Source organism: Takifugu rubripes, chromosome 7 (genome assembly GCF_901000725.2).
Source record: "Takifugu rubripes chromosome 7, fTakRub1.2, whole genome shotgun sequence".
NCBI lineage: Eukaryota > Metazoa > Chordata > Actinopteri > Tetraodontiformes > Tetraodontidae > Takifugu > Takifugu rubripes.
Genome location: NC_042291.1, coordinates 7,584,307 through 7,652,096, shown reverse-complemented (window position 1 = coordinate 7,652,096; position 67,790 = coordinate 7,584,307). Strand labels below are relative to the sequence as shown.

At 45.1% G+C, this 67,790-nt stretch overlaps 7 protein-coding genes across 15 annotated transcripts in view; 5 read left to right on the top strand and 2 right to left on the bottom strand.

Annotated features, from left to right (window-relative positions):
* prdm13 (PR domain containing 13) overlaps window positions 1-1,173 on the bottom strand; it is a 5,115-nt gene extending 3,942 nt beyond the window's left edge. The window contains exon 1 of the mRNA XM_003965905.2: window positions 911-1,173. Coding sequence (XP_003965954.1) covers window positions 911-1,078 — 168 coding nt within the window. The 5' untranslated portion in view covers window positions 1,079-1,173. The remainder of the gene's footprint in view (window positions 1-910) is intronic.
* A 7,635-nt stretch (window positions 1,174-8,808) lies between these two features.
* Window positions 8,809-10,508, bottom strand: tstd3 (thiosulfate sulfurtransferase like domain containing 3). Its single transcript, XM_003965904.3, has 4 exons — window positions 10,231-10,508; window positions 9,946-10,113; window positions 9,434-9,593; window positions 8,809-9,247 (listed from the first exon to the last, which is right to left on the bottom strand). The coding sequence occupies exons 1-4, from the start codon at window positions 10,373-10,375 to the stop codon at window positions 9,190-9,192; spliced, it is 531 nt and encodes a 176-aa protein (XP_003965953.1). The 5' UTR covers window positions 10,376-10,508; the 3' UTR covers window positions 8,809-9,189.
* A 349-nt stretch (window positions 10,509-10,857) lies between these two features.
* Window positions 10,858-31,964, top strand: usp45 (ubiquitin specific peptidase 45). Of its 2 annotated transcripts, XM_029839360.1 has the most exons (19): window positions 10,858-11,161; window positions 11,660-11,759; window positions 11,844-11,954; window positions 12,161-12,330; window positions 12,506-12,606; window positions 12,875-12,975; window positions 19,137-19,288; window positions 20,203-20,298; window positions 20,393-20,523; window positions 24,040-24,127; window positions 26,014-26,095; window positions 26,337-26,428; window positions 26,801-26,857; window positions 26,976-27,104; window positions 27,212-27,848; window positions 27,964-28,061; window positions 28,164-28,250; window positions 28,341-28,485; window positions 28,860-31,964. In XM_029839360.1, the coding sequence occupies exons 2-19, from the start codon at window positions 11,717-11,719 to the stop codon at window positions 28,988-28,990; spliced, it is 2,451 nt and encodes an 816-aa protein (XP_029695220.1). In that variant the 5' UTR covers window positions 10,858-11,161; window positions 11,660-11,716; the 3' UTR covers window positions 28,991-31,964. The 2 variants fall into 2 exon arrangements, with proteins under 2 accessions (XP_029695220.1, XP_029695221.1); XM_029839361.1 differs by lacking the exon at window positions 11,660-11,759.
* Window positions 31,965-32,427: 463 nt separating this feature from the next.
* On the top strand, window positions 32,428-38,428 carry pnisr (PNN-interacting serine/arginine-rich protein). Of its 2 annotated transcripts, none has more exons than XM_029839359.1 (12): window positions 32,428-32,560; window positions 33,063-33,172; window positions 33,262-33,468; window positions 33,639-33,874; window positions 34,237-34,399; window positions 34,518-34,708; window positions 34,841-34,981; window positions 35,075-35,174; window positions 35,746-35,799; window positions 36,160-36,354; window positions 36,688-37,735; window positions 38,086-38,428. In XM_029839359.1, exons 2-12 carry the CDS (start codon window positions 33,085-33,087, stop codon window positions 38,117-38,119), a joined length of 2,457 nt encoding a protein of 818 aa, XP_029695219.1. In that variant the 5' UTR covers window positions 32,428-32,560; window positions 33,063-33,084; the 3' UTR covers window positions 38,120-38,428. The 2 variants fall into 2 exon arrangements, with proteins under 2 accessions (XP_029695219.1, XP_029695217.1); XM_029839357.1 differs by having other exon boundaries at window positions 33,262-33,501.
* Window positions 38,429-38,801: 373 nt separating this feature from the next.
* coq3 (coenzyme Q3 methyltransferase) lies at window positions 38,802-42,697 on the top strand. Its single transcript, XM_003965891.3, has 6 exons — window positions 38,802-39,069; window positions 39,550-39,687; window positions 40,553-40,652; window positions 41,370-41,618; window positions 42,116-42,275; window positions 42,412-42,697. Exons 1-6 carry the CDS (start codon window positions 38,906-38,908, stop codon window positions 42,594-42,596), a joined length of 996 nt encoding a protein of 331 aa, XP_003965940.1. The 5' UTR covers window positions 38,802-38,905; the 3' UTR covers window positions 42,597-42,697.
* A 639-nt stretch (window positions 42,698-43,336) lies between these two features.
* faxcb (failed axon connections homolog, metaxin like GST domain containing b) lies at window positions 43,337-55,895 on the top strand. 3 transcript variants are annotated; one of them, XM_011605329.2, is made up of 7 exons: window positions 43,337-43,612; window positions 44,641-44,762; window positions 45,915-46,050; window positions 46,135-46,331; window positions 51,414-51,631; window positions 52,837-52,953; window positions 53,349-55,895. In XM_011605329.2, exons 1-7 carry the CDS (start codon window positions 43,583-43,585, stop codon window positions 53,666-53,668), a joined length of 1,140 nt encoding a protein of 379 aa, XP_011603631.1. In that variant the 5' UTR covers window positions 43,337-43,582; the 3' UTR covers window positions 53,669-55,895. The 3 variants fall into 3 exon arrangements, 2 of the variants coding, with proteins under 2 accessions (XP_011603631.1, XP_003965951.1); XR_964659.2 differs by lacking the exon at window positions 43,337-43,612 and having other exon boundaries at window positions 44,285-44,762; window positions 53,349-53,984; window positions 54,065-55,895; XM_003965902.3 differs by lacking the exon at window positions 43,337-43,612 and having other exon boundaries at window positions 44,285-44,762.
* An 11,329-nt stretch (window positions 55,896-67,224) lies between these two features.
* The window catches only part of fbxl4 (F-box and leucine-rich repeat protein 4), an 8,527-nt gene continuing 7,961 nt past the window's right edge, over window positions 67,225-67,790 (top strand). For 2 of the 5 annotated variants that reach the window (XM_029838368.1, XM_003965890.3), the window contains exon 1: window positions 67,225-67,574. In XM_029838368.1, the coding sequence (XP_029694228.1) occupies window positions 67,546-67,574 (29 nt within the window). In that variant the 5' untranslated portion in view covers window positions 67,225-67,545. Of the gene's footprint in view, window positions 67,575-67,617 lie in introns of those variants that run through there. The other 3 variants (XM_029838366.1, XM_029838364.1, XM_029838365.1) reach the window with 2 other exon arrangements.

Here is a 67,790-nt window from a genome sequence, read left to right as displayed (position 1 = left end):
AGATCGAAGCGCGACATTTGACACAGAGATTGCACCTGATGATCGCCGGCAGCCCCGGGGCCACGCATTTAGACGCATCAATCACGGCGGCTGACAGCTTCAACAATAACAGGGTGCAGTTATAGATGCGTTCAGGGCCGCAGATAGTCGATTCATGTCCGTGTAAATGCAGAGCGCTTTAGCTTTTTTATTCGCCGCTAATGTTTATTAATTATGAATAAATTAAGTTTGAAATTTTTGTCTTATGATGTTTGAGAGGGTAAGAGCAGTGGAGAATTCTTCATAACATTGCGTATCGTAAAATGAGCAACATTTCTTTGATTTTAATTCATATTTACTATTAAACTGTACATCATTTTTCCTATAGCCCCAAGGCTGGAGGCCCCATCTTCACTGGCAGCTTTCTGTGGCCGGATTAGATTAAAATTAAACGACTCATCGGAGTAACAGGCCCTGCAGGCTGTGAAATGTGAGGCGGCTGAGGGCATGAAGTCCCACACAGCGGCCCCGGCTGCCCATTAGGCCGGTTAAGTAGAAGCACAGACTGACAAGTCGGCCACTAATGGAGCTCAATTATTTCAGAGTTGACAGGCCAAACCAATTAATAACTAAAGGTTCCGATATAGTTTGACAGTGCAGATTAAATCCATTCCTTTTGCTGTATTATATTTACTCAGCTATTGTTTTTAAATATAATAACAGGACTGTAAGGCATTTTATCCAATAAAGATGACAGCAAAATGTTCAAAATAAAGGGTAGAATAGTTTTCAAAAAGTCACTCGCCGTTTGTTTTTTTTTAATTTATCAGGCCGAATTATCTTTAACTTGTGACAGCCATGCGCATTTAATTTGTCCATAAAGTCAAATCATTTCCTTGAATAAAATGAGTGAAAACTGTTGCAGTCCTACCTTTTTCTTGGGTCCAGCCTCCTTTCGATCCGACAAGTACTTCCCGAGTTTGAAGATCCCCGGTACGGGTCCTATCCGGAGTCCGGCCGGGATGCTGCAGTCCGTGTACACGCTGATCGTGGTGGACGCCCGGGTGGCTTGCATGGCGTGGGGTGAGATCAGAACCATGAAGGCTGATGAGGATCGAGTGGGAGTGTGCGGGGAGGAGGAAGAGGAGAAGGAGGAAGAAGAGAGCCAGAGGACCGGCCAATACACGCCCTCAAACTGACGCTGTGGCGTTTTGCTCTCCGGCTTATCTAGTGATGCTGCGAGCAAGGTAGCCCCCCTCTACTCCCCCCACACCCCACCCTCTCTCTGCAGATTAGGGTGCCAGTGTGTGTTGGAAGGGAGGGGGGGGGGGGCGCAGAGGTGATGCTGTGCTGTAAGGTGGCTCAGGGGTAGAAGGGGAGGGGAGCGGTCCTGAGTTCGCAGCGAACAGTGTGACTGTGAGAGAGTTGGTCTCTCTCAGCAGCTGTGCGGAGAGGGGAAACGGGCCGGTCTGGTCACATGGAGACTTTCCCTCACCCTGCCGCATAATGAATCGCTCCAAAACGGCCAAGAGACACAAAGGGCCGGGCGACCTTCCCATCCCCAAAATCCAATTTGTCAAGGGCAGAGAAAAGAGGGTGCGGAATCAAAGGTCCGGAGCAACCATTAATCCTCAGCATGTGGCTTTGTCCTCCAGACAGTTCCGATATTTTAACTGACAAATCCACTGTATAATTTATCCATAAATCCTCGCCCTCTCCAAGTCCTCCCTTTCAAGCAAGGTTTTGGAAATCGGTGGCTACTTTAAATCTACTTGGCCAGCATTCTTTGGCTTTAATGCACTTCAAAGCTTTTTATTTTCCCTCCTCCTTTTGTGTCCTTAGTGCAACAAAGGAGGCAGGAAAGTTTAGAGGACTTGTTAACTTCTATTGACTCTCGGCGTGTGCCGGATTGGGATCAGGCAGGTACTGAAAGGGCAAAACCACCAGCAGGAGAAGAAAGTGGGGGTAAATAAATAAATAAATAAAATTAGATAACTATCATAATAGCCATTATTGTCAAAACACGAACAGTGGTATTTTACATGTTTTGTTTTATTCAAATTATAATAAAGGTCAAGAAAAGGGGAAGAAAATTAGATATTACAATATTTGATATATTTTATTAAAACAACCACCCAAGCCATTGTGCAAATATGACAGCAGATTTCAGTTTTGAAATGAAAGAAAGTGAAGTCATGCATAATAAACTCAAGGCATTTTATTTTTAAAGGAAAACCTCTTAGATGAATGTTTCAACTTTTCTTGGAACATATTTATTTTGATCCAATATTTTTTGCTAAATCTAAAGAGGTAAAACTACTTTGTAGAGACAATTTTAAATAGTGAAACTAATTAAAATGTACATTTAATCATTGAATGTGTTAAAATAATTTGGGGTGTTGAGCTTCTCACATGCGGCAGCTGCTTTGACCTTTGGATGCGATGGTGTGGCATGAACACCGAAGAACCTGCAGGGGAACCACTCAGACCATGAACATGTTGACCTCTGACCTGTCCGCGGAGGCTCCCCTGATCTCTGAGTCTGAATCTCAACAAGTAGCCCAAATTTAATGACAAAAATATCAGGAAGCACAAAATAATTTCTGCATGCAAATGCAAAAACATTGCAATTCTGCCGAAACTGATAGATTTGTAGTTTGTTTTTAAAAACTAAAAAGAAATAACTTTTCTCAATTCAAGCCAAAGCGATAAAATAAAGCATTGTGTTTATTGTTGGGGTTTTTTTGCAATGCAAGGAATAATTCTTAAAGTAGCTTTAATTTTTAAAAAGGCAAAGATTTTCATTTAACATCCCCTCTCTCCCTGCCTCTCTCGCCCTCTATTTTGCCTCCCTGCACTCTTCCAGTCAAAGAGCTGAAACGACACGCGAACAATCTCGTCAATGGTGCGCAATCTTTGCGCCAAGCTGTGCGCAGAGGTTATTTATTAACGCCTCGCCATTTGCTGCTGGTTCCCATCCTCCCCTGCGCTGCTTTAAAAAGCTCCGCCACTTTTCCACGGTGACGTTAATTATGTTCCTTGGACTGGAGATGGAGTGTCCGTGTGTGCGCGCGTGTGCGTGCGTGCGTGTGTCTGTTCTTTCAGTGTCACAGTTGTGAAATCCTCGCTTTATTTACGCTGTGAAGTCCAGAAGAGCATTCAAAAGAATCCTGGCAGCCCCTTGGGACGTAAAATTAAACGGGATTAAATGACTTCATCGGGGCGTTATTTATTTTTCTTTTAGAAAATAATGATAAAACAGATAAAAGTCGAATAATTGCTCAGCTGAATCTTGACTCCTCGGTTGCGCTTCTCTTCGTTCGTCTTTCACAAACTTAAATAACGTTTTTGTGCGGTCGTTTTTATAGGCAGCTTTGCGTGCGCGCGTGTGTGTGTGTGTGTGTGTGTGTGTGTGGCGGGGGAGAGGGGGTGTTGCTTTTTAAGGTTTTAACTGCCTAAACGACGGGGCTCCGATTGAACTGGTTGGGCCATTAATGAGCCATGAATATAGTGGAACAACCTGCCTGCAAAGCAACGCGGCGAATCCGGAGAGCAATACCCCACCAGGGATCTCCATTCATGCTCCCTGACTATACTTCAGGGGTGCCAAAGGTTCACCACCACCTCTTCTGGACTGGTTTCAATGGCCTACCGTTTGGGACCCCTCCGAGCTCAGAAGAAAACACATTTTTTATGTCGACCCATAAACCTTACTTGTGTCTATTCACAAAAACCAAATCATTGTCCCACTTAGCGATGTGGCCCGTCTCTCCCAGATTCCCACGTCTTAGAACTGACTTAGTGTTTGTCTAAATTCATTTATTTCTACGCGTGTAAGGCAGCGCCTTTGGGCACTTCTCATATTTATTTGGTCACGCGGATTTTAATCCAGAAAAAGCGGTAAAGGACAAAAATGTTAAATCCTGGTGCTTTTGCTCTGCCAGACAACCGACTTTTATTGCTTTCAACAAGAGGGGCTTTGGACAGGCCTGTTTGTCTTGTTCCTCGCCTTTCTTTATTTGAAATGCAATAAGGTGTTTTACTTCGGTGAGAAACCTGCGTAAGGATGCAAGCTGCGTGCATCGAGGCCGGACCAGCTGCCTTTATGCGGGTGGGATATTAGCGACGCGTTTGAATAGTAATTATGCTTGTATGGGACTCCCACCAGATGACATGATTGGGTTTTAACCCAGACTAATATTCAAGATCGCATTAGAGAGAAGGCCACCTGATTCAACGTTGTTCATGCGTGATTTCATTCAAAACGCATTCCGCCTTTTTTACGCTCAAAAGTGGGCTGCACCGTTTCGGTATTCAGCGTCTCTACAAAGTTTTCGCCGCATTTCCCTGACTTAAACTCACTTTGTCTCGCATGAGGGGACCCGGATAAAAGCGTGCGAAGTTGCGAGAATTGATATGTTTCGGTGTACCTTATAAATTCATACCTTTTCTCACTCGACCGCTTCAGAAAGAGCGTGTCAGTCAGGCCGATTCTCTCTGCTGTCCAACGCATTTAGCAGGAGATCTATTTGAGAGGTTCATTCCTAGGCAAATGTATGCAGACCGGGCCCTGCATGAATGGAGCAGCGTGTCAACCGACCCTAATTGGGATTTAGCCAGCCAAAGCATATGCAAAAAGTGATAGAAAATAGCAGGTTTCAAAGGAAGTCACAACTTTTGCCCTCCTCGGCTGAATATTTCGGTTCCCCTCAGCGACGAGGGAGAGCGCGTTTTGCTTAGATCTTGAAGGGTAGCGACCCGATTGGCTCTGCAGCTTCCAGGGACCAAAAGTCTGGGCTAAAATGGCAGAGTGCAGGTTCACAAACATGTAACCTTGTCGGCCTTAACCATAAAAACGCGACCAGGCAAATTAGTTAAATTCACGGTCATTATTTTCTATTATTATTAGGTAGTTTTTGTCACGGCAAGTGTGGATCAACAGTTTATAATGATTAAAGTCATAGGTATTTTCATAAAAATGTTTAGTTTTTCATTATTGTGCCAACTTGTCGGTTAAGGATGTAGCACCATGGAGAGCGCCCCAATATGTAATCATATAATGTCATAATCATACTGGTTGGCTAATCAGAGCCATCCTATCATATTGATGAGACGAGCATTTATTTCCATACTTATGCCCGAATATGGGCGGCAGTTTAAAGCTATAGGCTACATGTTTTGGGTCGAATGCGCGTTTATAATTGTGGCAAAATCTGTAATCTAATGATCTCTCTCGTCTCGCGGCTGCTCATTATATCCCGGATTGACAGTTTGAAGTTCAAACTAATTGTCTCCTACGTCTTTGGGTGAGATGAAGACGTGGAGATGATGATAATTTGTACTATTACCATCCAGTCTGAGGTTAATCCTTGCAAAGCAGTCAATTGACACTGAGGTGATTTTTTTTTTCTTTTGGAGTTTTTTAAATTACAGTGGCAGGAATTTCAGTAGGGCTTCATTTTAAATACACCATTGTTTGCATTTCCCGATGTTTAGAAATGGGTGATCCTTTCCTGTGAGTCCCTTTATGGTGATAATATAGTAATATTCCACACTGCTGAGTGTATCTTTTGTCGCAGTGCATGTTTGTGTCTTGCATGCCTCTGCCATCGGGCCCCGAGCTGGACGCTGAGCATGTTTGGCATCTGATGGCCAGATCCAATCGCTCCCGATCAACGGCAGGAGTAAAAGGTGTGGATGTGGATGGAATGAGGACAGAAAACGGCTGTGTGCCTTCACTCCGCTTCATGACTGAGTATGACTGATGGCCGCCTTGGCCCCCAGAATGTGTCAGGGTGATCATCGTGACCCTCAGGTGACTGTGTTTCACTCCTCTTGGATTTTTTCTCACCGATTCATCTTATTCCCCCATCTAAAGCTGCAGCATGAAACAGCAAGGCTTGAACTTGCATCAGTCTTAGTTGAGCTCAAAGGTAACAGGAAATTAAGGTAAAAAGCACCCCATGCCCTCGCATGGATCTTCTAAAAAAGATGTCAAATAAAAGAGACAAGGTAAGTGAATGCTGATAGCTTTATTTGCAGCTTTGTAGATACAAAATGGAGGAGGGATGTGAGGTAAATGTGCATTTGAAGCATTGGAAGTGAAGGTTCCACTCTGTAGTAAGGGTCAGTCATGGTCTTCTTGTCTCAGGGCAAAGAGCAAAGGTCACCACCCAGACATGGGTTTTGGTCAGAGTGAAGCTTGGAAAGGCATGACGTTTTAAGGGCAAGGTGGGGTCATGGGGGAGGCGGCGGGGGCAGTTGTTGGACAGTAATTGTCACTGGCTGCCTCAGCGATGGTGAAACCTTACAGGGACCATCTAAAGTGATTCAAGAGATCCTGGTACTCATACTGGTGCAGCACAGTTTTCTCCTCAGTGGATCCATTTAAACCAAAGGGCTTCACGCGTAGCCCGTTAACCATACCATAATAAATTAATTGTTTTGCTCTGTGCATTATAATGTGTGTGTGCATGAAAATAAATGTGCACCTTCCCAGTTGATTCTGGTGTGTGCTGCCGCTCTTAACTTTTCCTCTCCTGGGTCTCCTGGATCAGGACTTCAGCAGTTTCATTTCTGGTTCTGACAAAATTGACGTCACAAAATTGCTTCCTTATTTTCAGGTAATAACTCCAACTCCTAAAACTGAGTTGAACAAATTGCTTAACTGGAGAGCTGATGTGATGGAGTGGCAGGAATTTAATTTAAAATTCCAGCTGCTCCAGCTTTCCCCTCTAAGATAACCTACGAGGAGGATGTTTTGTTAACGGCCTGAGCAATACACTCTTTCATTATTGTGTGATTAAGATGGTGTATTGATTTGATGACGAGGCACACACTTTAAACAAGACCTAAAGGGTGGGATGCTTCAATGTCAAATACAGCTTTCTTTTTAGCTTCGCTGCCTGCTCATATTTCAGTACGATCACCTCTAGTTGAGCAGCTGTGGACTCCTTTACTGCCAGAGAGATGTCCTGAAAACCAAAAAGCCAGAGGTGATGTTGGCTCTGTGTGTGTGTGTGTGTGTGTGTGTGTGTGTGTGTGTGTGTGTGTGTGTGTGTTTAAGAAAGAGAGAGAGAGAAAGAGATAGATCAAGATCAAGGCATCTCATCTGTGCATAAATCATAGACCAAGACAGCTGTACTCCATGACACTTAAACACGCTCAGGCACCTCTCCATTTGCCTGCCAGAAATAAGCCTGTTACCAGGTAAGGAACCTTGAAAACACCAAGTTGACGTCTTGTATCGCTGCTTGGATGGCTTCTATTTAGTTCAGTGAGGTGTAAACCTTGCCTGAAACAAATAATTCAGTCTTCATGTTCTGCTGGGTGTCTGAAATATAGAAAAATATGAAGAAGAAACGGGCAATATGTGGTTTGAGAAGGTTGTATCTCATTTCCAGTACTCTCTCGATTCCTTAAATGAGAGCAGTGGGCTTTTGAAAGTTGATGCTTTCAATTGCTGTGCCATGTTTTTGTGAAATACATTTTTGTCAGTCTGCAGAAGCAGCCAGGAAAAGCACAGGAAACATTACCCAAGCGAGAGATGGACTGGACACACCAACCTGGTAGGAAAATCCACTACTCTCCTTAAAGCGAAAGCAGAGAAAGACATCTTCCCCGAGCTGCAGCTCACTGTGGCGACAGCGTTTTCTCTGGGTCACCAAAAGGTGAAAAAAAATCACACTTCAGCAGGGTTTGTCTATGGCCGCACTTCACGGACGATCAAGTCCCCGATTGTCAGCGCAATCTGGGGTTTAATACTTCTCATCTGCAGCCCTGTTGAACATAGCACACAGGGCAGCACCTCTGGAATCTTTATCCTGTGTTGTAACTGAAGGCTGACCTGCAGCTCAGACCTCTGTCAGCAGCTGGTCAAGTGCAGAGTTGTGCAGAGATTGAGGTTGATGGGTTCACCAACAGGGATGGAATGTGGCTGCAAACATTAATTCACCATTTGACTAAGGGCAGAACCTTGCATTAAAACTAATGTAAGTTTGGAATTATATCAGCTTTTATCAAGAGTGTACATCACATATCAGTTTTTTTCTTTTATCCTTCAAAATGGGATGTTTTATCATAAAGTATTGCCTAAAAATGGAAAATATGTAATCATTTACACACACTCTTGTGGATTTATTTTTTATGGCTTCCCAACATAATGGTGTATAAGATACTCCAAAATATACTATTGAAATTATGAGAATTCCAAGTTACTGCCAGAACATGACTGGTTTTGTATTTTAACAGGAGAACATTTCATATGATACGTTTAATCAGATGCTTGATGGCGACTCTCTTTTAAAGGATTTTATAACGGCATATCCACCACCTTATTGCTGGGCAGCAGGCAGAAAAACAGTCACTCCAATCAGTGAGAAAAGCCGGTAGGTTCAGCACTGATGTGATCTGCTCTGATGGGATGAGGGACATTAATTGAATGCCATAGCTGAAGCTGGAGGCTGAGCTGATGAGGCCAGAGTTGATGTAAATTTGTACTTATTAGTCTGAATATTAGAACCGGGCAGTAAAAATAAATAAAATGGAAATGAAAGTATCGGCTTCTGGGGGAAAATCAAGTGGCAGAAGGAGTGGGGGTGCCACAGAGACATTAGATGTGAAAACGGAAGTCAGGTATTTTCAGAGCGGTTGTGCATTAGCACCCACCAGGCTGCTTGGTCAAGGGTCAGAAAACATAATTATACTCAGGGATGATGAATAACTTCATCCTGATGCTTTGAGGGTGAATTAAAATGAAGACATTGATTTTGGTAAATGTCTTCAACCACAAAAGTTCAATAAGAATCAATAAAAGTACAAATCCACTAGTACTGATTAAAATATATTTTTTTATTAAATAATTGGTGTTGGCAACAGGTATTCTGAAGATTTTTAAGATTATTTTAAATTATTACAAATATTAATTAAATACACTTAAATACACTGTGCTCACACAGTGGAGTAGATGATTGCATACATTCTGAAAAGAAAAATCTAACCCTTTTTGGGCCGTTTATATAATCAGATGCACATAATAGCTTTAAATTGAATGTTTTAAAATCATTCTGAAATAAATTTACAGGTATTTTAACATAATATCTTAGTCATTTTTACATTTGCTGAGCTCTCTGGTGTCACATTTGGGGAATGAAAGCAGATTAAAACATCAGTTATCAGGTTTGTGGGTATTTTTCTTCCTGATTCTCCGGATCATTTAAGTTGTTCATTTTTCATCCACTCTTGCCATCCACCTGGATAATGCTGAACACTGGAAATAAATAAAGGAATAATGAAGAAAACTTTGAAAATGCCTTTGCCTACTGACATTAGAAATAATAACACAACTATGATGAATCACTTAATAATAAACCATTAGCCTCTTAGAGTAAGTGCTCTTTTCCAAGACAGAATGCATTACATGATTATGGCTGATATAGAAAAGAATATATCTCACTTCTTATATCCCAATGATGTGGCTTGGTCCAATGCTTTCTTGCTGCGGATCCCTGCCAGACATGAGAACACAATCTTATCAGCCTGCTGGGGCATTTCGCCACCATACTTTTCTCTGAAGTCTTCTGGGCCTAGCTGGAGGGCTGTGTTCACCTGTCCCACTGTAAAGCAGAGAACACAAAGGACAGAAATTACCAGTTGTTAAAATATGATAAGTGTTATAGAGAAAAAACATTTGATGAACATTGTGAGAACTGCTGGAAGTGGTGGTGTCAAGGCACTCTAAAGTAAATAGAAGGTTAGTGGGTAATCTTTAAGGATCTTTAAAGATCATTGCAATTATACCTGACATATGTTTGCAGCAGCCCAGCTAAACAACAAGTAAACATTAACTGACCCATTAATATTTTTACTTTACACACTGCTAATGTTTTCCTGCTACGTTATGTAACCAAAAACTACACTCTGCCAAAGGCAAATAAGAGTTTTAAAACAAAAACAAATAACACTCACAAGGAACATTAATTGACCCAGGGATGATGCCGTACTCCCTGAGCTCCCATGGCTCTCTGACATCGATAACTGTGGATTTCTGGCCGGCCAGAAGAACTTTCAGCTGCTCATATGTCACGTCTGTACTCGGTGGACTTGAACCGAACCTGCGAAGCAGCAACGCCGTAGCTAAAAGCAAAACAAACAACGAATGATACACCTACGTCATTAAAAGTCATTAAACCACGAAAAACACAATAACGGGCTAAACCGTTTTCAAAAGTACTTTGAAAGGTTAAATCTTACGTTTCCAACCACAGTTAGGGCTGATAACGCTGCACGCAGGGTTTGATCCTACGGGGTTAGACGTCCTAGTCGGCACGGTAAACTTACTGACCCATAACAACCGCGGAACAGCACCTGCAAGTCTCCAACAGCTTCTGAAACTCATTTGTGAATAGACAAATCTAAATGGCCTCGATGTCGAATTAACCCTGCAACCACTCACTAGTCATGTAGCACAATTACAAGATCAGACGGACATTATCGGACACAACTTCCGGTCACCTGCCAGGGCTAGCGAGAAAGTACGGAAAGTCACAAGGACAAAATTACTGCATACTTTATTACTTCATTTTAATCTTTGACACTCATTAGATCATTAAACTTTAGAGTACCGCTATATGCAAGAATTTGATGGAAAAGTTGTTTTCTAAATACAAATATAAATCATTTTTATAAATCATTTTAAGGCCCCTTGGTTTACATTTCATGATCAAAACATTTGTCTTGTCATGTTCATATAAACTAAAGTTTGAACCTGTCACTGCTGACGAAATGCTGACGAAGCTCTTGGCGCTTCCGAACATTTAAAGCCCAAAATGTGGGAGAACGTAGAATGTAAGTGAATGTACGTGAATGCAGCATTAGTCCATCCTGAGCTGCCGTAGTGCGTCACATGTTTAGTTGCTCTGCTATCAGAGAGTAGCTAAGCTTCCTAAAATGTCTTTTGTACAAGGCAAAGCCAAAACGAATGTGTAAGGGATCGTTGTGTTTCTGTCCGGATTCGAATTCGTTTCAGAATGCCGTAACATCTCCAGACGCTGTTGCGTGAAACACAATTGTAAATTCACAATTTGGTCTTACAAGCTAATGTAGCTAGCCTGTTTAAGAGTGCAATTTCACCTTTGGCTTCAGTGTGAGCAACATTGTTTAGTATTGGAGCTAATCTAAAGGGGTGAGTTTATTCTCTTTTTTACCGAATCATTACACGAAGAACTTACGTAAAATTACCTAACTGTCATTAATTGACAACTGTAGGAAAACCCTACGGGTTGAGTTTCAACGATACTGCTTGAACATTTCGGGGTATACTGTACATTATAATAGCGGTATGACGATAACAGCGGTAAGACGATAAAGGGATGTGTGAGACTTTGACCCTTGACCTTGCAAGTATCAAGGCCAGGGGGCAGTTGACCCTTTGAAAATCCCATTATACTATATTCCTACCTGTATTCTACTGTATCAACTAAGCTCAACCTTGAGACTACTACTCTGTACCGATTTCACTTAACCTCAAGCTCACTATCCTTTAAGCTTCCTGCTCAACTGACTTACTAGTTGTGAATAAAACATAAAAAAAACCTTTAGGTTGTTAATGCATTCTGTCTGAAAGCCCATCTTGGATCCTGATAGACGAGCTTCTCTCTCCAACACGTCAATTCTCATATAGTTCACAGTCTGCCATCTGAATCTGTTGAAACTCACCCTTGAGCAATACAGGCCTTTAATGCTTGGCTCTGACGGAGCCCACAGAGGGATAGTAATACTAGGTAACAAGTAATTAAAACAGTTAATACAGTGACCTTGTACTGTATGTTATTACATGTAGTTTGATTGGATTGTATTTCAACCAGAGCTCCAGATGCGTCTAAAGGATCCCTTCTCTTTAAAAGTCGCCGAAATGACTAAGCGGACTAACAAACCCAGGAAACCTCGAGATGAGGAGTCATCGGATGAAGTCGGTGGTAAGTTGAATTTGGCTCCAAGCAGAGGAGTTAGTCTTGTGGAATTGTTGAAAATTCATACTTTTTTTCAAAGGGAATCAACCTTTGATTATTTTTTTTTTCATAAATAGAACATTTTATTGGTTTAGTGGGAAGTCTTACCACTTTTATACATTAAATCCCAAAGAGTGATCAGATAGTGACTTTGAATTCAATTTCACATTCAGGCTTGACTTGTCAGCATGTCGGTAAAGCCGTGGATCTGACGTCAGTGAAGAAATCAGTGCTGTCCAGTGTGTGGCTGGTTTGCTCTGACTGCCTAAAGGAGAGGACCATGATTGATACAGATATAAGCACATCTCATGACATTGTGGTGTGCTTGAAGTGTGGTTTCCAGGTAAATATAAGGATATTATTATACTTTTCACATACCGTACTAGGGCTTCTGAAATTACTATATGCTCAGTACCTGACATGGATCTTATATAGTAAACCTCAGCGAATGTCACCAAGATTAGTGAAACACATTGTTGTTTTCTTTATGTATAAGCTTTTTCCCCCCTCTCTTATAGGGCTGTAACCAGTCAGGGATCCAGCATGCAGTGAAACACCACCAAGCTTTCCACCCAGAGTCTCACTGCATTACTATCAGCTTAAGCACATGGAAGGCGTGGTGAGGAACCCAAAATCTTTCAGTATCACCTGACATCAGAACAAGACTGTAAACAGGGACTACAGTTGGCAAACAGCTCTGGGCTTGCAGAGAAAATATGGGCTGTATCATAATATCATAATTGTCTTCCGTCTGATGTGGATCTTTGCTCAGTTTGTTGTAGTCTCTTTTTCCTCATCTATGCATCGGTTTACATCATTTAGGTGAATGCATGTGCAGCAAGAGCACTGTGATTGATGTGTCCTAATCTACTCCTCTTGTATTACAGGTGTTTTGAATGCAACGAGGAACTTTCCACTCACTGTAATAAGAAGGCTTTGGCTCAGTCTCTGGACTTTTTACAAAAGCATTCTGTGAAGGCAGCATCAGGTAGGTTGTTTGCCTGGCCCAGCAGAGAGATCAAAAGGACAATGCACATCAAGCGGTTGAATGAATTGGGTTCTTTGCAGATTCTAGAAATTGCGAGGTTTCACAAGCTCAGATCAAGATTATCAGAGATTTAATCACAGCTGTCAAGGCCCACCTGCTTGATGTTGGCAAACTGTTTTGTAATTAGGTGTCTAAGAGGAAAGGTTGACCAGCATTGATATTAAGTCAAACAGTCGCTCATTCAGACATGTTTTTATTTGCCTGTGAGCAGGATGCTAATAGGAACAACTTGGCCACCGAAAATGCCAAAACCACCACTGTTTGGCAGTGCAGCCGAGTGCACTTGACACGAAGTACAGGATGCAATTAGGGAAATGCTTGGCAGCATCCTGACCTGTGGTTGTGCAAGTGGTTCAGACATAAGGCAACAAAATCAAAGCGTTAAGTACAAAAATTTTAATGTAACGCCCCCCACATCATCGTCATCAATATCCAGTGAATACAGTTTTTTAATACTTCTCAAGATTTAACAACATGTAATGCTCACACAAGAGTTCCAGTTACCTACCTTGACCGTAATGTGGTCGTTACGGTCCACGCTGCCCCCCCTGTAGCAGGGGCAGTTTGAATCCGTGACTCATCTCATCTCAGCTGCATAAGTATCATAGGTTAGACCATTGTGCATTAGTATATGTACAGTATATCAAATTTTACTGATACTTAATAAGCCACATAGTGGTCAGAAAACTTTGAATTCCAGTGTTAATGATGTAAATTATGTAAATGCACATATATTTTACACCGAAACAGTGAAATCAGAGGTAGAGTTTTAGTTTGAAGTAAAAGTGTGTCCCGCAATCATGTTTTATATATAGCACACCTATATTAAATGGTTGGCTGAGAGGACTTTAAGGAGTATTGCTCATCAAGTCAGTCTTTCAGACTACTGCCTCCTTCAGCCAGTGTCAGGTGCCAGTGGCCACATTCCAGCTGCCCAAGCCCAGTTGGTCCCCCTTCAGTATCTCAACTACAGCTATAGTTGAAAAAGTGATGCCGACCGACACCCCCCCCCCCCCACACACACACACACACACACCCCTCAAATCGCATGATTGCACGAATTAGAAGAATTAGGCGCTTGAATGATGCTCCCCGGCTGGGTTCCCTGAAGAACAAGAGCAGCTGCATGGGTTTAAGCCACCGCTCTGCCACTCTTTGTCTTTCCATCGCTATCTGTTTCTGTCCCATACTTTTTTTGTCAAGGGGCTGTATGTCTCACCACCTCTGGGCCTGTGTGCTGCACTAGTGGGAGTCAGGGTCCTCAACAAGTCCAGGCAGTGCATCCTGACAGCTGGAGTGTACTCTCAGTGGACACACATTCGCAGATACACATTTGCTCAAATTGAAAATGACCAACTCCTGCAAACAGCCTATTTTCTTTTAGTCAGGTTTGTTGTGTTTCTGAGCACATTTGAAATTGTTAGTTAATTCTTCGATACATAGGACAGGCCATCCTTTAGTAGCTGAAGAATATGAAAGGTAAAATCTTAGGTACATGAAGCGTGCATTAAGTTGCGGTGCTACCCTTTTTCTTTTTGACATGGTGCCCACCAGTGGTCATGTTCATGGTAAAGGATCTGTCACACTGGGCAGTTTATTCCTACTCTTTAAATTACCTGTCACCTTTCCTGCCATTTAATTGTTCCACACCGGTCAGCCAACTGGGTGTGGAGGCAGGCGGCCATTGTTGTCAGTAAACAGGCGGTTGTTATCTGAGGAGAAGCTTGTGAAATTGTATTTCAGTATGAAGGCCATGCAGTGGAAGCTGCTGTTTTTCTTATAGGCTGCACCACAAAAGATCCCTAGCATGTTTTTCTCTCTTTTTTTTTTGAATCTATAATGATTTCATGCAACAACAGCTCAGTTTAGAAAGAAAGTCGATTAACTGTGTTCTCTCACCATCAAGGCCTTCAGCTCAAGTACTGGAGCCCCATTAAATAGAAGACTGACCTCAGAGGTAGAATCCAGCAGTAACCCAGCTGGGAGTCTTTGTGGAGCAAATTAAATGTTGGCTAGGGTTAAGAGGGTTAAATGTTGCTGCTGCAAAGTTATTAGAGTTTTTCCTCATTGGGATCTGTTGATTCTACAAGTTTGCCATAGTTGTATATTTATGTAATGGTGATTATTTTTTTATTTTTTTAATGTTTAATACAGACAAAGAATGTAGGGGTATAATAAATCCCCCCTCCCAAGAGTAGTTGATGGAGTCAGTTAATTAATATTATTACAGTGATGTTTAGTTAAACTCACGTTCCACTGTCATTTAAATGCTGTATTTATGAACATATTCTAAATGGATGTTACTTATTGTAAGGTTGGTAGGTATCTCTGGCAGGGGTTACCAGAGTTTCTGACCTCTCCTACTCACACTGTGACAAAGAAGAATTTGAAGGGCTGAGAATTTTTTATTATATATTTATTTTGTTGTAATGCATAAGTGTAAATACCTACTACAGTAATACAGGTGTATTTCCATGCTTGTTCTTGCTCTCCTTTTAGTTTTGGCAAATGTAGTTTGTGTTTTACTGTCCGTTTATCTTTACTGATGCAGTGGCGAGAAAGATGCTTGTCCCCTGGTGGTGTGTTCATGGAGGTAATCAAGGGTGAATGTGTCTTAATCCCACCACAGCATGAAAATAGGCCACGTAGTAGGTAGCACAAAGTGTGTGTGTGCCTGTGTGTAACATAGCGCTGGGTTCTCTTGGCCTCAGATGGCAAGGAAACAGGCTTTCATGCCCTGCAGTCACAACAAATTAACAAATTAATAAGACATTTGGTGTTGCTTGGCCTTCCTCTTGACTGCCTCCTCTGCATGATGGGAGCTGGCCTTGACCCTCCACTCTGCTGCACTCAAGGAAGATGGAGGCGTAAAGCCCAATGGCCACACAATTTTACAGGCCCTCAGTCCAACCATAAACCTGATTGTGTAGGTTTGGCAAAAGCAATGATGAGATTTTTTTTTTTTTTTTACTAATTGGTATTTTATAGAAATTCATACACCTTAAAACAAATGACTATTGAAATGAGTATCGTTTCCATAAGCTTTGATATTACTTATATCGCAATGCTTTTTAAAAAATAATTTAGTTGAGTGTTTCTATATTGCCACTTTTATGTAGCGAGACCCGTATTTTTTTTTTGTGTATCTCTTGTGTGAAAAAGAGCAGGGCATGCAGGAGGTGTTGGTGTACATGCATGTGGATGATCCGCAGCACTATGATGCTTTCCTCTGCCCTGGGGAGAAGCTCTACAGTGTCACTGCTGCCCATACTCGGTGGCTGAGCAAGGAGGGCCAGGTGGTGGTGCCGAGTGCAGCACAGTCAAGCGTGGACGCAGCGCATGCTGACATTTGCCTTCCCCGATCGCTGCAGGGAGAGAAAAAATCTGCTTTTCCATATGCTTGTACTCATTGCAACTCTTCCCTCCACCCACCGCCCCTCCCGCACTCCGCTGCACCCCCTTCCTTTCCCCAGTCTCAACCAGATGGCTCTCTGAACATTGTTTACCATGGGTTACAGTCCCAGATGCAGACTGTGTCCATCGGCATCCCCATTCTGCCCAGTTAGTTTCCTTTGCTCCGTTTTAGCTCAAGTGCCAAATTAAGATCCTGCACTCAAGTTGCAATAACTTTGACATGCTCATCTGAGCACACCATCTCTTGATTGCCTCCTTTTCTCACTATGCTTTTATTATTATTATTTTTTTTTTTAACAAAATCTCTTCACTATCTCATTTGTTAAATCCAGTTTCACATTCGATACGTGCAGTCTTCCTCCTCCTCAGCTTGTTTTTTAATGTGTTGTTTGTTGACATGTACGAGGTCGCTCGTGGGTGCCCTTTAAAGATAGAAACCGTATTCCAGATGTTGTAAATGCTGAAGAACAGATGCCTGTGTTTGTGAGTCAAGGAGACAAATAGATGGTGTATACATTTAGACACATAGTCCAGAATAATCAGTTTAGATTAGTGTGGTTGGGGATAACTGACACCATTGGAAGATTTTAAGATTATAATATATTAATATGAAGTGCTGCATCCTTCATGTTCTCACTTTAATTAAGCCCATTATATTTTCTACTTGAAGCATTGTCAATATGAAGCTGCAGCCACAAAACATTTGATAATGCAGCAGACACCAAAGAGGCTGTGTCCATGTTGAAGTGACTGCGATTTCTCTACTCAAATCTGTAACAGAAAAGTTGCCCTTCTGCACAGTCCATTGAGTGGAATTTTATTCCCTGTAAAATGCAAATTGCGAGGCTACAAATGAAAAGCCCCCAGTTCACATTCTAGAGAATGTGACCAGAGCAATTCTGTTAATGTCCTTGGCCTTGCAGAGCAAGCGCTTGCTTGGTAGCGACCAGCGTTGGCTTACCGCCACTGTATGTTGAATAGCTTCTTCAATAAATGTGATGTGCACAAGGTGTAGTATTTTTTTATTTTGAATTTAAGGCAAGGCCATCGGGCTTTAAAGAGAAGAACGATAAGAGTCAAGGTGCAGGTTTCTGCAATGATTATGTTTTACAGTTCAGTTGAATTTTCTTACTTTGGATATAAACAGGTTTAGGCCAATGACCTTGCTGATAGCCTGCGCTCTTGACTGGCGCATATAGGTGAAGTGCTGGTGGACAAAACTCTTTTTGTGTTCATAGTATTTTGTGGAATTCTTGGTAGCCTGTAGGCCTTGAGCCCCTGCCATCAGTCCCTGTAAATACTGGCCATTTTGTACTGCCGCGTTTGTTTAACAAAGACACTTATAGTTTATTCTGTTAATTTTTGCCTCATATAACACTTTATTTGTTTCAAAGCCACATGAAATCCTTCAAAATACATTAGAATACAGTTATTATTTATGGGTAATTTGACATTTCTGTAGAGTATTTCAATGGTGCATAAGTAAGAGATTATTAAGAGATTTTGGCTAAGACGTAAAAGAATAACCAGAAGTGATCATTTTTTTGACTCGCTTAATCAAGCATTCTCATGTGTGTCCTTCAGCGGTTCCCTTGTGGTTCCTCAACCAGATGTGCTTCATGTGTAAAAAAAACAAAAAAAAACACACCTCATTGTGTTGAAATGCTTGAGACTTCTCAGTCAGGGAAAGACACAAGGAAAACAATTGTTACTTAAATAGGGGAATATTTTTTTCGTGGCTCAGGAGTTGTCTCATTCTTGTATTATGTGAAAAACCACCACTTGTTTTTATTGCTCAATAAACACATAAATGCTGGTGGGTAGATGTTAGCATCTCAGTCTTTAAATGTTAATTTCATATTGGAGTGGTTTCACACAGAAAAGTCCAAAGAATTAAGTAATTATTTGTTTTAAACAGGCACTTTCTTTCTGGCCATGGCAACATTTTAATCCATTTACAACACTGGAACCCCCCCCCCCCCCCCCCCCCCCCCCCCCCCCCCCCCCACACACACACACACACAAAAATTAAAAATTAAAACTTAATTTCAATATTTTAGCAAAATGGAGTTGTTCCCCTACTCATCCTCATAGTTGTCTCATTTAGAAATACTCTCTTGTGAATATTTTGACTTAGTTCATTGGAAAAATCAATATTTACAACCAAGTGTTATTGGTTGTCATATTTCATGAAGTTGTAATAAAGGTCTTTTGTAAACTGCTGCCATCTTCTCAGCTTGCGCACCTTTAACAGCTTCACATCCTCCAGTTTGTCCCCAGCAGACTATCTGTATGTCACCCTTACGTTGCAGCCATCTGTGCTCACGTTCCTGTGTAAGGTTAGCTTTCATTGGTGATCAGAAGTAACAGCTGGCTGTGGAGGGACATCACTCCCTCCACAGCCTCCACCCCTCCCTCGCTAACCAGTGGAAACTTCTACAGCTGTCATCTGCTTTCCCAAATGACCCAGCTTTCCTTCCAGCTGCCATCCCAGCCCCAGCCTTAGCCTTGTCTAGGCTAAGCCCAATTTTTAACTGCAAGACCAAGGTCTACACTGAATCACTACCAAGTTTTGACATTCCTGTTTTAGCTTTTAGCTAAGATGGAAGAAAATATCACTGCTATCTGTATCATCAATTTTACAGCATTGTTTCTACCTGACCTCATTTGGTTTTCCTGCTTTCCAGGAGCATCTCCTAAGATCATCAAGTTGCAAGAAGACTCATCAGATTATAGTGACCCACCCAAAGGCAAAGTTACTGCTGTCAACAGCACCTTAGTTCCTGTCAAAGGCATAAACAACCTTGGAAACACTTGCTTCTTCAATGCTGTCATGCAGGTTGGTATGTTTCTGAGAAAAAGAAATGATCAATATGCTCCTGCTTTAAGTCTCAGATAGAAATCTCTTGGATTGACCTGGAAATATCAATGCGATCGTCCTCTTATTAAATGTCCTGACTGTAATAAACAGTCTAAGGCTGGAGGTCATTTTTGAAGTATATACCAGGTAGAAGTAAGCACTTTGCTGACAGAGACACAAACCTTTACACAAGTTGCGCCTGTTTGGTGCGAAGCGCGTTCACCTCACAACACAGACAGAACACCTCCCAGCCTCTCTGGTTGTGTCACCCGTTCAACAATGAAGTTGTTTTTTCTGCCATTTTTTAATCAGCGTCAGGGCCCTTCCTTGTTGATTGAAATTTGAGCGAGCTTGCAGTGCACGCTTTCGGCCCTCTCCTCCTTTGTCCGTTTGCATTGTCTCCTTGAAAATTGCAATCGGTTGGTGAAAACCCGTAATTGTCAGGATGAGCTGTGTTCACCATGCCGGCTCCTTTGTGTGTTTTCCATAGCAACTGTCTTCATTGCCAGGATGTGACAAAACAAATATCTCATGAAAAGGAAGTGGGGGGGGGGTGGAATTGTAACATAACGAGACAATGACTGCTTCGGTTTGTCACCTCACCAAGGCTCTCTACGTTTCCAGCGCACTGCTCATAGATGGATTTAAAAGTATCATTCACTCTGCAGTAACGCCACACCATTTCCTAAAATCTCCTAAAGTGCTGGTTGCATTTTACAAAGGAATTTTAATTGCCCTTTCTGAGTAAAACGGGTTTCATTTCTTTAAAGTATAATGACTTTTCTCTTTCCAGTTTTCACTTGCTAAATAACAATGAGAAAAAAACACCTCTTTATGAGCAAACTCCCTCTCCTCATAGGAGTACCGGTAGTAAGACTTTTTTTGCCCTGCAGAACCTGTCTCAGACGCACATGCTCATTGACCTTATCCAGGAAGTCAAGGAGAAAGGGTACAAACTAAGGATCTGCCCCCCTGTCGAGACCAACCTGGTACATTTGTCTCTTTATTTTTTCTCACATCCATACACAAGACACAATATTTGGTATTATTAGTAATTTCTGGTTTGTGTTCTTTATTTTTCAGAGCCCACTAACGGTAACACTACCCAGTCCGGAGCCCCTGACTGCAGCCATGTTTCTCTTCCTGCTGAACATGAAAGAACCAGGGAAAGATCCACTCAATCCCAAACTCCTCTTCAACCAGCTCTGTCAGAAGTATGATGCTTTTCTTCCCTACGTTACGATAAAATCATCCGTGACTTCAGCCTGAATAGGCTGTCTGTTCTGTTAGCATGTTGTGAAACAGTTGTGTTGGTGTTGCACCTCTGCTTCACCTGCTCTCAGTCTCTCTTGCTGTGGTGACCATTCTCACCAGCCAGACACAGGCAGCACCTGGTCCCAGCTGAATGAGAGTTCAATACACACGAAACACAGCCAAAGGGAACAAACCTCATTAAATGGCTTATTTTTGCTCTGCTGCTGTGCCACCTGTGCCATCTTTGATCCAGATCAGGGTTTAACAGGCTGAGTCATTGTTGTGTTCACATTTCTGTACAAATGGTTGGTTGGGTTCTTTTTTGGTGCATCGATGCTTGGGTCCACCATGTGCGTGTCAGTCGGGGGGCATCTTGTCCTGTGTAGCAGTGCAGGTGGGTGACCAGAGCGTTTGCTGCCGGATGACTGGATCGGCCTCTGGTGTGGCTTTGACAGTTATTCTGGTGCTACGCTTTTATCTGTTAGACCAATGTGCGGGAATGTGTGTACATGTGGCCCGCCACCTCACCTGGTACCACCTAATCCTGCAACACACAAGCAGGCTCCAAGTGCACGCAGTTTTATGGTCATGTGTGTCTAATTGAGTGAAGGGAAAGTCCACTGTATTTCACTGAATGAATACAAATAGAAATTACTTCCAGCTTAGTCAACCATATGGTACACCTATGCAAATAAACATTTAGAAAGGCCAATGTTTATTTTTACATCCAGGGTCTCGGAACAAGGACAGTATAAGTATTTATCTGCGGCAAGCCCAGTTTTGTCTGTGTGTTTCTGTCCCTGCATTCATACATTTGACCTCAACCAGCTGAGTATCTTGCCGTCTGTCTTGTCCTCTTGATTTTGCCAGCGGAAAGGTCTGGTCTTGGCTTGGCCCGGTACCAAGCTGTGTGAGGGCTTGTCAGCACCATATTCTATCTGGTGCCAAAGAGGGTCTCAGCTTGTACCCAGACCATGTTTTATTGTAGAACATGTCCACACGGTGAAAGGAATGCAGAAATGACATTTAACAAAAGCTCTTTTTCAGGAACAGGGTTTTATTATTTTTTCAATAAATGCATTTTAGCTGTTCTCCTTTTGTCAGGGCTATTAATGTTAAATATTATGTGTGTTTGCAACCCCAGGCACTATACTGTATTCATATAGCTGTTTTCTAGTAATCTTTGACCACTCAATAGTTCGCTTGAAGTCTGCTTTCAGTCACTGAGGAAAAAACAATCCTGACATCCTCACCTTCACACACTAAAGAAGCAGCTTTGGAGGCTAATTTGAGGTTCAGTCTATTGCTCAAGGACTCTTGTAGTATGCAGGGGTCCTAAAATGTACAGGAGTCCTTCAAAGTGACACCAATTTTGATGTGACACTACTTACAAAAGAACAGATTGTCTAATTCATAAATGGGGAAAAAAATGTCAGTGATCTGCCATTTATGTGCCTGTATCTGTATTCCTGTTTACTGCTTTTGACAGGCTAAACATTTATTAAAAATGTTGGATTTCTTCACCACTAAAGGTACATTGTGATGCACTCTTGTTCATCTCATGCTGCACAACGAACCCAGATAGAGGCAATCATCTACACTAGCTGCTGTATTTTTCATAGCTATTCAAGATTGAATGGTTCCTTTCTATTGTTGAAAATGTCCGGGGTACAGGCACTGCCCGTCTTCTCTGTCCATGCACTGTAAATAAATGCTCACATAGTCACATTATCAAAAACCTTTATGATAGTATTACGTACCTGATAGAAAGGGCAGAGAACACCAATGGATTCATCTCATGCTCTGGTATCCAGGACAGAAAAATACAATTCTATATTATACAGTGCAGTCACAAAGAGGTGTGGCTGGAATACAGGTCTGTTCAGCAGCAACACTCCTCTCACAGTAATGGCAAATGTTCATATTTGATGTTTGAAATACATCCCACATATTGGTGTGTGTGAATATGATCTTTGCTGGGAACCAATTATTGGAGCGTAAAACTAGCAGAATATCAATTCCAGCCTTTTTGGAAAACCAGAACAGATGAAAAATGTGTGAATTTCTATCTATTATCTCTGTATTTGGGTTCGTTTTAATTGCTTGCGTGTGCGCGTGTGTTTGGGGGTGGGGCGTCGTGTGGCCTTGTGTCTGGTACTAACTCATCCGGCTCTTAATTGTGTTAGCACCGCAGCTGTTTGCTTTGGCCAGATTGAGAGCAGTGCTACAGGGCCCTTCTGCTTCTCTCCACTGGGATGAGCTTCCAGACCTCCTTATTCCCACTGATCCCAACCATCCTAACCTTTTATATTTTTTCACTCTATCCTGCCTTATATCTACCTGGCACTCCCCCCCCCATCCCTCACTCATTCCCTTCTCTGTTTTGCTTTTAAATTTTTTTATTTCTCTGTGTGTCTACCTCCGCTCTTGGGAATTGGACTAGTGAGTAAAACACGAGGGGTCGCATTCTTCCGCATGCTGATCATTTTTTTATGGCGGGCAAATAGATGACATATGCGCTCCGTACCATCCTCACCCCTCCACCGCCCTCCCCCGTGTGTCGGCACGGAAAGGGCACGAGTGACTGCAACTGTATGTGAGGGTGGGAGGGGGCATGAATTTAGGCTTTTCCAGACTTCCTGGCCTGTGTGTTAACGGGCAGGTGGTTGACCATCTCTCCCCTGACCATAGATATCAATTCTTAGGCCACATGTCAAGGGAGGTCTGATTTTAAGTGCCCTCTTTTGGTAAGTATTAGATTAGTTCCCAATGATGGCAATAACGAATACTAGTATTAGCTGCAAAGCACCCTAGCAAGCCTATGTTCTCTCTGGGATATCGTTCTAGGCCATCTACCTGCTTGTGAACATATCGCCCCAAATTTCCCGCTCGCCACATATTCTCAATATTTGACTTCTCGAGCAGCTATCGTGGTTTCTCAGTGTTTTAGGCAAATCAGACCAACCTGCCTGTGGTCACGTGACCGAAGCAATTGCAACAGGTTGCATTGGCTCAAACCGTGACTGCCCATCTGCCCATGACATCTGTCCACACATCTGTTTGACTGTGGATGGTGAAGGGACAGATCCAAGGAGAACCTCCCCTCTAACCAACACCACTTATTTTCCAGTGATGCAGCGCCTCTCACGTGATTGTGTGAACTGCTGATTAAAGGTGGACAGTACTTCTTTGATTGGGTCGTCACTGGTAAACAAAGAAGCCCATTTCAATCCCAGTGTGCTTCACACACAATGACTCTAAGGAATAATCAATTTCTTTACTTTCAGAAAGTTCCGTTCTCATTCGAAAGCACAATTTGGTGTCCAAGTGCTGTCCAGCCTGTTCGCAGGATATTTGGTCTCTTTGGCCTTAATATTGTTTTCTTGAATTGAGTTTGTCTCTCTTCTCTATCCTGATGGTGCTCTGACATCATTTTGGGACAAATATTTGAATTGTTTCAATGTTTTTCTTTCCAGGGCTCCACGCTTCAAGGGCTACCAACAACAAGACAGCCAGGAGCTTCTGCACTACCTGATGGACTCGATACGAGTGGAGGAAACAAAAGTACGTCCATGACACATGGCGGCATGAAGTCTGTATTCAACTAACTGTAGTAGCTTCAGATTTTTGTGAAACTTTTGTTGAATTTTTCAAGTGAATGCCCCTCACCTGCTTGTGTCAGATGAAGCATGCAGAGTTCCTATGATTGTTGTGCTTTGTGTTCCATTAATTTTAGGAAGTATGTACTTTATGGTCTTACTTTAAAGAAATTGGGTGAGAGGTGTTTCCATTAGTTTACAGCGGGGTGCAGGTTAGGTCAGATCCAGTAAATAGTCCACAGGTACCCAGGATTTTTGCGACATGCTTCTCATTCTTCTGATAGAAGTTTTCATTTTTAATTTTTTTTAATCTTTCTGGTGCCATGTTTTTGGCAATTGCACAGACCCCCCTGGGCTCAACCCTTTCAGGGCAATTAGGAGACCCCACAGCAGCCTATTGCAGGGTTGACTTGCCCCCTGTGGTCCCACCAGTGGCAGTGCGAACCAAGGTGGAGAAGCTAGCGGGTGTGTTTAGTGGTCTGACCCAGACCTGAGAGGGACCGCAGGCTGGGCTCAACTCCTCCTTTTCAAACTTGTGAACATCGACAGTTGTGCCACTTAGGGGACTTGCAAGTGGCACGACCGGCATCATTGTGTGATCTTGGGAAAACCACAGCTGCTGAATGAGCTCCAGGGATGGCCCTTTGTGCTTCAGGGTCACCCCCTTACACACACACACACACACACACACACACACACAAATACACACACTCATCAGTGGGGTAAGGGAGGGGGTACAGTCATCTCTATTCATGCACTCAGAAACTCATTTATCCTCCAATCACATTAAAATGGCACCATATTTGCCATTATTGAGTCTGTTTTTCAATGTTAAACTTTTTAATCGTGTTTAGCCTTTTTTTTATGCTCAGCAGTTTATTTCTTTTTGTTAAAATCTGAGATACTCTATAGAAGACCTGGTAAAACATGAATTTAAAGATAATTCAAAGAGTGTGTTACATGTGAGTGTGCATGTGTGTGAAAGAGAGAGTGAGAGAGATTTTCATAATGGGTGTCACCAACCTTTTAGAGGCCCTAAATATTTGTGTTGATCGTCCATTAGTCTCAGAGAGCTAAATATGCTAATTTAACTCCAGTCAATTATCACCAATTAGCTGAGATGGTAAGTATTTCTCTCTCGGGGCATGGTCTGTCTTTCTTCACCCCATCTTCATTTGAGTTTCCACCCATGCACCCTTGTACCAGCCACCCTCACTCCCCCCACCCCACTCCACCCCTCCCTGCAGCCTGCCCTGTGTGGGACAGTGCAGGCTGTTAAGCTGGGATGGAAAGGAGTGTGGGTTACTGGTAATTAATTAGCAGTGGAGCTTCTGCCTGGTTTGACTTTGACCACAAAGTGGGGTGCAGACTGGAGCGACTGGGATTAATGGGACTTTTTGACCTAAATAGCCAGTCCAGTGCGTGGGTCCCGGGACAATGAGGGCCAACTGGTCTTGACTGCAGACACAGACCATGGCCAATTATCTATTGATTGGTCCTTTACTGTGGCTGAGGATCTTCACAGCTCTCAAACCAACATAGTCACTGACCTGTATGTCACCTTCAATAAGACGGTCCAGCAGAAACGCACACACTCTGCACACTAACGGGCACGGTTAATTAACAGATTTGCATTCTGATACTTCTAGACAAGCACAATAATTATTTCACACTAATGATGCATATAATACATATACCTGTCAAACTGTGCTTGAGGGTAGGTTTTGATATTTCACTAATGATTGTAACGGAGAATTAAGAACAAACAATTCTGAAAGCTTTGAGTATTTTGCATGTGCATACACCATTTGAATTCTACACAGTTGAATATTTTGAATTTATTCTTTTCAGAGGGTGAAAGTGGGAATTCTGAAGGCTTTTAATAATCCTACTGAGAAGACAGCAGATGAGGACATCAAACGCCAAGTGAAAGGTTTGGAAATTCTGACTGGTGTCCAAGAGCAATAGTCCCATCGTGTGGCAGTAAATGGAATTGTAAAAGAAAATTAAGGGGGGGGGGGGTGGCAATAGAATATACTAGATCAACACAGACCTGTCACTTTTTTAACTTTTAATAACCAGAGAAATTTAATAGAAGGTTGTTTTTTTTTAATGTCACAATTCACATTACATTATGAATTTTGCCAACTGAATGTTATGTGTTTCTGCCACAGCATATGGGAAGGAAGGTGTACGTATGAATTTCATCGAGCGCATCTTTGTTGGCGAGCTGACCAACACTATTATGTGTGAGGAGTGTGGGCATGTAAGTGAATGTATATTGTAGCTCTAGACAACAGTTATTATTCTCACATTTATTTCTTTTTTTCAATTGATGGCCACATAAACTTTTAGAAAATTGACAGTCACATCTGAAGACACAAATTTAAAATAAATAACCAGAAGAGAACTTCAAGGATCAGCTCTAACACCAACTACTTGTAGCAGGTGTTCACAATGAAGTGATTGAGCTGCCATGATGAAAATTTAAGGATATCCTCAATGGTAGAAGGGTTTCAGAAAAAATAGCCTCTTCCACTTTTTCCTTTCAGATTTTCTCAGCAATGAATATTCTGTGACTTTTGAGCAAACTAAAGAATGTATATGCTGTGGTGACATGATTCTTTTTCTTCTATAGATTTCCACTGTAAAAGAGGCTTTCATTGACATCTCTTTACCCATCATAGAGGAAAGGGTGAGTTGTGTCATCTGAAAAAACATTTGTCACATGGATTGATCCTTGCATTTGTTTATACTTTAAAATAAAGGCGATGACCGGCACACTTAGCTAATTCTTTGTTTGTTGTGCACAGATATCAAAACCATCCAACCCCAGTAGGCTGGGGAAGGGCAGTCGGGAGCAGGACACACACGCGAGTCACGGAGAGGTGTTTTCTGCAGCACATTCTTCCAACAGGAACAACAAGAAGCTGAGTGGACAGGTACAGGGCCTGCACACTGGACCCAATTCTGTTTTTTCCCCTTTTATAATAATTTGGGCTGGACAGGAAATAACTCAAAATGATTTCAAGTGTCTCCTGTTGTACAGAAGCAGCAGGTCGTGAGGTCTTTGAGCTCTGCTGAAGAGAGGGGAGCAGCCTGCAGCGCAGACAGGCCAGAGGAAGAGGGGACAGCCAGTGGATCGGCCCGAGGTGTGTCAGCTGGCAACCTCTCAGATGGCAGTGAGAGAGATTCAGGTGCTCAGGACAGTAGCAACGATGCTGACAGTGAGGCTTCGGAAAGCGAGTGTGCCCCCCAGACTTCGTCCCTCAGCCACGGGCATGCGTCCACAACATCGTCCACTTCCACCCTGACTCCGTCTCCTACACCAGCATCCACTTCCTCCCCTGTCTCATCGTCCTGTGTGAGGCGAGGTGGCAGTGTAGAGCAGCTGGTATCAGCCGTGTCAAAGGTCAACCTCAGCTTCTCTGCTGGAGATGGCTCTACACACTATTCACTAGAGGAGCAGGGAGAAGCACAGACCAGGGAGAACCTGCACCATCAACACCACCAGGGGGCCTTCCAGGCACTGTCCCACAGCTACATACCCAGCTCCAAGGAGTGCTCGATCCAGTCCTGTCTGCACCAGTTTACCTCTGTGGAGCTGCTGATGGGCAACAACAAGCTGCTGTGTGAGAACTGTACTGAGCGCAGACAGAAACACCTGCACAAGAGCGCCTCAGCTGGTGAGAGCATTTATTTGCTGGGTACAATCAGATTTGAGTTTTAAATATCTTCTTTGCCAGAATTGCAAGTGCAACACTGACGAGCTCATATTGTTTATCGTTGCTGTCCTTGCAGACAAAAAGGGTGAAAAAATGTACACCAGTGCCAGGAAGCAGATGCTGATATCCTCACTGCCCCCAGTCATCATTTTACATCTGAAACGCTTCCATCAGGTGAGGACTTTATACCCATTTTTCCTCTCTCTGTTTCAAATCTGGTATTGTGTGGGTTTATTCACACTCTCGACCCCGTGTTGCTCTGCTGACGGTTGCAAGGCGGGGATGAACTTCCGCAAAGTGAATCGCCATGTTGACTTTCCCCTGATCCTGGATATGGCCCCATTCTGTTCAGCATTGTGCAAGGTATTAGGCTACATGTGCTTTATTGCAAAATACATGGAAAATACATATGTTTGGCTATTCTTGGCTTGGGCTTAATTTCCACTTTGTCAGAACCTGGCAGCCGGCGAGCGTGTCCTCTACAGCCTGTATGGGATTGTGGAACACAGCGGCTCCATGCGAGTGGGGCACTACACTGCATACGTCAAAGTCCGCCCTCCTCAGAGGAAAACGGAACAGCACCACAAGAACCTGTCAGGTCAGGGTTCCGCTTTCTTCAGCACTTGACAGCCTGTTCTGTCTGTTCATGAAAGCTGAGTGTTTTACAGCCGAGGCATCATTTCATTTGAGATTTTCTGTCAGTGGGGATGTATAATATGTTCAAGCTTTGTGTTTTTCCTCTAAACCAGCTTGTCCAGATGTATTCTAATCATTACAGTTGAAGAAAAATAACTTTTTAACCTGCATCAACCTGTTATAATACATTATAATTAACGCTGTCAGAGGTTAACGTTTGTTTTGGATAGTAGAAAATCCACAAAAGGTGGATTTATACAATTAGCCAGGGCACATATGCCACTGTGTTTCTCAGTTTGCCACCTCTCAGTGTGAGTTTGCTTGTGTGTGTTCCAGGTGCGAAGGATGGTGGCAGCGTCTCCCAGGGTCAGTGGGTTTACATCAGTGATACGACCGTTCAGATGGTACCGGAGTCACGGGTACTCAACTCTCAGGCGTACCTGCTTTTTTATGAGGAATTACTGTAAAGATAAGAGAAGGAATTTTTCTGTGGAGCTATTTTATTTTTTCTTTTTAAGGTACTGCATTTGCCTGTACTTCCTGTCTTTCTATATCTCAGTACGGAAGAAAGACTTTACAGCACCGATTCTCAGATAAAACTAGTTATACACATTATTATGTGAAAATTCAATATCATTTATTTCTGTTTTGAGAGTCTCATTACTGATTCCTTGTTTTTTAGAAATCTCCTTTTCAAAAGTCCAGAAAAGACTGTTAATATTCCTAAAATATTCTCAGATTATCAACGTGTCAGTCAGATCCGCGCGAAGTAGCTTTTAGCTTCGTTAACTAACAGCAAATAAGGGAAAACCAACACGACTGTATGCTTAAAGGTGCTTAGCACTGACAAGATGATATCATTTCTGTGTGCTGACACAGATGAGAGACAGCAGAATGTAGATTTAACAACGGTAAACCATCCCTGCCAGATTAAGGTTTCCTCTGATTGTACTTTTAGCTCAGGTTTGCTCAGAATTGAGTTGTTGATGTTTAGGTCATAAGGAACAAAGAGGAATCCATTTTTACTTTTCTTTGAGGCTTATTTGCAGTTTTTTTTTGTTGTTGTTGTTGTTGCTGTTTGCAGCCTCCGCACCTCCTTCTCCAGTTTTGTGTAACCCTGTCAGTGGCTCCCATCCTGTTTTTTTCTATTTCCATCACATAGACTCAACCATCGTCATTACCACCACCAGTATTCCCTAAAGGTGTTCACTGGAATAGATTTCAAACTAGGTGATAGTTAAACAGCAAATTCATTCCTTTTTATCTTTTTTGAATGAATTTTAATCATAAAATAATTTTATTTGCAAACAAGATGTGGTGTTTAACCTATTTAATCTCTGCATAGCCCTGAAATGGCAGAAATACAGCATTTGATTTATAATAACGCAAAAGCTTGCTTGACAATGAGGGTCAGGGCATCTTTGCCACCCTTCTTTTACAAGCTAAATCAGAGGGATTGTTCTTTTTGCATGTCAGGATGATCAGCAATTATTTGCCAAAGATGTGGTTTTGCGGCTGGAGATCAGAACCAAACAGGAAGGAGTTTCATTCACGCGGCGCTTCTTAACCGTCTGTTCTCTCAAGGTCACAAGCGCGGTTCTGTCATCGCGCAACCGGGCCGAGGCGTTTATTTGTTCGGCAAACGTGCCTCGTCCGCCTTCATCTCTTGTGTGCCCATTTAGACACAAACGGACGTGGATGGTTGACGGGGGCATCAGTGCTGCGACTGACTTGACAAACGTCAACATGTACGTCTTAAAAGGAAAACGGCAGCTCCGCTGTGAACGCATGGGTTGATCTGATGAATGTATTTGCCTCTTTTCCTCTGTGATTTTGATTGTGAAGAGGTTCATGTTTTCTTTTGTAACAAGGACAACTTCAGTGCCTATAATTCAGGTTTAGGAAAGCTGTGCATGGAAGACGTGCACAGTCAGATGCAGGTTTGTGTATGAGTGGTGTATTTATATACGGTATAATTTACTGTAGGAGGAAACACTGAGCATATATCATTATTCTATCAATAAATTCATATTAATGGTGCTTCTGGCATGCTTAACTCTTTCTTATGGAATTGTCTCCATAAATGTGTAATTTTCATTTATGAAATGAGAATTTAGATTGAGTATAACTCCTTAGTGTATGAAAATAAATAACTTACGAACTAATGTTTTTCTCCGTCTCCTACTAACATGCCAGCATCTCTTTTGTGGCAGCGAGAGTAAAACTAAAAATGATTTTGCTGTTTCTGTCGCGGGCTCGGTGTCATCCTCTTTCTCACTCCAAGCGAGGCGTCGTGCGGCGTCGCTCTCGGCTGTCTCTCCACATCCCGCGGTGCCACACTTGGCCCGTCCTCACCAGTGATCGGCCCTGACGGGTGCAAAGCAGCGCTGCTTCAGAACATGTCGCGGGCTGGTGAAGAGGAGGTGGGTGTGGAAACTGGGAAAAAGGGCAACGTCCAAAAACATTGTCTCGCACGTCCTCTTGTTTCCACGGGCTGTGACATCCCGGTCATGCCGCCTGGAACATTAAAACAGGTTGTCAAGCCGCCACCAACGAAAAGAGCAAATCTTTGAAATGTATTTGTCTATTTTTAAAGTGGGGGTAGCTTTTTGCTCGGGGGACAAGCTGCTCAAGCATAAGACGTGATTTAATCTTACTTAATGAAAGCCCCCACCCCCTTCCCCCTGTGTGACAGTTGTAAGAAACTATGGCCAAAAATGCACATTACTACCTGTCTACCAGCAGTGGAGGTCAAATTTCACTTCTTCACCAAGCAGGCCGGTTTCACACTGAGCCTCCCCCTGGCTGACCCCACACTGCACTCACCCTGCAAAAGTACTTATCTACACCAACATAGCACATCCCAGCTCACTCAAAAACACCCACACACAATTTGAACTAAAAAAAGCAGTAGTTTGGATGAGACAGGGATCTGACCCATCACCTCTCTGTGTTAGTGTCAGGGCTCCCACCAGACACCAGCCTTTGTTAGCAAAGTAACTCAAAAAGCTATAAACGGAATTTAATGAAAGTTTTGGGATATTCCGTATGAAGTAATTGGCCAAGGAACAGATGACTTTGAATATTGATTTTTGTATATCACAGTCAATGGGGTTTTGATCACGAAGAAACCTACTGTTATGTTATCTGTAAGTGTCAATATTTGGTTGAAATGACCTGCTTGGCTGTTCCGGTTGCTTTTATAATTAGCCTCAGGCAAATTCAGAGTCTTAGTGAAGAGTTTATTGTAATTGTATCTGTCATAAATGTAAGTGAGGAAAGGAAGCTCCTGAGATGTGCACAAATCCGAATGATGTAGCCACTTAAAAATACAAGTATCAAAATCCTAATCAACAGAAAATAGTTGCATAATTGTGCAGTGGGAATATAGCAAAGAAGGTCATAGTGTCTCCTGTACTGCATGCATTACATTTTTTATTGCAACAATTTATAAGTTGTGTGCCTTATTTGAAAAATATCTGTGATGTGTACATTCTGTGTTTTGGATATTTTACATTTACCTGTCTCTAACTATTTGATGGGGTTTTGAAATAGTGACGCTAACACAATAAACACCACATGATGGTGCTGTTTCTCCGATTGAAAGATGCTATTTATTATGTCACAAACGCTGTAATATTTAAGAGAAATTTTAAAAGCTTTATAAAAATGAGTTGAGTGAGGTCAACAAATTGTTATTAAATTAAGATGTGTGCCAATCGACAGCCCTATAAATGTAATCTACCAAAGTGTAGTTTCTGGATAAATCCAGTATGTAAACATAGATACCACAGCGTCGTTATATATATTTACGTTTTTGAGTTAACCATCCACATATGGATATTAAATGGTAAATGTGATTACCTATAGCCTAAAGTTTTTTAAATGATGCATTGTCGTGATCGAAACACAGCATGGAATTGTCCGAGCTGCCTCTGAAGGCACCAGCAGTTCCTGCCTCCACACTTCCGCCGAGCGAGGCTCTGTTGCGGCCATTTTGATTTGAGACCGCAGTGAGGGAAACTGTCTGGTGAAAGGTGGGTATACGGTGAAATCACTGCCCTGAAGACCTCTTCCATGCTGTTCTTTCGCCCTTAAGTGGTTTCTTCTGCATACACGTACTCAGCTGTTCACTCCGCATGAAGGCGGTGCTGATATTATACGTTTTAAATGACCGTTGCTAGCATTGGCGTCTGTTAGCCTGACCGAGCTCATTTAGCCCGCAAATAATCGGAGGCAGCTTTAGAGTTTTGGGTTTCAGTTGCTCCAAATTTTTTTCCGTAACATTCTTTAGCAGTGACATAACCCACAGTGTTGATCGTTTGTTTATCCAGTTAGTGTACAAATTGAAACTGGGAATAGACCACCCTTTACCGCACAGCTAGGATAATATGCAGCCATGAAAGCATTCAATGAATCCGATGCTTGTTTTTCTGTTTCTTAGGCCACATGTGGTGCTATCACTAGTGAACACGTTGTGTTGACGGCTGACTGACCGTGCAGATTAAAATTTAATGCCCGGTGACCTTTGTGTTTCAGAATTAAAATTGTGAGTAGAGAGATGTGGGACCAGGGAGGACAGCCTTGGCCACAATGGCCGCTGAGCCAGCAGCAGTGGATGCAATCTTTCCAGCACCAGCAAGATCCAGGTAAGTAAATGAATTATATGCACCATGAAATTGCCTTTCCTCCAAATTAATATGGTGCCGTGTGGGTGTTTTTCCTGAACCATTTTCAGGCCAAGTGGATTGGGCTGCCCTGGCACAGGCATGGATAGCTCAAAAGGAGTCCACAGGAGCAGAACAGCAGCCCCCTGTTCAGCCCCCTGTTCAGCCTCCTGTTCAACCCCCTATTCAGCCCCCTATTCAACCCCCTATTCAGCCCAATGGCCAGGATATCCCAGGACTTGAGCCCGCCGGACAGACCAACCACAGCACCTTCCAGGGTGAACCATCATTTGGCAGAGTGTGGCAGCCGGGTATATGTTGATCTGTTTAAACTGTAGCTACTCAATAGTTTTTTTTTCTACTGTGAATAGCTGCACAGAAGGTAGAGTAGACTTCAGTGTAGATACCGCAGAAGTAGAAATAATAATCATTACTCTCTCGATGTTAGAATGGGGAATACATGGTCAGCCGCCACCTCCCCCACCGCCTGACCAGGCTTGGGTTCCTCCAGGGTCTGCACCGATGGATGTGGTGACCCCCAGCGAGGACAGCAACACCCAGGACAGCACGGAGTTCAACTCTGAATCCCGCCACGGGGTTTACCCTCAGAACAGCCATGGGTATGGGGCACAGCCCGACAGCTACGCCATGGCCCCAATGGCCATGAACCAGTTTGATTATCAGGTATGCAGATGCTACAGTAGAAAGTGTTGAAGCATTAAGGTTTTAGTGTGAGGAGCAGTCCATAAAAACTGCCGGGTCCCAGCATGAAGGTGTATCAGTCATTTCTTTCTCGATGCAAAGCAGAAGAAAGGAAAGTGTTGACTTTGAGGATCCAGCATGGTTTGGTATTACATTATAGAATACTTCATTATTTCTATTTTAATTTTTTCTTGGCTTTATAATTAAAGGCATTTTCAAACTGAGTCAATACCGAAGGTCGTCCATCCAAATTTTGCGAAAGGCAGTGGCATCTCCACGCTCGGTGATCAACTTTGATCCATTAAAGCTCTTTTTAATTTTCACCTTGTTCTGATTTTCCACAGCATGGCGCCGCCTCTTCATTTCCACCAGCACCTGCAGGATTCCCAGCCCCGTACTGGCAGGGCCCCCCTCAGAATAGACGAGATGTCAGACCGCCGGGATTTAGAGACCGACCTCGATCTCCAGTTCAGCTCCCTGTTAAGCAAGAGGCTCTGACACCGCTGGGTGAATTTTTAAAATTTTTTACACGTCTGTGTGAAACAATTTTTGTATGCATCGGGTCTTTTACAAACATTCTACAAAGTAGATGCGTGTGGACAACCGGGTTTTTCCTTTGCTGTAGATGCTGTTAAGAGACGCACTCTTCCTGCATGGATCAGGGAGGGGCTTGAAAAGATGGATAGGGAAAAACAGAGGAAGCTGGAGCGTGAGCGAATGGAGAAGGAGCGTGAAAGTATGGTAAAAGATGACCACGTAAAAAATCGGGGTGGTGAGGAAGGTGACGGGCCATATGTACCCCATAAAAGTAAATTTGTAAGTAATCAGTTTCTGGACGCGATGTGCTCGAGTTTGAAATTGTGTCATGCCATCGATCGGGATTGCTAATGTTTTTACAATGGGTGATAATCAGTTAAATCAATGACCTGCTTTCCCCGTCTGGATTAGGACAGCGACGATGAGGACAATAATGACATAGAGGCTGAAGAAAAGCCCACCATCAAGAAGGAATTATCTGGCCGGAGCCCGTCGCCTCCCCTCGAGGACAGCGAACCAGAAATGACTGAAGAGGAAAAAGAGTTCCACCTGGTCTGGATGATTTACCTTCATCTTTTGCATGCGAAACAAAAATTAGTGAGACTGTGTTAAATGAAATGATTTGTTTTCTGTGGTGTCTTATAGATGGTCATGACAAAAACACTTCTGACGGAGATCCTGCTTGAGGTCACCAATGAGGAGATCCTACATGTGGCCAAAGAAGCTCACCGTAAAGCCACACGAGGTCTGCTTTTATCTCTTCCAGTTAACGCACCATCCATGCTTCTCACTGAGACATGTTTATACCTTAAGAGAATACATTGTACCTATACATTGTAGATATTTCTCTTAAGCTCAACCAAGCCCTGTAAAGTCAGGGAGGTGAATGGCACACATGGGAGTGTATCCGTCCATTTTCTGCTAACGCATCAGAGAGAAGAGCAAAGCTTTTCATAAACCATATTTGCAAAACTGGTTTGGTGGTTTATGATATAGAAGTTCCTGCTGAGAGTCTGCATGATCTGAGAGTGTCGGCACTGGCTCTGACCAGCATCCATCTGTAGTTACATGTGACTTCCTCCATTAAAGTGACTGCATTAGTACAGATTGGTTCTTTCCACCCTGCCTGACTGTTTCACTTGGATTGTGTTTGTTAACCTTCTCTTTTTTCTCCTTTTTAATTTTTTTTTCTCTTGTTACCAATGACAGCTCTTGTGACTAGTGCTTTATGTGCGATCCACCTTCTCTAGCGTCTGACTTGCAAAGTGGATGTATGTGTTTTAACATGTTGTTCCTGTTGTTGATGTGAATCAAAGCTCCTGCAAAACAGCTGGCACAGTCAAGTGCACTGGCTTCTCTGACTGGTCTCAGTGAGTATCTTTTTCTGTCGTTGGGGGGAGGGATGGGTGTTAGCAGAACGGCTGGGAGATTGGCTAGTACTGAACAACCCATATACACACCATATTTTAGGATTCCTCTCAAAAATAGGGGTTTAGGTTTGTGCTTAAAAGCATGCTCTGGTATAGAGAGTACCTATAAAATATTTACAATATGTACAAAGACATACATTCTATACATATCCTGTAACATGTACATAATAGTTGTCGATTAAGTGCCTTTCATTGGGACCTTGGGGCAGGAATGAGAGCTTTCAGGAGTGAGGCTTGATTGTGAAAGTGGATCTTACTAATTTTCCCAACACTCAACAACCTTGGGGTCTGTTGTGGCAGGGGGGCTTGGGGACTACGGTTCAGACGAGAGCGAAGATGAGGACGAGCGCAGCGTGCGAGGTTCTGAGTCCTCTGACACCGACGAGGAGGAGCTGCACCATCGTATCCGAGAGAAGCAGGATGCCTTTCGCCGCAAAGAACGAGAGATGTTCCTGTTGCAAGAGAAACAGGCACAAGATGCTTTGCTGGCACGTGGTGAGGCATTTATTTTTCTGTTTTACCCATAAATCATCCGAACCAAATTAATCAAAGGCTGCACCAGTGGTGTACAATCCCAGGCCCTGTGGATCAAAATCCAACTGGGATTTCTAACCTACCAGGTATTTTACTTGGTTTCCCACTTGCCTTGGTGGAAGCCCTTTTTCTGCCTGGTAGGACAGAAATCTGTGTCCCTCAAAGACTGGATTTCAGCAGCCGTGACTTAAACTCTTATAGATCACTAGCATATTACATATAATCTCACCACCTTTTTCTCTTGAGAAGATTGTTTTTTCCTGCTTTAACACTGATTTTTGTTTCTTTCTGCAGAAGAGATGGTAAAGGAAAGGTCAAGTAGAGAAAAGGGGGAACATGATCAGGGTCAGCAAGAGAATTCACATAAACAGGAAGCAAAAGTCAGGGAGGCGGAGCCCTTGGTAGAGAGGCGTAGGTCCCGTAATGAGAAAGATGATGGCGAGGGGAAGCTCCCTGGCAGAGCAAAGGAGCGTTCAGGACGAGGCAGCAGCGACTCGCCGGCAAATGGTCACAGCAGCAGCTCCCGGTCTTCCTCCAGCCACAGCAGCCATCATTCGTCCTCGTCCTCGTCTTCCTCCTCAGCCTCATCCCGCAGCTCTTCTAGGTCATCCAGCCCCAGGCGGAAGAGGAGGCGTAGCCGCTCTTCTTCTTACAAATCTAGGCGTCGGAGCCGCAGCCGCAGCTCCCATAGGCATCGCGGTGAGAAGGTCAGGGACAGGAGGAGGAGCAGCAACGACAGATCAGGACGCCACAAGAAAGAGCGCAGCGATTCCAGGGAGCGCAGAAGCCGCAGGAGTAGATCCAGATCCAGAGGGAGAGATAGGGGGAGAGCCAGGGCCAGAGATAGCCGCAGCAGAGAGAGGAAGAGGAGCCGGGAGGGCAGAGACAGCAGCCGAGGCGGTAAACACAAACAAAAAGCCTCCAGCAAAGACAGGAGGAGGGAGAGGAGTCACAGCCATGAGAAAGACAAGAAAAAGAAGGAGAGGGAGAGGGAAAGGGAAAGGGATGCTGATAAAAAGAAAGATAAAACAAAAACCAAAGAGAAGGAAAAAGGAAGCTCTGTGGGTTCAGAAGAGAACGGTAGAATGAGGAGAAGGAAAGAGAGCGACTCGTGGATGGAGAGCGAGAAATATTCCCGACAGGACAGCAAGTCGAGCAGAAAGGGCTCCGCCAAAGCTAGCAAGAGACGCTCGGACTCTGAATCCAGTAGGTCTTCCTCCCCCGAGGTTAGCAAGGAAAAGAAATCTAAAAAATCCAAACGTAGCCGATCAAGGTCGACGGATAAATCTCACAAGTCTGGTAAGAAGGCAAGCCGCAAACACAAGTCTAAGTCAAGATCAAGGTAGTATTCGTTTTTTTCCCCTCCCTTTTCCTACTGTTTTCTCACTGTTTTTATTGTGATTTCTCTCAAATCTTTTAATCAGTGCTCTGTCGCATTTATTTTTTTAAATGACCGGCTGTTATGAAAGTGCTGCAATCGATGGATTTGATGCTCCTTATCGTGGTTTATTTTTACTTTAGGCACTTGAGTTTAGATGACTTGAGTGACACTGTAGTGCAGGGTAGTTTTATTATAGATGTACTCCACGAGTACTTGGGGACGTGTAGTGATGTTGCATGTTTGTCTTGTAGTTTCTAGGGAAAAGCATGATTGGTGCAGTATTAATTATAATGTTCATGCCTCTTTTTCAGGTCAACTTCCCCCTCCCACCGTAGCAGACGCTGAACCGCACAGTTAATCTCCCACACTGTGCTTTGACGAATTTTAAATTCCATGAGTTGAACAGGCTTGTCTCATTATAGAGGCAGTTGTGTAGGTGAACCTCCCTCATTCTTTTCTTTCTTCTCTGTAAATATGTTCTTTTTAAAGTGTGATTGCAGAACTAGCAAGTTTCATTCTTGTGTCCTCGTACAAAGCTTGAGTCTGTAGACAGTAAAATCTTTAAAATTGTATTATTTTAAAGCATAACAATAACATTTCTTTTCCCTGCAAATCATTATTGTAAGAGATCCAATAAAATTGTTTGTGAATTCGTCTTGTCTCATTTATTATTTCTCAACACAGAATCTTACATTTACAGTGCAAGTAAACTGCCCTCTGCTGGCATCTGGAGGTTCATTCGACAAATTTTGATGGGAAGACCTATATAAAACTTCTCCTATGACCTGCTATTGTGATTTAAAGATTAGCTTTTTTTTGAGAAATTTTGGCTTTTTAAACTCTGTTTAAAAACGTTTTAAAAAGTGTAATCCAAGGCTTCTCTGGAAAGCAATATTTGAGAAAATGGCTGATCAATATTAATTTATGAAACGATGTGAATGTAATTAAAACTAATTGTGGCGTTTAAACCAACAAAGCCTCGATTCGCTGCCGGAACTGATAACTAGGAGGCGTGCATTTCCACCCGAGCTTAATATGTCTGCGCACTCGGTCAAGTGGACGTGTATTGCGGGGAGGTCGGGCAGTTTGCGACGTTTCACGGTGCACGGTGGCTAATCTCGTTACGACGGCATGTTTTCGTGTAAATTCGGCAGACTGATTTCGGGATTATGCATCCCTAAAGCGGCACCAATGTGCGGAATGAGCCCCACCGGGTTCAGTTGGTCGGCGGTGTGTCAACGGAGGACGCTGAGGCTGCAGAGGACCCAAAAGAATCCCGAACCCTGTCACCTCAGGTAGCTGATAAACAACTGGCAAGTTTTGTTGTCATTACATATGTAATTTGTCTCATGACAAATATTTTTAATTTTACTGTACTTTTTTTTTTAGCTGCTAATCGTATTAGCGTAACGCGTTGATCAATGTTACACTCCTAACCCAAGTCCCATTATAGTTCGAATTTTTAAATATACATTAATATATGTATAGGCTCATCACGTATTGAAAACTAACATATTCAATGGTTTTGTCAATTAAAGACTCAATCTAAAAGTCATATATGTATATACATGACTTTAGCCTTTAAAATATTAATAAACTGAAGAGAATCCGGTCCCAAAATATATGAAATAAAATTACACTAGCTACTGTTGTCTGAGCAAAGTTGCACAAATGATGCACTGAGCACCATATTTAAAGGGTAAATCCATGAATTCATCTCTCTTCCGGGTGTTATACTGTCTTGATTTGTCTTTGTGCCTTTTTGCCCGGCTAAGTCTGCGCCAGTCCTCTCATGCCACAGTGGACCCAGATGAAGTGAGGAGGTTCCAGTTACTGTCCAGCAAGTGGTGGGATGAACAGGGAGAATTTGCAGCTCTTCATGCAATGAATGACCTGCGGGTGCCTTTGATAAGGTGCGTTTGACCACTGTAGGCACTTCAAACTTCAGTGCATGTCACTGTAAATGCAGGGATCTAATTGGCAGAGGCGTCAAGCAATAGTGTCAAAAGTTGACCCATAGGAGATCAAACCTTATGTATATTAAAGCTGACAGTCCTACGCACAACAACATTCCTCCAGCCTGCAGCGTTTCAACTGTGCCTGTGTTGCATACGTGCATTTTCGATGTGGCTGTTTTGATTTATAAGATCTGTTGTTGAGGCCCCGCAATCACCCATCCCGCCAGGAATACGGCCCTCCCCTCCCCCCTCTGGGATCGTCGTTGCAACGATGATGGGTGCACGGAGTGACAGCATGACAGTTCCGCCTGCAGTTTATAACTGAGTGGGGCTGATTTGATACAGTCATGCCCCCGGGGTGTGACTAAATGAGAGCAGCACCTACTGTTGCTGCCGTCTTTCTTGGATTCCAACAGTCAGACCTCTAGAAATGAATCCTGGTTTTGAATATAGTGAATATGCTGCTGTTCTATAAATGGAGACATGGTTAATCAAACAACTCACTACTGGAAATTTCAAGAAATTAAGTCAAAAATACTGCAACCTTCAGTGAATTACCCCTGACTTCCAGCCAAATATGTTTTCAAAGTAAATAAGACTAAGTATAGAGTCTTTTGAATTGTAAGCATATATTATTAGCATGAAACAAGCTGCTCAGACTAAGTTGATTTGGTCCATGGCCGAGTCCTTTTTGTGCTTCTGATGCATTGTTTTGTTGTGTTAACGACTGTTGGCATCTACAACACTTACAAGGTTCTGTGCTTGTTGCTAGTTTTGAATATGTGAAAAGACCGATTTGTGATTGATCCTGCCTCTTTAGGGATAATCTGCTGAACATGCACCCCAAAAACCACCCTGGAAGACCTCTGTCAGGGTTGAAAATTCTGGATGTCGGCTGTGGAGGAGGCCTGCTTACAGAGGTGAGCTTGTGGAGAAAGATGCAAAGAAGAAACTGTCCATCCTGCACATTATTTTCTGTCCCCAATAGGTTCAATCTCTATCCGTCACATCATGTTGGGTCTTATCTTTGCTCACTCGGCTGTACAATTCTGTTTTCACTGCATTTTAGTGCTCAGACTTGCACCATAAAGAGACGTGTGCTTCAACCGAAATTGCCCTCCTTCTTTGATTTGACTGGTCTGGGTTTGGTGGATGGGACAGTCGGTCGTTTACTTTGGTTTATGTTTGTTACCACTGATAGCCAGTCAGCCAGGACAGGCCTTCAGCCTCTGCCTTCATTTGAGCCGAGGCCATACCAGCTGCGTGGTGTGATTTGAGCAGACAAAATCAGGTCCCGTTTGGATCTGTCTCTGTCACACAGGTTCAATCACAAAAAAATCCTAAAAGTGCCCCGTTAAGTTTGCCTGTCTCTGGCGTTCCCATCACCCCAACCCCCTGCCTTTCTGATGGGATCAAGGGTGGAAGGATGAAGACCAGCCCCTGGCTAGCTCGCTGACGCTGTATGTGTGTTCAGAGGTGTCCAGAAGATGGCGCAATTTACTCCCAGATGGCGATGCTGCCTTCGTAACATCCCTGAGTTTAACCTTTCAGAGCAGATCACGTGGCATTGAGAGTGCAGTCAGCTTTGAATCCCTTTGTGGAAAATCCAACATTAATATTTCCTTGTCTCCCACAAGCCCCTGGGTCGCCTAGGAGCCAGTGTGTTGGGCATCGATCCTGTAGAAGACAGCATCAGCACAGCCCAGGTTCACGCATCGTATGACCCGGAGCTCCGTGGTCGCCTTCGCTATCAGGCCTGCACGCTAGAAGAGCTCTCGGCAGAGGCGGAGGAGGCGGGCCGTTTCGATGCCCTGGTAGCGTCTGAGGTGGTAGAACATCTGGCAGACCTGGAGACCTTCGCCTTCTGCTGTAACCACATGCTAAAGGTGTGTCCTGGGATCACACATGGTGATCTTGTTACGTTTATGTTCTATAGGATGAGCTTAGCGTGTGTTTTTATCCACGTGATGTGCGTTGAGGCCTGAACAGCTGTACATCAACACTGCTGCCCATAATCTTGTGGGTCAGTGGAGCAGAGAGGAAACGATGTTCATTTAATGCCAACACACCACACACATCTCAACTATGTCCTTCTCTCCTACACAGATCCCTCGCGTCTGTTCCCATCACACCCTTTTCCCCTGTGCTGAGGTCCTTTATCAGATTTTTCCTGCGTTCTCCGTCCTCTCTTATCCCTCCCCGCCTGATATTAAATGCCTTTGCAGCGGTTTAACCTTGTGCCTTGGCGCACTTACTTTCCGTTTCCGCGCACTTAAAGCTCCTAAATCTGTTCTATAAATACCCCGTTGACCCAGGTGATGCCTTGTTATCACGACAGGAAGAGAGTGACGTGTTTTTTCTTTTTTCTTTCCCCTGTGTGCAGCCGGGCGGTTCACTCTTCATCACCACTATTAATAAAACCAACCTGTCCTACGCGCTGGGCATTGTCGTAGCCGAGCAGCTGCTGCGCATTGTTCCCAACGGGACACACGACTGGGAGAAATTCATCAGCCCGGTGGAGCTAGAGCGCCTCCTGGAGTCCAGTAAGGATCCCAAATATTCTAAGAAAGGACCCTTCAGAGCTCTCTGACACCCGTGCTTCCGTTGTCATACAGAATTGAGAGCAAATGTGAGTTTTCTGGTGCTGGTGTCATCCCGCCATCTGTCTCCCTCCCTCAGATGGTTTCTCGGTGCAGACTGTTCAGGGAATGTTGTACAACCCGTTGTCTGGAGCCTGGAGCTGGACCAACAGCACCGCCATCAACTACGCCCTCCGTGCTGTCAAAGTGAGAGATGATGTCCAGCCCGAGCCGACTGATGGCACAGAGGAGGAGGAGAGCCACAGAACAGGCACTCACAGCTGAGTCAGGCGTGCGGCCTCCTCTCTCACACACTCTGGTCCGAGGCATTGGACTCTGGAAGGTTCTGAATAAAAGTGCTTTGTGCTTTTGAAGCTAAATGCTAATCTTTGGTCCGTTTACGCAACGACAGCTGATGTCGCTTCATTTTCAGCACACTGGCATGTACTGATTCTGCCCGTTTATTTGACCGGGGCCCATAATGATAAGACCAGGTTTAACGTCGCTCACTTGAAAGGCTTTTAAAAAATCGCCCACACGTGCAGCGACAAGCTGTCATGCGAAAAATTGGTCTCCTTCTGTGGAAGTATTACATAACAAAATAAGCCTCTGAAGGCTGAGTGTGGCGTCAGTGCTGTGCTGAGAGAGAGATGGTGTTCTGCTAACAAACATCAAGATTTGAAGCCTTTGAAAGGCTCTGAGGAAACTTTATTGATCCACAAGAAATGCAGCAATCAGATTAGTTTCCATGACAGTTACAGTAAATCAATTAGGGTGATTTCGACCTTCATTACAGCGAAAGACAACAGCAATAAATAATTTCATTTTGGATTCTTTTCTTGACTTCCCATTTCTGCTCATTAAAATATGAATAACTTCGTGAACATGTCTGTCAAAACACTTACTTGTACAATAACTATTTTTGATAACATTGTGCTTTTTGGACTTATTACAGACATTAATCACATAACGGAATTATTTGCCTCACGTGTGTTTGCGGTTGACTGTTTTGGCTCTCTTCCTGTAATGCGCGCGCCCTGAAGCCGCGGGAGCATGCGCCGAATTTGCCGTTGCCATGGCTGCAACGGGGACCTTAAGGCGCACCACGGTGCCTCGGATTAAAGCATCAGATCACCCTGACAAGTCGTCAGGTGGATTCGGGTGATCGCTGATGGAAGTTTTTGGCCAGATCTGCTCTTTAGCACGCCGTTTCCGCGCGACCCCTCCCGGCATGCTGCCCTTCCGCTCACCTGGTGGATTTACCTGTCAGCATGCGCGTCCTCACCCACTTTCATGTCAGAGTGAGTTCAGGCTTTATATTGGTTTAATTGGCTAATTTACAACAGAGCATCTCCAACCTTTTGGAGATTTAACGGGTAGATCCGTTAATTTAATCCACAAAGTTCCTACTTTACCCATAGAGACTATTTATAAAAGATAAGGTTTTAAGTTTGCACAAGTTTGTGTGCCCGAAGATGTCACGCTGCAGGTCTTTGCAGAATGTATAAAAATGTTGATACTTTTTTTTATGTATAAAACGTATACACACTTGTCACGTCCTGTCATTAGCCAATAAGCGCCGGGTTCGTCCCCGGCCAGCCTCTGTTTCCTCCGGGCTTCAGGAGGCTCCTCAGGGCGGGGTGACTCGGCCGGGGTGCACAATAGGCCGAGCCAGCTGCGTCAAGTTGTTCCAGATTAGATGTCACGTCACTACCGGATGTGGTGGGAGAAAATCGAAGTATCGAATTACATTTTCATAACAAGACTTTTTTATCACCTTGTGAAGCGTTTGCCTTTGTAATTGTATATTGCCACTAAATACAAGAAACTATATGAATGTTGAATGAGTTACATGCATTTATTCTTTAACTTTTAAAATAGTAACGGTTTAGATTGGTGTTTAAAAATGAGGCATGCTCTTATTCTGTAGATAGATAACCGGAAGTACTGTTTGTAACACGGGGTAGCTTCGTTTTACTCCGCTGAACCCGCAGAGGAGTGTGAAACGGGTGCTGTTGAGCGTCGTGCTGGGGAGGGGGGAGTAAGATGTTTACTCCTTGGGTATTTCTGGATAAATATCATCCTTCTCCCCGACCCCATGCCGTAGACAACCCGCCGGGCGTTTAGATGTAGCCTGAAGGGGGGGCACAGCAGGGAGGACGCTGGGTGGCTCTAACCGTGGGAGGGGAGGATGTACTGGGCCGCCGGCTTTGCCTCTTCCCGGCCGTGTGTGGTTGAACTCGGGCGCAATCACAGCCTGCCTCTGGGGCTGTGCGGTTCCGAGCAGCAGCAGTCTTTGTATGGATACATCATCGCCTTCCCTTTGCAGGACTACGGAGGCATCATGTCGGTTCTGGGTTCCGACTCCTGGTGGAAGAAGACCCTGTACATCACCGGAGGAGCCCTCCTGGCTGCTGCAGCCTATCTCCTGCACGAACTGCTCGCCATCCGGTATGTGTCTGACAATCACGCTGTTTTTATGTCACGTTCTCTGAGGTGGGAGACCTGGATGCCCCCCCCCCCCCCCCCCCCCCCTCTTCCCCGACAATAGAGGATGGGTGTTATCAGGATAAACAAATGAATGGGATCTATGGGAACACTGGTCTCTCGTCAAATCTCGCGGTAGCAGGGACCACTGCTCTTCTGTTTCCCAACACAAGGACACCAACAGGAGGTTGGCGGGGGGGGGGGGCACATAAATTAAGGGAGTCACGCGTCTGATCATGTGCCAGCCGAGCGGCACCTGAGCGCGTCAAACTGCGCCTGTGCGCAACAAGAGCGACATTTCACAGCCCGTAGGTCCAAACCAGCTGCAGACCACGGACACTTCCCCACATTTACATCTGCATCTTACTATAAATGGAACCGGGAGACATTTAATCAGGCGTAATCTCGGTAATCGCGTGCCTGTCAATGGAGGGATTATTTGGGGTTAAAGAAGGCAGCGTTCTGGAGTAAGCGCATCTTGTAACAGTGGCCTGGTAGTCGCCCCCCCCCCCCCTTATTTCTCTGTGTGGCCGTGCGTACTGTGCGAATCACGTGCAGGCAGCTGAGGTCGGAGCCCGCAGCCCGTCCGTGCCATGTGACGTTGCCCCCCCCCCCCCCTTTTCTCTTCAGGGGGGATTTTTAGTAGCGTGTTCCTTCTGACAGAAATAAAGGCACCGTGATGCAGCGGAGACAGTTGTTTTTATAGACTGCACAGTGGGGTTTTTATTATTATTTATTTATTTATTCTTGGGAGGGGGTGTGCAGGACTGCTGCATCCATGAGGATATCAATATGCATCATCAATATGCATCAATGTTACAAGAAAAGCGAAAACCTTAATGCGGGTCCAAAGGTCAACACTGTGACCTTGTAAAGGTCCAGTTGGTGTCACTTTACGTTGTGGTGTGAGATATGAGACGTATGTTTACAGCAGTGGCGTAAAAAAAAATCAATGGGTTTCTGTTCACTCAGAAGTAAATTATTTAGATTGTTGTTGACATGGTTCCCCCAATTATCTTTAATGTACATTAGCCTTTAGCATTTTTGAATCCCAGCGCTAACCTTTTAGGTACCATTATCACATGTTTACTAATGTTGTGGCCTCCATCTGTGTAGGAAAGAGCAGGAGTTGGACTCCAAAGATGCCATCATCCTCCATCAGTTCTCTAGGCCAAAGAACGGCGTTCCCAGCCTCTCTCCCTTCTGCCTGAAAATAGAGACATACCTGCGTATGCTGGATCTGCCCTACCAGGTGATGCAGAGCGTTAAACATGGTGTACGGCTCTGCAGCAACGGACCAGAACCTCTTCTCACATGGAGCTCTTTCCCTTTGCAGAACTACTTTGATGGGAAGCTGTCGCCTCAGGGGAAGATGCCCTGGATCGAGTACAACCACCAGCAGGTCTCCGGCTCCGAGTTCATTGTGGACTTCCTGGAGGAGAAGCTGGGAGTCAACCTGAACCTGAACCTCACACCCCAGGAGACAGCGGTGTCCCGGGCCGTCACCAAAATGGTGGAGGAACACCTCTACTGGTAGGTTTATTTCTGCTCCTCTCCAGTCGTGTGGCTGTTTACTGGTTTCTTTTGTCTTTTGTTGGTGAATTTAAAGGCAAATCATTTTTATGAATCGACTCAAAGCTGATTTTATAGTCAAAATAGATCTATGTTGGTCAGAGCAGAGTCAGCGGAGGCCGCACACGTTTGTTGTTTATTCTTCCATCTGCAGGCCGACTCTGTCCTCACCAGCTTGTTGGAATTGTGGTGACTCAGTCTAGTTCAGCTGCATGTGGAACACAACACTGCTGCTGCTCCGAGTGTTTTCCATCACTTAATAGCTCACTTCATATTCCATTGGGAATTCCTAAACGCACAAATGCACTGTAGTCTCCTCTCCTCTCCTCTCCTCTCCTCTCCTCTCCTCTCCTCTCCTCTCCTCTCTTCTCCTCTCCTCTCCCCCCTCCTCTCCTCTCCTCTCCTCTCCTCTCCTCTCCTCTCCTCTCCTCTCCTCTCCTCTCCTCTCCTCTCTTCTCCTCTCCTCTCCCCCCTCCTCTCCTCTCCTCTCCTCTCTTCTCCTCTCCTCTTCCCTCCCCTTTTCTCTTCTCCTCTCCTCTCCTCCCCTCTCCTCTCTTCTCCTCTCCTCTCCTCTCCCCCCTCCTCTCCTCTCCTCTCCTCTCCTCTCCTCTCCTCTCCTCTCCTCTCCTCTCTTCTCCTCTCCTCTCCTCTCCTCTCCTCTCCTCTCCTCTCCTCTCCTCTCCTCTCCTCTCCTCTCCTCTCTTCTCCTCTCCTCTCCCCCCTCCTCTCCTCTCCTCTCCTCTCTTCTCCTCTCCTCTTCCCTCCCCTTTTCTCTTCTCCTCTCCTCTCTTCTCTTCTCTTCTCCTCTCCTCTCCTCTCCTCTCCTTTCCCCTCCTCTTCTCTCCCCTTTTCTCTTCTCCTCTCCTCTCCTCCTTTCCCCTCTTCTCCTCTCCCCTCCTCTTCTCTCCCCTTTTCTCTTCTCCTCTCCTCCTTTCCTCTCCTCCCCTCCTCTCCTCTCCTCCTTTCCTCTCCTCTCCTCTCCCCTTTTCTCTTCTCCTCTCCTCTCTTCTCTCCCCTCCCCTCCTCTCCTCCTTTCTTCTCCTCTCCTCTCCTCTCCTCTCCACTCCCCTCCTCTTCTCTCCCCTCTTCTCCTCCCCTCTCCTCTCCACTCCTCTCCTCTTCTCTCCCCTCCTCTCCTCTCCTCTCCTCTCCCCTCTTCTCTCCTCTCCTCTCCCCTCTTCTCCTCCCCTCTCCTCTCCTCTCCTCTCCTCTCTTCTCCTCTCCTCTCCCCTCCTCTTCTCTCCCCTTTTCTCCTCTCCTCTCCCCTCCTCTCCTCCTCCTCTCCTCTCCCCTCCCCTCCCCTCTTCTCTCCCCTCTTCTCCTCTCCTCTCCTCTCCTCTCCTCTCCTCCCCTCTTCTCTCCCCTCCTCCCCTCTCCTCTCCTCTCCTCTCCTCTCCTCCCCTCTTCTCTCCCCTCCTCCCCTCTCCTCTCCTCTCCTCCCCTCTCCTCTCCCCTCCTCTCCCTTCCTCTCCTCTCCTCTCCCTTTTTCTCTTCTCCTCTCCTCCTTTCCTCTCCTCCCCTCCTCTCCTCTCCTCCTTTCCTCTCCTCTCCTCTCCTCTCCCCTTTTCTCTTCTCCTCTCCTCTCTTCTCTCCCCTCCCCTCCTCTCCTCCTTTCTTCTCCTCTCCTCTCCTCTCCCCTCCTCTCCTCCCCTCTCCTCTCCTCTCCACTCCTCTCCTCTTCTCTCCCCTCCTCTCCTCTCCTCTCCCCTCTCCTCTCCTCTCCCCTCCTCTCTTCTCCTCTCCACTCCCCTCCTCTTCTCTCCCCTCCTCTCCTCCCCTCTCCTCTCCTCTCCTCTCTTCTCCTCTCCTCTCCCCTCCTCTTCTCTCCCCTTTTCTCCTCTCCTCTCCCCTCCTCTCCTCCTCCTCTCCTCTCCCCTCCCCTCTTCTCTCCCCTCTTCTCCTCTCCTCTCCTCTCCTCCCCTCTTCTCTCCCCTCCTCCCCTCTCCTCTCCTCTCCTCTCCTCCCCTCTTCTCTCCCCTCCTCCCCTCTCCTCTCCTCTCCTCCCCTCTCCTCTCCTCTCCTCTCCCTTTTTCTCTTCTCCTCTCCTCTCTTCTCTCCTCTCCACTCCCCTCCTCTTCTCTCCCCTCCTCTCCTCTCCTCTCTTCTCCTCTCCTCTCCTCTCCTCTCTTCTCCTCTCCTCTCCCCTCCTCTTCTCTCCCCTTTTCTCCTCTCCTCCTCCTCTCCTCTCCCCTCCCCTCCCCTCTTCTCTCCCCTCTTCTCCTCTTCTCTTCTCTCCCCTCCTCTCCTCTCCCCTCCCCTCTCCTCTCCTCTCCCCTCCCTCCCCTCTCCTCTCCTCTCTGCTCCTCTCCTCTCCTCTCTGCTCCTCTCCTCCCCTCTCCGCTCCTCTCCTCTCCCCTCCTCTCCTCTCCTCCCCCTCCTCTCCTCTCCTCTCTCCTCTCTCCTCTCCTCTCCTCTCCTCTCCTCTCTTCTCTTCTCTTCTCCTCTCCTCTCCTCTCCCCTCCTCTTCTCTCCCCTTTTCTCCTCTCCCCTCCCCTCCCCTCTTCTCTCCCCTCTTCTCCTCTTCTCTCCCCTCTTCTCCTCTCCTCTCCTCTCCTCTCTCCTCCCCTCCCCTCCCCTCTTCTCTCCCCTCCTCCCCTCTCCTCTCCTCTCTGCTCCTCTCTGCTCCTCTCCTCTCCTCTCTGCTCCTCTCCTCTCCTCTCTGCTCCTCTCCTCTCCTCTCCTCCCCTCTCCGCTCCTCCCCCTCCTCTCCTCTCCCCTCCTCTCCTCCCCCTCCTCTCCTCTCCCCTCTCCTCTCCTCTCTCCTCTCCTCTCCTCTCCTCCCCTCTCCGCTCCTCCCCCTCCTCTCCTCTCCTCTCCCCTCCTCTCCTCCCCCTCCCCTCCTCTCCTCTCCTCTCCCCTCTCCTCTCCTCTCCTCTCTCCTCTCCTCTCCTCTCCTCTCCTCTCCCCTCTCCCCTCTCCTCCCCTCCCCTCCCCTCTCCTCTCCCCTCCTCTCCTCCCCCCTCTCCCCTCTCCTCCCCTCCCCTCCCCTCTCCTCTCCTCTCCTCTCCTCTCCTCTCCTCTCCTCTCCTCTCCTCTCCTCTCCTCTCTTCTCTTCTCTTCTCCTCTCCTCTCCCCTCCTCTTCTCTCCCCTTTTCTCCTCTCCTCCTCCTCTCCCCTCCCCTCCCCTCTTCTCTCCCCTCTTCTCCTCTTCTCTCCCCTCTTCTCCTCTCCTCTCCTCTCCTCTCTCCTCCCCTCCCCTCCCCTCTTCTCTCCCCTCCTCCCCTCTCCTCTCCTCTCTGCTCCTCTCTGCTCCTCTCCTCTCCTCTCCTCTCTGCTCCTCTCCTCTCCTCTCTGCTCCTCTCCTCTCCTCTCCTCCCCTCTCCGCTCCTCCCCCTCCTCTCCTCTCCCCTCCCTCCTCTCCTCCCCCTCCTCTCCTCCCCCCTCCTCTCCTCTCCTCTCCTCTCTGCTCCTCTCTGCTCCTCTCCTCTCCTCTCTGCTCCTCTCCCCTCCTCTCCTCCCCCTCCTCTCCTCCCCCTCCTCTCCTCTCCTCCCCTCCCCTCTCCTCTCCTCTCCTCTCCTCTCCTCTCCTCACACACTATAGGCCACGTTTAGACATGGATTGAATTATTGATGTCAGGCGAAGGGCACTGTGGCAGCATGGCGGCAGCAGATGATGGAGAGGTCGTGCGCTCTGGGCTTCTGCCTGAGGCTGCGATGACCCTGGTCAGACAGGAAGAAGGCTCGGCCAGTTGATAGGTGCATTTCCTCTGCAGGGGAGTTTTGTTTGCAGCGTAATCCTTGTGGCACGGTTTCAACCGTGACATCAGCTGGGTGAGGAACGAGGTAAACATAGAAGGAGCTGAGGGGCTAGCGGTGCTTCTGGTTTGTGTTTTTGTGCGTATGGCGGTGGTGGATGTTATGAATGAGGCGAGAAGGTGTCGTGAGGAAGAACTTGTGAGAGCTGAAAGATCTAGAGAAGAAACGATGCATTGGCGTGCGTTGGGCCTAAGTACCTGTTAGCCTTGTAAATGGCTCGTCGGGACGTTCCTTTAGTGGAGACATGCACCAATGGCTCCGGCCCCACACAATTACCCCGCAGTTCCTGCAGCGGAGACGTGTCTAATGACTTTTAAACGTGCCGCTTCCTCCCTGATGTTGGTTAGCTTGATGATACACTTTGTTCACCACGTCGGAGAAACAACCTCCCTGAATCCTTCCTTTCGATGCAGCAGACCGTGTAACAGGAAGTAGCATATGGACTCTGAGCAGTCACCACTCCCACTAATATACTGGGGGTAATATATTAGGTAATACAGGCCAGATTAAATTCAATTTATATAGAGCAGCCAATCATCCAGGAGACAGAAGATCCTTTGCAGCCGTATCGCTGCTCTGGAGGCCACCATCACCTGGAGCATGTCGAGAGGGCTTTTAGAGAGACGGAGGGAGAATTTTTAGTTTTCAAGGACGCAGTGTGAGCAAGTTCAAGTGTGTTGGGTTACAGCCGCTTAATCTTGTTAGCGTCTATGGCACAAGCAGCTTCCCTGCACAGAAATAATAACGCGCCAGATCCGACAGCTTCGACAGTGAGTTTGAAACATCACAGCGAGAGTTTTTAAAGAAGCGAACGCAGATGAAACGGGCGCTCGCTGCTCTCCTCGAATCGGTCGATCACGGTCACAAACGAAGCGGGGTTTGACTGAGGTCTGGTCGCACACTGAGAGGGATTTATCTGTGCCGCTGCTGGGAGACAAATCTCTGCTTGATACCTGGACCCTGCTGCAGTCACAGAGCACTTCTGTTTAGCCGCTTTTAATCCAAATCTGCAGAGGAATTTCTCTTTTTTTTGTTTCGTTTGTGCAAGAGAATAGGTGGCGTAGGTAACAGCAGCCTGACAGTCTGAGGGAGAGAACAGCGGATAAGCAGCTTCCAGTCGTCCTATTGATCGGGAGAATTGGAATTAGCAACAGACACAAATAAATGTTGGCCCAATAAAGCCGCATAATCAGATTTATGAACCCTTCGGTTTTCAGTCTCCTCATTGTGCTTTTCAAATTAGTTTGCAAGCAGACCCACTTCTTCCTTCCATTTGTGCTCTGGCAGGACAATAGCCTACTGCCAGTGGGTGGACAACCTGGAGGAAACCCAGAAACTGCTGGCCATGACCGGACCCATGAGCGACACGCTGAAGTGGCTGCTGAGCCACCTGAACGGCAGCATGGTGAGGAGGGAGATGTACGGCCACGGCATCGGACGCTTCTCCAGGGAGGAGGTCTACGCACTGATGGAGAAGGACATGAGGACCCTGGCCACCCTGCTGGGTAGGTGGAAGGCCGAGGATGTGCCGGACGGCACCCGCAGACGTCATAAACCTGTCAGTGCGTCCACTGTTACAGAAATATGAGATTTAGATGGAGCTACAATGAACACTACTGTACATACAGCATCAGCTTCTAATGTACCTCATTTAAGCATTTTAGGGGATAATTGACATCATGTTGCTCAAATAAATCTTAAATGTCTAAAATTAGTCACGTTATTGGTCATTGCTGCATCTTACAACGTCTCCAACCCTTTTTTTGATGGATGTATATTACATTAGGGCTCATGTTATGAGCTGTAATAAGTGATTACTTAACTTTCTTACGCCATTTAAAAATTGCAGGCTTGTTCTTTTAAGATAATAAAATCAGATGTATTTAAAGATGCAAATCTCCAAGAGCCCAAGTTTGGTCTGTCTTGGACTCTAACTTGCTTTGTACAGCAAAGGACAAACTGCACCTGTTTTTAATGCTGGAGTCAGCAGGTGTTGAACAGGCTTTAAAAGAGAGAAAAACATAAACACAATACAGGAATTTACCAGAAGTAAACAAATACTGCTACTACGGAGAAGTAAATTATGCAAACAAAAGAATCCTCATAATTTAATAAAGGTTTCAGATTCATTTTAGAAATTCTAGAGTTCAAGTTTAGATGCTATGAAAAAGCATCACTTAAGCATCACTAAGCTATTTCCACATGTTGATGAGTTCTAGGTGAGCGGAATGGATCCAAGGAAGGTTCTGGAATAGAGCCAGAGAAATATGGTCTCAGGTGGAAACATCAAGCAGATACCGGAGAGAAAAAGCTATTTGAATTGATCCGTTTGTGCCATTTAGCCGGACGCACTCGTAAAATAGAAATTCATACCCCCGGTTTGGAAGCATCGGTGCACTTTACCAGCAAGCGCCTTCTCTGTTAATGTTTTGGTCTTCCAGGAGAGAGTCTGAAGTCTGCTGCTGTTGGCTGCAGCAGCTTCGCCATGAAGTGAAAATGAAATGAAAGTGTATATAGTTCCTAAAGGGAAACAGAAGGAAAAGATCACATTTCTCACCACACAGGCTTCTCTTCCCATCTGCTTCATTATCATGGTTTCAGAAGGAAAACATTGACTTAAGCACTGGACTTCGGGAAGAACAAAAGCAAATTGAATGAATAATTAGTTTAATTTTTTTTGTCATCTCTTTCTTTTTCCTCTGTCCTGCAGGAGATAAAAAATACTTCATGGGTTCCAAGATTTCAACATTGGACGCGACGGTGTTTGGGCATTTAGCCCAGGCGATGTGGACCCTACCTGGTACACGACCAGAGCAGCTGATCAAAGGTGAGCTGGTCTCCGAACAACTGCTGATCTCGCTGTAATTCGACTCTTCCCCCGACGCACCTTTGGCCGCCTTTGCCTGATTTATCCACTAGATGGCAGCAACGGTCCACAGCTGCAGCGGCGCTGCTGCGCTTTGATTGTCGCGTTCACATCTCGCACAAAGAAGAAAACACTCGAGATGCTTATCTTTTAGAAAGCCACGGTTTGTCATGTTACAAATGAACGTTCTGTGGTGTCAGTTTTGATTTGGGTTATTATGAGGAGCGACTGATAGTGATAATGAGGGATAACACAAAATTTGTCTCACGGATTGGCTCAGATGTGATTCCTCGCTCTCTATCAGACATCTGAAATGATCTGAAAGGCTCGTTCACATCAACGTGCTTTCTCTGCAGGAGAGCTGATCAACCTGGCGATGTTCTGTGAGCGGATACGGAGGCGGTTCTGGCCTGAGTGGTTTGTAGACGTGGAGGATCTCTACTGTGATGGAGGCAGCGAGAGCAGCAGGGGCAGTTCCCCAGAAGGCCTGCTGGACTTTGGCCTCTTCTCCAGGACTGACACGTTCGACGACAGTGATGCCAGCAGTCACCTGACGGCAAACACGCACACAAACTGCCCCGACTCCGACCATTCGCTCTTTGACTCGGACGTGGGCACAGGCTCTGACAACGATGCCCCGCTTAAAGAGGACCAGATGCCGGAGCTGGAGGTTTGACCCGAGAATGCCCACCACGGGCTGACCCCGACAGGATGGTGCAAGAGTCAGAACATTTCAGTTCCTCCATCCTCTCCTCCGAATGATCCCCCAGACCGGGCATCGCTATGCAGAGCGTGCAAACTGAACCTGGTCCACGCACCTGCACGGTTCGTGTTCTCCCGTAACATCAGGACTGTCACGGTGGCAGCTTCTCTTTGCCTTACTCGTCTCACCCCAAGATGCAAACGCAGGTGTTGTGTGAGGTGAGCACAGAGGGAACATCTCATCTTCTGAAAAGCGCGAAGATTACAGGAGAGCGCCGCAGACAAGACAGGTGGCACTTCACTTGCTATGAAACGATGCAACTAATCACCACTCCGCCGCGTGTCTTAACGCACAAACTTCCTTGAACAGGTGGAGATTGATCATGTGGCTAAAAGGAACAGCTGCTGCATCTCCGCTGTTAACCACCCGTGTGCTGGATATGAAACATCGATGCCCTCGTGTCATTTCCTTTTTGTCGGAGAATCCTCATCAAAACACGATGACATCGTCGGACCGCAACCTTAGATGTCCTTGTAGTCCTAGAGAAAATCCGATGATCAGATCTGTGCCTGTTTCATTTGATGCTTATCATCTGTTCTATGCCTGTGTAGTCAAGTCTGAGGCTGTTGGTGGTGAATTGGGAGCTTCCAGTCAATTTTATCGTCCGTTGCATACTGTGACCGCTAGGTGGAGCCATATTCCAGTCACAGGTCTCCTTTATTGCCATTCTGCCCGGATGCCCTGCCCCAATCATGCAGTTAAACACCTCTCCTTCATTTCTAAACATCAACATGATTGCCGTTCAGCTTATCACTGTGTGTAGGTGTGAGGTGTGTGCGCATGCATACGTACAATAACAAAATCAGCCTTAGTTCCCCCCAGGCGGCAGAGGAGCCTGTTGTTAAATCGTTTCTTTTTAGTGCCACTTTGTTTTGGTTCTGTATGTCAGATATATTTATATATATTATTAATCTTTGTTTCCATGTTGTTCTCAAAGAGAGAAGTTATTTTTGCACTAGTGGAAATTTATTTTCACCTTATTTCAAAGAGAGTGTTGATCTATGGAGGCAGACAGCAATAGAAGCCAAATGAATGGGAAGTGTGTGTGTGTGTGTGTGTGTGTGTGTGTGTGTGTGTGTGTGTGTGTGTGAGAAGCAAAACTGTAAAATACCAAATTATAGTTAGTAAATCCTTCTGTGTGAAATTGAGCCGATTGTCTCGGCGAACGTCATATCTGTCAAATTATGCACGGTGGACACGCTTGTAGTTGGTAATTTGATGGTCAAGATTGGGAGGAATAACGAATGGATGAGAGTAGATTAGGAGTCAGTCCAGTCCTTTTAAATTCAGTAATAATAAACCACACTGGCAGAGGCGAACAAGGATTTCTGCCTAAATACGCTAAATGGAGATGAAATTTTGCTCTGGGTTCTCGCTATATTAAAAAAAAAACATTAATTTGTTGAATATTCACAACATCTCCTTGATGAAGTCCAGTCATTGGCCTGAAGTAAGATGAATGAGGTGTCTCAACTTGCTTAGAATGGTAGGACGTAAAATTGGAGCTTTGCTATCTTTCAGGGTAAAATTTCACAGCCAGCATTTATTTCTGCTTATACTTACCCACAATCCTCTGCAGGTGATAAGGCAAGAGGATCGAGGCAAGGTACCATATTGGATGAGTTTGCCCATATTTATTATATTTGGCCAGAAGTATCCGGTGGAGATGACCCAACAACCCAAACCAAAGTGTACTGTAGGATCATCTGTATATTGACATAATCATTGAGATGATTATGTGGTTTTTCCCATTTTTTTCCCCTTCCAGTCTAAGTGCAGGGAACCTTGAAATGAGAACCCAAGACCAGAAGATGAGCTTATCACCGGGGCCCTGGATTCTAATCTGTTCCAGCGTGTCATCCCAGGGCTCAAACCCTGACTCTCCGCAGCAGCCATTCGGGTGCTTTACGCTCGCTGCGTCCGAGCTGGGCGTCTCACACGGTCGGACTGATTTAATCAAGCCATATTTAAACTCTACGTCCTGTTATTGGAACCATGTCATTGCATTACTGCCGGGGTAATGTAAATATCGGGTGTATGATACTGTAAAAGCTCACTGACTGACGAAACTACCTGTGGCTCTGCAGTTATAGAGCAGATGGTTTCAATAAATAAAAAAAATAGCTGTGACAATTTTAAACCGGCTGTTGTTGCAAATTAATGCACACTTTAGCACACCTCGAACTGTGTTACCAGTGCCAAATGGGGAATTTTATTCTTTACACATAAGAGAATCTGATACCAAATGCAAATAAATGAGCAATGTAACTACAAAGAAGCCTCTAAACTATAAAAAAAAGCCTTATACATGATGGCGTCACAGTTTAATAAGATGAAACTTGTATTCATACATATTTGGATATTATATCTATATGGGTCCCTCCTATTGGCTATCAGAATGTGCTAGGCCACGCCCACACTATGACTTCGGTGACAGGTTTGACTTGGTGACCTGCCCATGCACTCATGTTAACTACACTCTTATAGGAATTATTTAATCTCTGACTTCCTGCCAGGGTTTTAACGGACATGCTTCTATACTGACCTGTGGCGGCTCCCTGCTACAATAATCTCGGTGTTATTTGGGGCTCTTTTCGGATTTCCGTGCGTATGCACAAAGAACACGCACGTTGCTGTGGTTTATAAACAGGTCTGGCACGTCACTACCATTAGAGCGAGGAGGTGCCAGAGCTGCCAAGAGGCAACGGGAAGACGAGCTGGGAATAAATGTGTTGGTGGTGCTGGGGAGGAGAAATTCTGGGGGTAAAATGAACTTAAGCCAGGGCAGAGAGGCCAGTCAAAGGTGGGAGTAACCAGGAGCAAGAAGAGAAAGAGAAACAGGGAGGGAGCAGGTGGTGGAGAGGAGAGGAAAGGTGAAGAGGCCAAGAGTGAGGAGTGAAGGGATGGAGGGAAGTCGCTGGGGAGCTGCAAAGAGGAAAAGAGCGTTGTTGGAAGGGAGAGATACAGGCCTTAAAGTTTAAGAGGAGGTGTCCGGGCTAGTGGCCCGGGGAGGAGAAATGAGGGGCCACGGATCAGGAACCAGGCTCCCAGGGGATGGAGCAGGTGCAGCCTGTGAGCAAGGCCTTTGGGTCTGAAGGGGCTGCCAGAGCTTAAAACAATCTGCACTTCTTCCATTTTTTTTAAAATTTGGCCGATGGAGCAGCCCCCCCCCCCCCCCCCCCCTCCCCCTCTCTCTTCTGCCTCTCTCTACGCTTAACAGATCAGCGATCCACAAAGCGGGGTAAACATGCGCAGAGCAAAATTAAAATCGTAACTCCCCGGGCACAGCAAAACAAATTAGAGCAAACAAATTACAGACAGTCAACACACAAACAGTGGAGCATCTGTGGCTCTCTGGACTGCTGCAGCCGGTGGCTACCTCCCACACCAGCACCAGCACCGGCACCACCTCCACCTCCACCTCCACCTCCACCTCCACCTGCAGTAGCCGGACCAACTCAGCCCACTCTCCTACCACATCATCTTCTATCTTTTTTTTCTTTTTTTTAAAAAAAAATCTGAAATAAAGTGTCGTCACGGTAGCGGAACTGAAGTCAGTTTTTTTCACCATCTCACTGTGGCTGTTTTATTTCTTTGTGTGGGCTCACTTAATCTTGGCTGGCCCTCTCCTGTGGCCCCCATGGCCCCTCTGGCTCTTTGGCAGTTGGTGTGGCCGGTCCATCTGCCTCCTACCGTCCAGGCCTGGTGGGACAGGGGCAGCGGTAGACCCCCCGCATCCCTCTCAGGCCTCCCCCTCACCAGCCCCCAGGCCAGATGCTCTGGTCCCAGAATATGCACACTGCTGCCAGTTGGGCCCCAGGACACAGAGTTGGACCCCTTCATGTACACACACACAAACACACGCGCACATACAATACCAACACATATGCTCAGCATTTTTCTTCTTTCGCTCTCTCTCTTTCTCTGTCTTTGTCTCTCTCTCTCACACACACACAAACACACACACGCACCTCACACACGCACAGTTTGCATACTGGTGCCAGGCCTTTTAACGCCCAGCACTTCCATGATCAGGTGTTACCCAAAACGGTCTGTAATGGTCTGAGTTCACAGGGGTGGGAACGCCAACAGGTGGCGCTGTTTTCTTTACTAATTACTTCTTTATTTATTCATTGGCATGTGAAAGCTTCCAGATGACTTTGGCTGACCTGCTTCTTTCAAGGTTTGAAGCCTCTTTGCATGTGTGTGTGTGTGTGTGTGTGTGTGTGTGTGTGTGTGTGTGTGCGTGCGTGTGTGTGTGTTTGTGTGTGTGTGTGTGTGTGTGTGTGTGTGTCGCACACTTGTTTTTTGTAATGTTTCTAGGCTGGAAGATTTGAGCTTGAAATGGGGAAAACGCTGTTTTATTGATGGAAGTACAGGCTTTTATTTCTGATATTTTGGTGTCGTGAAGCTACACAGGACCTAATTTAACCTGCGAGTTCATGAAAGTAGAAGTGGGCATCAATGGATTAATAAATTCTGACACATGCTAATGAAACACATTATGTTCGTACCTAAAACACGAGTGTCATGCTTATATTTCACTTCTATTTGGCACAGATGCAGACATGAAGGGGAGTTTTCTGTCGTGGATCTATTGACTTCTGCTCCCCACATTTATCACAGTCAACATGCAAACTTTCCTCTCGCTTTCTTCTAAAGCTCCTCGGAGACGGAGTGAGCTCACGCACCGCCTGATACTGAGCTGTGGCGGGAAGTCAGAGGCGTCGCCACAGACCAGACCCTATCATAGCTCCCCTTCTGTCAGCCCATTATCTTGGTCCCACATGCACCTCTTTCCCTTTTCTCCCCTTCCCTCCCGTCACCTCTCTCTGGATGTTATCTTCAGCTGCTTATGCCCTAATACTCCAATTGTTGTACTCTAAAAACAATAATTAGCAATCCCAAAACGAGACCGAGGGGTGAATTTAACAGCCTTCTTCTGATGTGTCCCCCAAACACCACCTTTTCCCTCTTCACCCCCCCCCTTCCTTTTTTCATAAGAGGAAGGGGTGTGGGGCTCGGGGAGGTATTGGCAAAGCCTCTTTAAACTCTCTGGTATTATGGAGGATTATTTTGTGCAGAGATCCTGGCTCGTGTGTCTGCCCCCCCCCCCCCCCTTTCTTTTCCTGGTTGTGGCAGACACGCTAGGTAAACAGTTTGTGTCACACTTGATTGCTTTTGAGAAATTAAAAAAAGGGGAATGACAATGGGCCAGTGCTGGGGATGAGGACTGGGGGGACACTGACACCATAAGACCCGGTCTCTTTGGGGACCGCTGTGACAGAGCAGCCTTCACATCCACAACAATGCGAGACCTCGTCCTTCAGAGCACGCTCCACGCTCCCGGTGTCTGAGTCTATCAGCTCCGGGCCATCTGCTCTTCTTCTTCCACCTCCTCCTCCTCCTCCTCCTCCTCCTCCTCCTCAATGACTCTTTTTGGAGACACAGTGTGTTTGAATCTGGCTCAATTATTCAAGTGTTTACGACCTCAAACACTCTGCCAGGTTGGAGGTGTGCGCTTGTACGAGTGTGTTTTCTAGACACATTCCCCCTGTGGTTCACATACAGTCTGTGTGTATCTGCTCAGACACTCAACATCTGTGCCTGCCACTAAAATCACAAAGTTGGAATAAAGAAAGCCAGTTACAGTTTACACAGACTCGCGCTCAGCTGACAAAATGTTCCTAAAGAGCTTCTGAGCTAAATGCAACTCTGCTGTGTTGAAATGCTAATGAGAGGAGTGCTGTGAAAGCAGAAGGTACCAGACATCAGTGACAGCGCTGCGCTTCAGACGGGGTGTAGTTCTCTCCCTTTCCTGTAGAGGGAAGTGTATTACAACAAAAAGGCCGAACATTTTTCAAAACACGACATCAAGCGCTGGACTTATTGCGTAAAATGGTGTTAGAGAGCGTGCTGCTGCAAGCTGGCAACTATGTGCCGCATTCTTTTTTTGCTTATGTCTTCATTTTTGTTGATTTCAGTAGCGTGCTCCTGCAGGTCTGTGTCTAATTGTGGAGAAAAATGGGGTAGACTTAAACTGATGTGGAATGCTCTGAAAGCAGTAAGTGAAGAAGGTATTATAAAAGTAAAGTTTTTGTTTTTCAGGTCTACAGGAATAGAGCGACTGGGAAGACTTGGGATGCAGAAGTGTTCAGATTGGAAATCCTTATGGCATTCATGCGAATATGGTATCATTTGCATATTTCACACATAAAACACATAATCACATATGGTGTCACAGAATCTGCTGCTTTTGAAGAGGCTGAAACTTCAGCTACAGCCCCAAAGACATGCCATTTCATGCACTCTGCAGAAACACCTCAGCACAGCCAGAGAGTCTACCTTAAAGCCAAACATGTGCAGTAGCCTGTTTATCACCCTGGGCCGCCTCGGATCGGCTTGCGTCCCCCCACTGTTACAATCAATCCTTTTTAATTCACTAGGTATGCGTTTGCTAACCAAAATCTGCCGTTTTCTCCAAGTTTTTGCTGCACATTTGCGCACGATTAGCTGGATTTGCCAATTTAGCAGGCGCAGACCTGAGCTCTGTGTCGAGGGACCGACCTGCAGGAGCCGGCCTGCAGCGCGCAGGCCTCCTCTAATATATAATCTGTTGTTATACTGTCACCGTGAGGAGCATAACCAACCCTGCAGAGACGCCACTGAAATTCATTAATCTAATTAAATATGTCGTATTGCCCAAATGAGATGCTGGTATGGCTTTGCTGGAGGATAAGAGCAAAGTAAGGCTTGGTCCCACAAGAGAAGCGTGCAGCCGCCGTGCGCTAACGCTACCGCGCTTCATTACTCACTTAATTACCTATTGTTTCTAACTAGTTGGTAGCGTTTTAATGAGAATCTACAGGCAGTTAAATGTAATCTAAATTTTCTAATCTACTGGTCCATTACCAAGGAGTCAAAATGTTATTGGTTTTGTGAGTAATCAGACTTTTAAATGGTGCTGATATCACTCCCAGAGGGCAAGGAGTGGTTTTCCACTGTGTAATTGAATTCTGTCTTTCTCCCCCTCCTCTTTCTTCTTTCGGGAAGCGGAGAGGAAGATTTTTCTGTCGCGGCTGGCCGCTCGGGTCAAGGAGCGTGTCTTCGGTTCTGGTTGGATCACGCTAGCTTTTTTCTTTTTTTACTCCTACCCGCTCAGGGGTCACCATGGCGACCCCTTTGGAAGAAATGCGCATCCCTGCAAAATGGGCGCGCCAGTGTTTGCGGGCGCGCATTTCCGTGCACATTTTGGTGTTTGTGCCCCAGTCAGCTGCGGCGCTCTGCCGGGCTGTCACCTGCAGCCAGATAAGCCAAAGGATTTATCACCCAGTGAATTGCCTTTGAGTGGTGGATAAAATGCCTCCAATGCATCCTCATATGAAAACGCTGTGAGGTTAATGAGAGCCAAATTCACAGAGAGCTAAATCTATTAGGTTTTCATGGATGGAATCAATCAACATGCACCACACCGGCTGATTTGTCATATTGAAGCATTGCCCGTTTGAATTCCAAAACACAATCTTCCTCACGGAATGATTCACTTTGATTTTGATTGCCTCTTCATCAAGACGATGACAGCTATGAACTAATTTTCTTTTCTATCATGTTACACACTTATTAGCTCCGGCTGTCCTTGGCAGATGACTAATTTTCTCCTTTTATAGGGCTACAGTTGGATTTTCCTCAGGACTGTTCAAACACTTTTGATATTCCTGTATTCCTTTCCAGTAGAATTAGTTTTCAGGATTATCATTTGCAGGATTACCCCGTGATTAATTAAATTCTTGTCAAGACATGCTCGCTGACATTCCTGTGGATGGATTTGTCAGATAATATTGCTCAAACCACTCCCAGTAAATATGGTGCCAGTTAGTGCCAAGGCCTGATCGCATCCACCATTAATGCTAGAGACTATAGGGTGTTAGCGTGGAAACAGTGCTGCTACTGTTACATTGCGTCATTTGTGTGAAGCTAAGCTAAAGAGCTGCTGTTTGATATGGTGACAGGCATGGCAACATTTTCTCATTCAGCTCTTTCCTAGAAACTGAGAGTTATCGTGCAAAATGGTAAACCAGAACAGGCGGCGAGAGTGCACGATCTGACTGACAAATTGTACAGTTGAGTGCTTTTCGTCTCGTGCACCAGGACGTTTGTGATTGTTCGGCGCGCCAGTGCCACAGCTGACAAAGGATTTCCAGCTGCTCAAGCCGATGCAGGATTTTCAGATCTTCCCTCAATAGCTCTTTTTACAGATGGTACCGTGTAATCTGTGAGAGCTGGCATCACTTTATTCTCCTGGCTTGGTCGCTGTGATTCTCCACAAGAGGAAATGTCTAATCATGGCAGATGAAATGAAAGAAAAAATAGACACATTTGTCTTGGGCGCCCCGTACCTTTTCTCCCGGCGCGGTGATGGATGACAGGCCCGGCGTCGAGTGTGTGTTTGTCTTTTGCCGTGGTGCAAAGTGACCAGGGACAGGCGCCAACAGAAAAAGGGCCTGTCCCCAAACTAATGAGCAGCATTATTCAAATGGGGTCTTTGTTGTCAGCGCGCTGTGCTGTGGTCTGGACGCTGCAGTCACAGGCAGCGTCTGATGCACCGTCTCGGTGCGTCCCGGCAGAAATGGGGGAAATAGGGTGTGTTGCAATGGTTTAGATCTCACTGGTGAGCTGATCAATAAACCGTTGGTTAAACAGCAGCGCACGGAGGGACTTTGTTGCACCGCAGCCTCGGAAGGATTCAGACAACAGTCTGAGGAGGATTACCCTCTGAGGTGCCAGACACGGTGTCAGTGCAGGATCAAACAGTAGGTGGGCACTGAGCAAAAGCCACAGAAAAAAGACAGCAAACACCAAATGTCAACAAATGGAAGAATATCACCCAGTTTGTCTATCACACTGTGGAGTCAAACGGAAAGAAATGAGAGGCGCTTTCAAGGTCTTCACCAGCTGACAGGAGGAGCAGCGGTGAATAAAGGAGGAGGGATAAAAAGATGCTAGTCAAAAAAGAAAATCGGCCTTTCTACAAAGAAGGACGGGGGTGGGGGAGGGGGGGAGACGAAGGCAGGGTGTCAGAGGAAGCTCCTCCGACCGAGCCCATCTCCAGCTGTCACAAATCATTTCTGCTCGGGAAGTGAGGGGAGGCGAAATGTCAAAATATTTGAATAAATTCCACAGAAGCCTGTTGAGAGCAGGGCGGTGCGGCAAGAGGAGCATTGTTGGCGAAAAAAAATGGGGTGGAGAGGGGATGAGAGAGTTGGGGAATTAAAAGAGAGAAAAAAAAAAGGTGGGCTTTGGTGCTGGGGGTGCTGCAGCGGAGGTGGTGGAGGGGGCGGCATGTGATACAGCCTCTGTGAGCCTGAGCAGGAACATGAGCTAAATGAAAATCAAAGAATTTGCCGCCGCGGTCGGGCTCATTTTAGACAATTTCCTTGCTTGGTGTAGATTACTGATAATGATGCTGACAACGCACAGGTACTGTGCACTCTCACCCCTCCCCCTGCCTGCCTCACACACAGTCAGGTCTGCAGTGGCAACAGAAATACTCGGTGTTACCTGGATGTTGCAGAACATTTATGATGTTTGCAATTTTCTGCAGCCATTTATGTGGCAGTTTAACGTGACATCTGTTGAAATGTATGCAAATGTATTCTGCAGCGGTGCTTATATCACACACTGTATGTCATATTCTCAGGTACACACCTCTCGCGTTGCCTCCTTTATCAGAGTCCTTGAATTAGCACCACAGGAAAAACATTTTTTCACTTTTTGTAGCACTTCATCCTCACGCGCGCACCTAGCATACCTTTATTATTTATTTTCTGGAATGGTTTACATAGCTGCCGTCTTTCTGAGACTGTGGCTGTTGAGTTGTAGAAGGAATGGAGGAGGCCTCTGCGTACTTCAAACACAGTGAGTTGCAGCAGTATTTGGACTGTTAAATACTCATCATGTAACTGAAGCTAAATAGAAATGAGAGAATTCATTGAACTTGATCCCAAAAGGAAACCCATCATGATGCAGAGATGAGTGTTTAATCCTGCACCTGCTGATCTCGAGTCGTCCTCATAAACGACTAAATGAGTTAGTGAAGATCATTGTTGGTAGCAAGTTGTGTCTGTTAGCCGAGCGTCATCTCTGAATAATGCATACTCTGGGTTAATTGTTGATGCATTCATGTATTCATCCCTCCAATGTTTTTGTATAGCCGATCCACTCTGTGAGTTTCTCCTCGGGGAACATCATCACACTTGTTTGATTAGATTTTGTATTTATAAATTCGACTCTGCAGACTGGCGTGTCAACACGGTTGGAAAATGCTGTGTAAATTTATGAAGGAGCATCGGTGGAAACCGATCAATTCGGCTACCTTCACACACTCGTATTTACTGTTTGATGCACGTCAGTTATATCAACATAAACCTGGAGGGTCAATTACTGCCAGTGTCCCTGACAGCTTTATTCTTACTCACAAAGTTATCTTCATAGCATGTCCTGATACTGTGGCCAGCAACAATAGCACACATTTGTGCTTTTTAACAGGTTTTAACCGGGTCTTCTTCCCATCGTGTAAATATTTGTCATGTGGGGCGAGCAGTGAATAAGCGGTTTTGGTTTCAAACTTCTGTTGATTCTTGTTTGCTCAAAGTCTCTGAAAGCATCTCTCCACCCATGTGCATTGACTCTCTTTATTCCCAGGGTGCGTTAGATGTCGCAGGGTCAGTGTCTCCTCTGTTCGCCTTTAAATTCACCAACATTGTATTTAATTAGGCCTCTAATCAGCCACTAAACACACAATAAAATGAGACAATCTGTGTCTGTTTGCCTCCCTCCCAACTCACTTTCACACATACACACAAACACGGTCTGTTTGTATGTAGTTGGGGGGGGGGTAAAAAATCACTTATCAGGGAGAAAGATCAAGGTCGTGACTCCTTTTCACACCCGATTTCCCGAAACCAATTAAACTGTCGGTCGCTGAAGTTCACTTGGAGGACACGGACTGCAAAACAATAGCAGATGACAGCTTCCCTCCGCTATCTCTGGCTGGGTTTCCTTGAAGGAGTAATTATATTTGCAGATTCTGTCATTACGACTAAAAAGCCGCAGAAGTTTTGCAATCCAGCGAAAAGCATTTGGAAAGTGTGAGACTGTGACTGGGGGTCAGACCTGAGCGAAACTTCCTGTGAAGCGAAGACGCACAAATGTGTAATGAATATATTTATCACTGAAAACGAAATGAAAAGATGTACAGCAGTAAACACTGCAGTTTATACACAAATATAACCTGATAGCTATGCATAATCAAGGGGTCGGCACTATTGTGCCCTCTTTAGCGTTCCACTTTCTCCATGTTGCCTTTGTCTCATTGCTAATCATCATTTGAAACTGTGAATGGTGCCATAATTAAACTCCGCTGGTGATTTGGGGGGAGGGGGGTTCATTTCCTCCCTCCTTTCATCAAGTGTGGTCAGGTGTAAAGTGAGGAGATTCAAAAGGAAGCTGATTTTAAGGATTTGTAGGAAGTTAGCTGGAATATTCCTGGATTTTCTCGCAGAGAGAAACAATTCAGATTCAGATGGACTGAAGGAAAGTGGACACTGGTGTGTGCAGGGTACCCAGAAAGGTGGGGGGGAAACAGCTACTTCCTATTGAGGATTTGCTCTGCTGACATCTGGGAGCCCCAGATTTATTTGTGAATATGACTTGTCCCCATCTGCCCAGCCAAGTTTATAGTTCCAGTGAACTCAAACCTACCAGAGTTGATTTATAACTTGACCATGTATGAGCAAATCACAAATCTTACAGTCTATCACAAGATGTGCAGGCACGTGTGGATCTTCCCGGAGCCTTATGAGACAATTTCCCATGTGGGCTGACGGTGCTGCAGCTGGAAGGGAGGCATGCACACATATTGCTCCATACAGGCAATAACCGGCTCCTCGGCCTGTATGCAAAGAGGAAGCGGAGCAGGAGACTCGTCATTTAACTGGCTTTTGACAGCTGGGGCATAGTGGGAGGGTGCGTGCGGGTGTGTGTGCGCCCCAATATAATGGACAAGCGAATGGCTTTGCATCCGCTCATGTGTGTGTCCATCCTCATTTGCATTTGCGTGTGTGTTTGTGTGTGCGTCCTCTGCCACGTGCATATGTATGTGAGGCACAGCGGACCAGAACAGAGCTCTGACAGTGGCAGGACTGCTGCTCGCTGATGCCTGCCTGGAGGAGCTGACGGCGACCCGGCCTGTCAATCACCTGGCGCCCCCACCAGGCTTCCATTCACATGGTCCCATCTTGTTAGCTCTAAATCCGGCCGGGTGCTGTTTATACGCTCTCAGTGTCTCTGTACGGATGTGTGAAGCGGTGGGGTGCTGCATCCTTTCCCTCTGATGCGCGTCTCTGTTACAGTCTCAGCTGCACAAACCAGTTTAGTACAAGAGATCAATCAAGACAAAGTGAAAAAAAAACTGCTGTGAGCATCACTAAGGAACCTCACAGAGTGTGTTTAAGGCTGTGTTGTTCTCAATTATCTAACATATTCAAACACTAACATAAGCTTCTTGCAATTTAATAAGTAAAATTTAGAGATTTAGTCACACTGGGTTACAGAAATTCAGAAGCTAATGAGAGCTCAAATTATGATTCATCTTAATGCAAAAAAGTTGAAGTCTATTATATTGTGGAGATTGAGCAGGCGAACATAGTGACAGCATAAGTATTAATATAAACAAGCTCTTGAACAGTCACAGTAAATGGTGGTAACATGGCTGTTTGTTGTCTTGGCGTCTTGCAGATGAATGATTCTGTCTTTGTCCTTAGTATCGACTCGTTCTAAACAAACACCATTAAAGTGCAGAATCTGTCAAACTGCAGAATCACAGAAGAAACTTCTGTCCTTCAGAAAAGTAATTTATGTTTATTTATGTGCTTGGACCCACACAAATGGTGTATTTTCTCAAAAGCATCACTCTGGATGTCACTTTTCCTGCTGGAAAATTGGAAACATGCTGATGGTAGCAGAGCATTACAAATCAGACCTCCAACTTTGTGTTCCACAAACTTTGCTGTTTGTAAACTGAACATTGTATTAAGATTACTGTAGATTGGCAGTCTCAAATAATCCAAAACTCAGTTCATTTCAGTCAATTCCTGCACACAATGTGATGATTATTTTTAAGTAACATCAAAGACATCGTTTCCATTTTAGCCTTCCAATTCCAATAACCCCAGTGAAACCTTTAAAGACTTCACAATATAAAAACCGAAAATTTCAAAATCTGATTCCTTTTTCAAGGAAAGTTTTATTTTTTGTAAATTATTACTGGCCTTCTTGTGCACCGTATTTAAGATGCAGATTTAATCCATGTCCATATATTATCATCAAACCCGTTAAAATAATGTACAAAATAGCTCCTGGGCGGAGGTAATAAATAAATAATACCGGATGTTGACATTTCGGTGCCCGGAAACGGTGGGCATTTATAGTACGTAGTAACTTTAACCACGTCTCTAAAGCCATGCAATGAAGATAATGCGGTGGTGAGAAGCTTTCGCTTTTTCCGTGATTGGAGAAAACAGTTTTGCGCCGTTTCGAAGTGACATATTGCCAATACCGAGTAATCCTCGGTAATGGCAGCATCCACATATTGACTGTTTTGTAATTTGCACTCGCCGAATAAGGCGATTTTCCGACTGCACGGAAAGGCACCACTAGAGGAAAAAAAAGAGGACTCTATTAGGTGGTTTAAAAAAATTCAAAGAAAAGGCAAAAGAAGAGGATTTCTCCTCATGAATGGAGTAATATTTCTAAATTCACCGTAAGTTTAAAGCGTTCCTTTTTGTCTTAGCACAGCTTGCTACAGAAGCTAACAGCTGTAATATGGCCCCTCCGCTTGTTTGTATGTTAGCTAGCTAACTCAGGCTAATAACATTTAGCAACCTATGGACACCCGACCATATGCTTGAGGTGACAGTTTACAGTTTAGCTAACGGGAGCTAACCCGCAGGGGAACGCCTAAGGTTTTTTCCTCAGC

Excerpts from the sequence above, each read along its gene's own strand:
- tstd3 (XM_003965904.3), bottom strand. The coding sequence starts at position 10,375 with ATGAGTTTCAGAAGCTGTTGGAGACTTGCAGGTGCTGTTCCGCGGTTG. Across the intron at positions 10,114-10,230 it reads CCCTAACTGTGGTTGGAAAC|CTACGGCGTTGCTGCTTCGC; the intron begins GTAAGATTTAAC and ends TTTTGCTTTTAG. Across the intron at positions 9,248-9,433 it reads ACATCATTGGGATATAAGAA|TGTTCAGCATTATCCAGGTG; the intron begins GTGAGATATATT and ends ATTTATTTCCAG.
- usp45 (XM_029839360.1), top strand. The coding sequence starts at position 11,717 with ATGCTTGGCTCTGACGGAGCCCACAGAGGGATAGTAATACTAG. Across the intron at positions 26,429-26,800 it reads TGTGTGAGGAGTGTGGGCAT|ATTTCCACTGTAAAAGAGGC; the intron begins GTAAGTGAATGT and ends TTTCTTCTATAG. Across the intron at positions 27,849-27,963 it reads GCACAAGAGCGCCTCAGCTG|ACAAAAAGGGTGAAAAAATG; the intron begins GTGAGAGCATTT and ends CTGTCCTTGCAG.
- pnisr (XM_029839357.1), top strand. The coding sequence starts at position 33,085 with ATGTGGGACCAGGGAGGACAGCCTTGGCCACAATGGCCGCTGAGCCAG. Across the intron at positions 33,502-33,638 it reads TGGCAGAGTGTGGCAGCCGG|AATGGGGAATACATGGTCAG; the intron begins GTATATGTTGAT and ends TCTCGATGTTAG. Across the intron at positions 36,355-36,687 it reads AGATGCTTTGCTGGCACGTG|AAGAGATGGTAAAGGAAAGG; the intron begins GTGAGGCATTTA and ends TTCTTTCTGCAG.
- coq3 (XM_003965891.3), top strand. The coding sequence starts at position 38,906 with ATGTTTTCGTGTAAATTCGGCAGACTGATTTCGGGATTATGCATCCCT. Across the intron at positions 39,070-39,549 it reads CCCGAACCCTGTCACCTCAG|TCTGCGCCAGTCCTCTCATG; the intron begins GTAGCTGATAAA and ends TGCCCGGCTAAG. Across the intron at positions 40,653-41,369 it reads GAGGAGGCCTGCTTACAGAG|CCCCTGGGTCGCCTAGGAGC; the intron begins GTGAGCTTGTGG and ends GTCTCCCACAAG.
- faxcb (XM_003965902.3), top strand. The coding sequence starts at position 44,503 with ATGTACTGGGCCGCCGGCTTTGCCTCTTCCCGGCCGTGTGTGGTTGAA. Across the intron at positions 46,332-51,413 it reads GTGGAGGAACACCTCTACTG|GACAATAGCCTACTGCCAGT; the intron begins GTAGGTTTATTT and ends GTGCTCTGGCAG. Across the intron at positions 51,632-52,836 it reads GACCCTGGCCACCCTGCTGG|GAGATAAAAAATACTTCATG; the intron begins GTAGGTGGAAGG and ends TCTGTCCTGCAG.